Below are 53,671 nucleotides of genomic sequence, written 5' to 3' on the forward strand. Positions count from 1 at the left end.
GGTTTAGAAAGTTTAAAAATACAACAGAAAATGGCAATTGGATGAAAGCCACTGTTTCTTTTACCCTGTACTGTTTGGGGATCAATCAGCTGCTAGGAACCTGGTGAGCATTGATGGGCCGAATGTTATTCTATTCTATTTAGAACCTGTCCTCACAGTGCATGCATTTATAATGATATCTATTAAGCAAAGCTGGTGGTTCTGGCAGGGAACTCACTTTAACCTTAGATCAAATCATGTAAACATCAAGCATATTTTAGGCGCTTCCAATAGCAGAACAAATCATCAAATGAATCGCTAGCATCTTATTTGTTCTTCGATAAACAATATGTCCAATGATACGTCCCAGCTATCCTGACCCCCTCCCCATTGCTTCTGTATGGTCAGCCTCTCCACTTATCTGCAAGCTCATTGATGGGCAGAGGTACCTCGAAAGGCAAGGCCAAAGGCCAAAGAATGTAGTGTAAAATATGTATAGTGTGCTAGTGTTGTCTAGTCTAAGCTTTAATAAATAATCTATTGCGTGAGTTTCCTGACTGAACAATGGTATTTTTCAAACTTTTAAAGTCCCAGATACAATTTATACAACCCTGGACAATACTGCAGGAAAACCATCCCTATTATCCACCAAGTTCTCCTGGCCTCAGTTTATATGAGGCCAGAGCCGAGGTGGAGTGGACAATGTATTTACAATATGAATCCCGCACACAATAACACACACAAGAGGGGCTTCTCTCATGTACTGTTTGAGTGGATGAGTGACGAGTGATAATTGCCATTAGAAGTGGCTTGTGCACCTACGGTACAATGACTTCTATCTCTGCTGTTGCATACTGTGGTTTTTTTGTTTTTTACATGTACGGTATTTGTGATTTTAAAAACACTGTGAAGTTCAATGCTTGATAGTTTTAATGACCATGTTCTATCAGTGATTTAAATGTCTAGATATGAAATTACTTAAAATACAATATTGGCTCCTGCATTACAAAGGGACGTTGCAAAGAGCAATGAGGCTAATCTAAAGGCTAAAAAGGTATGAGTTATGAAGATAGATTGAGGGAAATGAATCTATTAGCCAAGAACAAGAAAGATTAGGGAAGATCTGCTCACAGTGTTTAAGAGTGTAGGCAGTGGTCTACCAAGGCACAGCATTGCAACATCTTGCAGTGTACAGAAAAACAATACTAGTATGAGAAGAAACGTTCTGGTTTTTTCTTTCTTTCTTTTACAAATGCTGCCCATGCACACTATATCAAATAAATCTGAATGAATCACTGTTGTAAATGTGCACACTGTCATCACCATATCCCATTAATTCAATTCCAGTTGTCTTTAGATTTGAATGCATCACTATGGTAAGCATGGGCACTGTCATCACCATATCCCATTAATTCAATTCCAGTTTGCACCAGCTGCCTTTTTTTATTGAAACGTATTAAAGAAAATATAAACCCATATAAACTGTGTACAGTAAGTATAGAGAAAATATGAGTAGTACAGAGAACCGGTGCTGTGATACTGTACTTTGCTCAGTTATTTTGCTCAACTACAGAAAAGCAATCAATTGCCGGTGCAGTGAAGTCATTCCGAAGGTATTGTGCTTTGCAATCACATCGCTGGGAAACTCATTTTCAGTACTAGAGCAGACACTGCAGCAGTGACAGTGTGAAGTGATTACACTAGCAGCCTATCATTTGTTTTATCTGTCTTTATATCACCTGTTCAGAAGCTGTTTAGTTGTGTTACAATGTGAGCCGCTTTACTGTACGCTCCACTTTGTAGAGGTTAATTCTGGTTACCGGACTAGGTAACAGCTGACAGGAGCAGCATGAAGAAGCAGACACTGCAGGTGCCATGTATGAGATCCACCCATCATGCTCCACATCCCTGTGCCAGCGGATCTGCCTCATGCAGTCCAGCCATATGCCAGGCACCCGCAAAAAAAAATGTGTTGTGTGTGCTTTTTTAAATCTATAGTCTGGGGGCCATTTTCCAAAAAGAGCCTTAGTTTTCAGTTTAGTTCTCCCTTACATGACCTCAGACCTGCACTAAAGCAGGTCACCTCATGGGGGGGGGGGGGGGGGGGGGGGGGATAAATTAGGCTGTATCTCAGAACCTGCAAGTATCTGTATGTTCTACACAGTGATTTTCATGTTTCTCAGGAATTCCTCTCAAAGATGATATGAATACTATAGATCATTATACAATATTTAAGACAGTGAAAGCGGCAGCTGATTTAACATCTTCTGTCATTATTAAGAATACATTACTGTATACTTAATAATGTTTGAAATGGGATTGTGTATGTATCCAGTATATGAAAGTGAGTTCATACATTTTAAAATTATTAAAAAGTAATACTTTGTTGGCTGGGGGGATAAACAGTAGCTGAAAAGGTGCTCGTTTAATATTATATTAACTCAGCTTCTGCATATGCCAGTGCTAGTAGCACTTTTTCAAGAACACGTTTGTTTTCCTAATGCTTTGGGAATGGTCACACAGAAGCCTACTCAATGATGCGATGGGAGGGTGGAGGGTGTTTTCACTCTGTTTGGGGAGCTTTTTCAATGCATCTTTTCACACACTGCGGGTTTGCTGCTTTCAGGATAAAGTTATGTTTTACTTTGATAATCCTTACTTTGTCCGCCTTGCTTGACATATCAGCACACATCAAACACTTTGACCTATTCCATGTAAGAGAACATCCTAAAATGTCACTCGCTCCATGGAGGACCTTGAAGTATCTTTAGCGTTACTGACAGCGATTGAATAAAAAGTCGTAGGAGAGTCTCCCGGGGTACTGGTGCCCACTCCACTCCAGATGACAGGAATTCATAGACTGCTGTCTGTCTCCACACATTACAGTGGTTTCTGCCTTTAAAGAAGTGGAGCTGAGCTCTGAACTGGCGCCAGGCATAATTGCTGCCAAGACGCTGAAGGTATCACACAAATCAATGGCGGTGTTCTGCCTGTCATTCTGATCTCTTCGTTTGGATTTCACACATGAGGTTGAATAGACTTGAGCATGTTCACACTTCTCATCCCCTTGACTGAATGAACGAGTGGCATCTTCAGGGTCATGGGCTGTGCCAGTATGCTGGTGGGCAGTACAGAAAACCAGAGATGCATAAACAAAGTGCGTGCGTGCATGCGTGCGTGTGTGTGTGCGTTTGTGTGATGGTTTTTTGGGTTGTGAATTTGACAGAAATTAAATTTCATTTTTTCTTTTGGTTGTTTTTTTTTCCTCTTCAGTAAACTTTACATGAAGTGTCCCTAATTACTGTGTTTTTACATGGTAGTTACCTCGTAAATGAATGTATATTTACACATAATTACAATGTTACTATGCATAGTTACAATACACTTAATGTATATTTTTGCATGATATAACCCTAACTCTTTCTGTTACAATTGTGTACTTTACATATATTCTGCAAAACGATTTACACATTAAGTAAATTGTAACTATGCATAATAACATTGTAATTATGTGTAAGTACACATCCATTTACTAAGTAACTACTATACAGTAATTAGAGTCAAATTGTCAAACAGCAACTAATCCATTTTGTTGACGTGGTCCCGATGGACAGGAACCTTCGAGCAGTTTCGCACTGTACAGTACATAATAAAAGTATATATATATATATATATATATATATATATATATATATATATATATATATATATATATATATATATATATATATATATATATATATAAATAATGCAACTTGAAAGCAAAGTGGGCTGTCAAACTGATGCCACCAAACTATTTTGCACATCTTTATTTTAGCCTGTTAGCTTAACAGCGCTGCCTAAAGCAGTTTAAATATGATGATACAGAAATCCCCCAGTTGCTGACAAATGTGAGTGTTTTCATGCTTGCTCTGCTGTGAATGTAAGTCCCTCACTGCTACTAAACCGCCTGACTCCTGCTTCAGTTCACGCAGTTCACAAGGCATGATGGTCTGGATTCTGAAGCTGGTACGAGTTATGATTATAGAGTTCTGGTGGATTGAGGAGTCTTTTGATATTTCAGTATTGAGCTGACAAAACGGTGAATTCGAATTTCTACATCTTTGTACATAAGTAAATAGCCTACTTTTACTGGTTGCTTTTCAAGCAATTTGTTGTAAAGAACATTTCAAAAGCAACTTTGCCCAAATGCAAGTCACAAAATCGATTCAACCAGTTGCTTAAACATTTGCCAGCGAAAGTTGCTTTGTGTTTCTTGATGAGAATAGGAGGAGACCCAGGTGCATTAACTCAGAGGCAGGAATTATGCCCCAAGTTTGTGTTTTCTCATGCAAGCTCATTTAAAGCTAACAGTTGCTGCAGAATATTTTTTTGTATTATGTATTTAACAGTAAAACAACACAAGGTACAAATAGATGAATATTAGATGCAGATCCAATGATTTAGACAATGCACAGCAAAGTGTAGTAAAATACAGACTGGTGACTGCATAGTGAAAGCGTCGTAAGGCACAGAAAGTTATAACCCACAACATACTCTATGAATTACAATCAATTTCCATCGTGTTGCTGTTTGTGTGTGTGTGTGTGTGTGCTGATGTTGGCTACAGTTTATAGAAGAAAGTGTAAATATGAATTGCTGTGGTTAAAAATTATTATTATTATTATTATTATTATTATTATTATTATTATTATTATTATTATTATTGCAACTGATTAAATAAACAAATACATAAATAAACTGTGCAACAGGGCTTAGTTAGACCTAGACTCATGAATCTTTCTTTTCACCAGCACGTGGCACTGTTTTCTGTTTAATTTGTTTCACACGACTTCAGCGCTTCTGGGCTGAAATGAACACGAATGCATTGAATCTGCAGATTTCATGACGTTTCCTTACGCGGTCCTTCACTTCTCTCCTTCCTGGGTTTGTATTATTTCTCTTCAGTCCTGTTCTCTAGCGCGTGGTTTCCTCCAAGTCCTCTTTAACTCTGTGCTTACAAGCTGGATCTGACGTATAGATTTCATTTTTTGTACAACTTCTGGAACTGAGAAAGGACAAGCAGACAGGGGATATAGCAAAGGACTCTGCTATGATTTGATCTTTTTTTGCAATTTTTGTTTTAAATTAATGGTTCTGTGTGAGTCGTCTGCCATTAAAACCCAGCCTAATTTAAAGAGAGGGAAGCATGATTGAATGAAACCAACGTGCTATTAAACAGGTAAGCAGAGCTTTTATTTTCGATAATAATTTAGTTTCATTTTGTCTACCCCAGTTTGGTGTTGTTGATTCACAGTGGTGAAACATTATGAACTAAAAATTCATTTAAAAAAAATGCAAATTACAGTAAGTGTGTAAGCCAGTTGCATAACAGTGGCAATCGGTTTCATGTTCCATTTCATTAGCCATTTACAGTTTTTTTTTACCACTGTTTTTCATGGGCTGAATGGTATGCCAAACGGTCGAACAAATGAACTACAGACATAATAAAAAAGTCGATATTATTAAAGACTTTGGAGCATTTCAACATGTTCAAATTATTCCGAATCAATCAAACGTATGAGAGAGAGAAAACAAGAAGAAAAACACGACACAATGCTGTTTTGTAAATAGGAAAATATTGATCTCATAGTCGTCAAAAATGCACCTGGGGAAATTAAAATATAATTTAAATAGATGGCGTGTTATATTATTATTATGTATGGTAACACGAGTAGCCTACTCACGTTATGTGGGTTTTAGTTTATACTGTATACGTTGTCTGCACATTGTGAAACACTGTTTTTATGTGATATCTGGTGAAATACGGTTGTAATAAAACCCAGTGTGTATTATTATTATCAAACTGATGTGTTAACAGAAGGCTACATTTACAACACTTCGTCTCTTTGTGAATAAAAAGCACACTTCTTTAATCTCCAAGAAGGCATGACTAAAACCTAATATATATGAATAGAGAGCCTCGATCTTTTATTTTGTAAAACAACAATAGTTTGGAATAAATCAATAAGGTTAGTATTGGCGCAATATCACACATACACACGAGGTAACGTGTAGTTTAATATAGGCTATTGCGTTATTCTATTTTTTAAGCTTAAGGTTGTGCCTTGGTTTATTTTATAGATGCCATATGTCCAAATAGATACATATGCGGTGCATGTTTAAGTTAGTGAGGTGTACTTATTTTTGTCTGGATACAAAAGAGCTCTCTCCATCTCCATGGCGACCTGGAAATCTCTGATTCAGAACCATGGAGAGTGCGCAGAGCGAGCTTGTAAGGGAGGCAGCCTAACGAGGGATAAAAGAGAAAAAGGTAGAGTTTCACAGCGAAGCTTAAAAACTGTTCGAGCTCCGGAGACAAAGCGGAGCAAGGAGGCTTCTCTTTAGAGGAACAAAGCGGGGCAAGACGCTTCTCTTTAGAGGAACAAAGCGGGGCAAGGAGGCGTCTCTTCAGAGGAACAAGGCGGGATGAACGCAAAGGTTTCAGCACTGTGCAATAGAAACAGACGCGCCTGTTGAGCGTATGATTTCCTGACCAAAAACAAACAAACGAGAACAGTAAAAAGACTACCCATTTTACTACTTCACAACATATTAAATGGCTTCGCGACTCGTGATACATTCGATACTATATAGAAAGTGATTACACGGGGTTCTCGTCGTTTTTTTTAAATGTATTTATGTATTTATTTATTGTATTTCATTCCGTTGTCTCAATGTATACACTTGGTTACAATGCAGAGGATTCAAACAGTTGAAAAAAGAAGAAAAGATAATCCGCAGCTGTGGTCAATCGCCACTGATTAATTTAAAGAGGCAACACAGGGCATGCGACGTTTATTATTATTATTATTATTATTATTATTATTATTATTAAACTCGTCATCGAAATGGCTGCCTAGCAAACGCAGGAAATCACCAAGAGTCGGAGTAAACTGCAAATAATAGTTAATTGTGGACTTATTGCAGTGACCATGCCGGAGAGTGGCGATCATTTGCAGAGAAGAATTACAGGCAGTACAGTAAATACTAGAGTACAATGCAAGGGTTGCTAATTGGAGAAACGCAATCAAATGTTTTAATACTCTCTTCATAGAGTAACCATCCCCAACTATTAAACACTCTGCCGTGCTGAATTTAGAAATACTAAAATAAACTTAAATCCAATGACAAACGTTTCGACTAAGTATTGTATAGTCTTGTACATGGTAGCCTACCCCCTAATGAAACGTGATCAATACAAAATAATTAGTTCATGTAATCAGCACTAATCTCAGCACAATTTGCTTATATTATTTATATTTATTTGGCAGACTTTTTTTTATCTATCTGCGCTCATTACATTCATTAATAGAACATTGGTTGTTTATGTAGATGAAGTCGATCAGAATTAAGACCCTTTGACCCGTTAACGTTAATAAACATCATGAGAAGTTACCATGTGGTTACATTATGGATAACGGGTTAAAAGCATTGTGACAAGGATTATTTTAAAATGTGAGCTAAGCGTTCTCAGTTGAGATGATCTCAAGAGCCAACATGCATTTTACACGCCGTGCCTAAATCCTTAATTGTAATCTAGTTACTTTTACTTGGATGTCTCTAGTGGGAATGTTTACCATATCACCAATCCAAAATACCACTGGTTCAATTATACCCAGCGCTTCGAAGTTAAATCTTCCCAGCAAATTGAACACATGCCGCCCATGTAGGGACGGGCTTTGAGCAAGGGCCCCGAGCTCTACTAATGGTGCACCTTTTTTACACTGTTTTATCGCAATGATTCAACCAACGTAACAGTAAACTCGCGCGCGTGTGTGTGTGTGTGTGTGTGTGTGTGTGTGTGTGTGTGTGTGTGTGTGTGTGTGTGTGTGTGTGCGTGCCTGCCTGAGTGCATGCGTGTGTGTGTGTGTGTGTGTATCTATAGTTCAGTCATAAGTGAAACGTCTTGGATATTTTAATTTGTGATCGTATTTCATGAACAGCATCTGTACTAGAGTTTTCTAAATAATTATCAATAGTTCTTACTACTACACAGTAAAATTAAAGTGTTTAAAAATTAAACATACATCTTTTGGAGAAAATAAACACTACCGTGTTGAGTGCATAATGCTAAAATGTTGTTTAAAAATCGGGTTCATAACTAGATTAAATGCTTAAGCATTTGGTTTACAGGGTATGCCTAGATTAAGCAACTAGCAGTCTGTAAACACGCATATTTTCTGCAGTAAACCCTTGCGCGGGTAACCATTTCAGGACCCTGGACAGATCTATCTCATTTTTTAGATTTCAGTTCTGTAAAATGGGACTCGTAGTTTACGCAACTGATCACAACTCATGCGTGTGATGTTTAGTGACAAGCTATATGACCTGTCAAAATACACTGTATTAGAATGAACACAGATGACAAATCCTTATAAAAATAGACTCTGAAATGTAAACGATTTAGAGGTTGCATGAGCTTTTAATCAACGGTGAACTTTGTTGGGGAAGCATATTAAACTAGCAGCTATTCTTTTATAAAACATAATTATTAATACATGCTTTTTTGGCTTATCCTTATGTAACTAGACGTTTGTGATTGTTTGCATAAACTAGTTGATAACCAACCTGTATTTATGTTAAAGTACAGCAAAGTAAAGTTATTTCAATTTAATACCTTTGCAGATACATCTCACCCATATTTATAAACAAGATGCAGGACAAAGTTACATGTCTCAATCTTTAAAATGTGTAGTTATTTATGTACTTTAACCTGGGAATGATAACATATCTTTTCTCTTGAGTTTCCCGGGGTGTTATGTGCAATCATACAGAATAAAAAGTAGTCTCAGAGACGTTTTTGTGTCTTAAATAGTACATTTTTAAAAAACTGCATTTCTCAAATTGACTTTCTCTGAAGCCAAGCCAAACTTACTTGGTACTGATTCACGAGGGAACAGGTGGGTCTTGGTGTTGTAATCCAACATGCATGCAGCTGATAACTGCTGTGTGGGAAATAGCTGTAGTGAGGGAAATTTTAGTGTGTCCAAATTAAACATGTATAGTAGATCTGTTATGTTAGACAGATCTCAATGTTAATTCAAGCACTCTCACCAGCATCACAAATCTGTACTTACTACAGAACACAGTATTTGCCATTACAACATGACAGTTTTACATTTGCAGTGTGTTTTAAAACTGTTATAGCTCATTTATAGTACATTGCTTATTTAAACAGTCATCTTCAGCAAAAAGTGTCTGCGCATATTATCGCAGAAAGACCAGCTCCCTGAAAGCAGTGCATTATGCCAGCAGGGGAAATACGTTGTTTTACAAAAGTAATTATCAGATTAAACCTTCTGCTTTCCTCATGGGTGCATTTCATTTGTTACTCTGTTTGTTAAGTAGCACACATTCTCTATTTGCATTCAGCAGCTGAATATTTAAACGGGGTTGATAAATATACTCAAGAAGTATACTTACTGTACAGACAAGTCAATCATTTGGCTACATATTTATTGCCTAAAATATTGTGTTCACAGTCAACACAAAATGTAAAATGAACATTAATGCAATCCGTATATATTTGATAGCGTTCTTTTAATTTCATAATGCTCATTAGAAATGCACTCCGCCTATGAAACTTTTTTTTTTAAGGAATTTGTTTCCATGTGTAAACACTATCCAGGGAATTAGGAGCAGGTGATGGAGTACATAAAAACATGCTAAAGAGTGAAGTCCTGTTTAGTTTAGTTTGAAGCTGCACTCATAAGATTAGCGAACCTTGTAAACTCACACAACACTGAACTGATAGGAATGTTCCTTTATAGCTGCAGTAAACTTTGCTTGTGATGAAAATGAAATAAGTAACCTTAGTAATCCATTGACTATAATTCCAAAGCTATTATCTTTAAATGATCGTTAGTTTGACATTTTCAGATACTAATAACACACTCAATAAAGTTAGCAAACCAGAAACTCACAAACTGTATTTCATTTTGGGGCTTGTGAGTAGCTAAAGTTCCTATAAGTTTTAACATTGTAATTGGTGTATTTTCCTTTCAGACAAAAAAAATAAGTAAATAGCTTTGAGAATCTAGCCCTATCTCTATTATTAATGACATTAAAAAAAAGGGTCAAACAAAGGACATTTCATTCATGTTGACATTTCTTATTCTCCCCTTAGCTGCCAAACAACAAACTCTAGTGGTGAATCCGTACTGACTTCCTTTTCATGTGTTTTGGAATTTGTACACTGTGAATAGGGGGGTCACGGAGAGGTTGCAAAGGTTGCTGGGAGGATGTAACAAAATCTCTTTGAAACACTTGCCTTACTTCGAAGGGTCTTGATAGACTGATATCCCCACAGCTGTCTGGGAACATTTTTCAAGGATCAGTGATCATGGCTGATCAGGGCTTGGCCCAGGATTGCAAACATTTGCCTGATTTCCTTTCTTATCAGTTGTATATTAAAATAAACATCAACAACATGTACTATAGGTATGAAAACCAGCCTTCACAGGGCAGTGGGAAAAACGATGGAGCAGTCCATTAGGTTACTGATTGGACTGGCGCTCGCTCAGTATTATTAGCAGTAGCAGTACTGGTAGGCTATAGTTCTATAGTAGATTTTATTTTGAATACAATATCCATCGCATGTTTTATTTGCATGCTTAAATGTACTTTTCAGGATCAAGCAGAATAGCAGAGTAGACCATTGTAAATACTGGAGAGTGGTTATTATTTGTGGTTAGTCCAACCTTTGGACGGCGTACTGTATTGTTGCTGTGAAGTCTTGTTCTTTCCAGCATGATCTCTACACTCCTCTCAGATTCAGGCACAGGTAGGTAGGTCACCGTGATCTAGAAATGTGTATCCCAAGTTTCATCCCAATTTGATCAGAGGTTCTGAATAAAATTGTCAAAAATACATACAAACAGAAAAAGTAGGTCACCATGACCTAAATTCGCATGCTACTGAATGTCCATGCCAGGTTAATTAGAATTGGATGATAGATCTGCTAGGCGTACCTAAAGATATAAGTGGGATGTACATCTCCTAGGGGAGGGGTGTGGGAGGAGGAGGTTATGAAGAGGTTTTGTTAAATATACTACTTCTACGCCTACAAACACAACCTATGCGGTTTTAAAGTAACTGGAAAATGTGAAAAAGAATAGTTATGTAACGTATTCTGCTGCCAGCTATCTGTTATGAGGCAAAATAGAGATGGCAAATACCCTAGTAAAAAATAAATAAAGGCAACCACAATAGAACATTACCACTTCCCTCTGCACACTGCGTATCTGCTATTGTGGGAGCCCGATGGATTGAGAAGCCTGTTACCATGGAGATTATTGCTGGTTCACTGATATTCCCTGCTAAAACCTGCTAAGACAAATTGACTTAATATAGCATGAGATGTATGAAAATTAAACCTTCCGAGTTCAAAAAAGGTGATTTATAATATGCCTGGTAAAGTAGTGCGTGAGGATGTCATGGTAAGGGTGGGAAGAAATGTGTAGGTAATGCATTCTGCTTGTTATTTAGAGATGCGGTGGTGAGGGTTTTTTTTTATCATTATTAATTCTCATCAATATGCATGACCACCCTGATGTTTGAGTATTCAATAACACTTTCTCTGCTCAGTGCTAATTTGTGTTATTGGGCACACACTGTGTGTGCTAGCTTGGCCTGTGGATTAATTCATTTATTAGGAGTGTAGAAAGAAGATAAGTCTCACGCACAGCCAGTCAGTACACCATACAATAAATGCATCCATGTGAATTAAAGTAGTGTTTCAATGCTTTAAAAATCTATTTATTACCACTTTATTACCACTTTTATCAGTCCCCTTTTATTGTGCTGAAAATATTTTGTTTCTTCAATTTTTTTTTTACGTTAATAATGTGTGAAAATATTTCAAATACGACACTGTAGATCAGATTCCTGCTTCATTGAGGTACCTGTGCTTCAGGTCACATGGTCTGTTTGCTGGTAGAGAGTTCCATTTAACTACAACACAGCAACAGCAAGCAGCAACGTTTCATTTATACTGTAGTGTTGTTTTTGAAATATGTGCGTATTCTAAATTGAAGTATAAAATACAAAGAAAGAAAAGATCTTCAATAAAAGATCCTCAACAGAAGAAAAGGGATATCAGTGATCAGTGATAACATTGCTAGTGCTAATAACAGATAAAACAATAATTGATATTAAACCTTGGTTAGCACTCCTCCAAGTAATAATCTGCAACATGACATACTTAAATAGATATTAACAATATGTATCTATTAATGAACCCTTTCATGCCTCCATGCAATTTCCTTTTGACAGGTGATGATTTATTAGTGTGCATGTGTAACCATGAAGTGTTGCCTCTTTGGGCAAATGCATTTTTGGATATCATTGCCCCAGCCCTGGGTAACCTGCATGCTGAGGTTTGTGATTTACAGAACAGATCTGATGGATAATTTAACTATTTTTGAACCAGTTCCCATTACGTTAGGTCCCAAGGGATGGCGTATTTAATTATTCAAATCATGCAGGCAAATCCTTGAAAAGCATTATTAACATTGGGCTTAAGTTACAGAAATGGAAGAAATTTTGAAGTGCCTTCTGTTTGATTAGCTTTAGAAGATCCTGCTGAGCTCTAGAATCAAAGTCACCCTTCGAGACTTTTTCATTCTTAATGGTTCAGCTGTCCCATTCTAGAATGGGTCAGATTCTCATTTTTTGTCTCTGTATAATTACTCACACTAAGTTCTTATGTCACTCTATATGAAGATCAAAGTGTTCTACTGAATTAACTAATGTGGTTTCATTGCATGTTCTGTCTACACTTAAGTATCTTAGCCAGGAGTACACAGTAATGGTCTTCCTTGTTCACTCTTTCTGTGGATTGTATTTTACAGTAGTGGGGATCAAATTCTTGTGTTAACATTCTAGAACATGGTGTATGCTGGCACTCTTAGATGAAATTATAATGTGCTAGTTTAAGTCACACACATGCACACACACACACACTACTTACTACTTGAGGGCAAAGTATAAATAATATATATATATATATATATATATATATATATATATATATATATATATATATATATAAAACAATATTCCCTGCTTTTTTCGTACATTTTCGTAACACAATGCATCTCCATTTCTTCCTTCCTGAAGCAATTGCTTGACTGTGCCTGCTTCTCACTTAAATGTAACTGTGCTACACCATGGTGAAATCCATAACAAGGTTTAGCAAAGTATAGTGAAGGCATTTAGGAAGGCAAGCGTGATAACGCATGGGAAATGTTTAGTGTAAGTTTGAAAAGGTTTATTCCAGCTCTATTTCCACATAAACATGCATCGAAAAGAGAAGTGGCTCCTTTTTCATTTTGTAATATAAGGCAATTACTATCACTTGGAGGAAGGAAAATGTTGCTGAAAACTTTAAGACCCAGTGGGACTGTGTTGTGTCTCAACATGTAGCCCTTTGTTCCCAACCTGCCCCAGTGTTATTAAAACTTGTCTCAAAATGCTCTGCGCTGGGACCGCTCAGTCTAGAAGGCAATTAGGTTTGACATTCGTGAGCTTTGCAGTTCTACATGCTGCTACAGGAGAGAAGATAAGACGTTTGTAGACATGCAGAAACTGCTGCTTTCTGTGGGTTTCACACTAGCTTCACCTTTCTCATTTGCACAGGCTGTAGATGTATTTTTAGCTGATCTAGTTAGTTTGTTAGAGGTTAGGGTAGAGCATGGAATCTTTTAAGGAGGAGTCAAACCATCCATTAATAAATAGAAATAATGATAGAATTTCCAATTGAAATCCAGTGACATAATCGTTAATTCCAATCACTGAATTCCCTGAACACACCGCTACAGAAGCAGAAGCATTCAAAATGTGTGTTAACATTCTATAAGCACATCATTTAAAAACATTATGAGGTTGATGGTATATCAGATACAAATTCAACCTTGGGTGTGGTTCAGGGGGCAGGAACTAGGGAAATCTTCCTATTTAAACCCCTAGTTATGCTTTATTCTCTGTCTTGCTTTTTTTCATTTCCTCCATCCTCCACTATGTGGCTCCACCTCTGGGGGGCAAGTGAAGCTCACTTCCGAAATCTTAAATACCCAGCCGAGCTGGCCTCGTCCTCCACCAGAAAGCCAGAGGGGACCCCCTGTACTCTTTCCTAAGTCACAAAGCACTTCTCCCCTATTCCCAGTTCCTCCATGCAGCCCCTACTCCTGTACCGTGAATCAAGACTTAAAGATGAAATGCATGTGTGCTATCGAATTATTAGTTGATAACTCCTGATCTGAAACAAATTGAATAGATACAATACTATCACATTAACTCATAAAGTAGTTGGACTTTGCTTTCAAAGCAAATGTTTTGTGTTCATATTATATTTACAGCTACGACGTGCCACGTTCCTGGCCTTTGCCTCAAATGCTGCATATTATTTCTCTGGAGCTGAAACACATTTTGATATGCACAGGATGTCAGGAATCTTATTTATGATGGCAGCTGGTTGATTTGTGCCTGGCTTCTGGGCTGAAGGGGTATTTCATAAGGCGTTACAATGTGAGTTTGAATTTTTCCAATGAAAGTAAGTTAATCAAAGAAGTGCAGGAATGAAGAAAGGGTCAGGTTAGAGCATTTCGTTTTTATCAGAAGCAAAAAAAAGCCACTAAAACCAATCCAGAAATTACAGTGGTTTGATTTCATATGCACAATAAATCAGAACAACAGAAGCAATGGGAGGGGTTCTAATAAATGTACACACCACTGTGCAGCAAAAGAAAACTCGATTTTGAGATCTCAATAAAGAAAGCTAAAGAATAACTGCCTATTACAGCACATGTATTCACGCTAAACTGAAATGTCACTTCACTGTATGTACTGTGCAGTTTCTTCACATTTCCAACAGTAATTGCTGTTTAGTGGTGGGTCAAGAAAAGTTCAGTCTCCTTCGCTGTGCCATCACTGTGTTCTGGAAGAGACAGCCAGCAAAGAAACTGATAAAAGATAATCTAGTCACCGTACCAAGCTTATGCATGCAGTCAACTAATCAGCCATTAACTGCTCTAGGACTGACCAGTAATGCTGCACAGTCAATCACTTGACACAGGCATCATATTGCCTCATCGCTAGGTGTGATGCAGAGCCAGCATCCTTCCAAGCACCTCAGTAACTCGGAATTGAGAATCATCAATGATCTGGGGTGGGGGAACACAGCAATGCTGAAAAATGTAAGTATTTATTTTTGTAATGTTTGCTGACATCCGTGGACACAGGTGGCGACAAGAAAAAAACCCACCAAAAGGATTGGCCAATAAAACCAAGGTGCTTTTTGATGTCTATACTAGAACTGAAATAGAGTTTGAATCTTAAATCTTGGTTTCTAATAAATTGGACACTGCTCATGTGACACCTGTAAGGATGACACCACCAGAACTCACGTCAATGTATTTTCCAAATCCCATTGGCTGCGCATCTAGCCAGTCAGTCTATCTTGCCAGGCAGTTTCTCATTTTCAATAGCACTGTATTTGCACTGTAACAGGTACATCCTACTGGCACGTTCCTGACAGAAACGTGTGGCGGATTGTCCCGCCCCTTTGTATATATTTGTTTATTATTAGTAGTTATTGTTATGCATTATATGCTGTGTTATTTGTCTTACTATGTATTGTGTGGCAGGACGGGCAAAGTGCCGTCCACCATGATATTGTTTTGTTTTGTTTTATTTTAAATTCCTTGTGAGGATGCGTGACTGTCAGCTGCTGATTATTTAACTAGCTGACAGTCATGCATTATTAAACTCATGCAGACTATGGCCGAGGGGTAATGAGATAATTAATATCTAGTTAACCCCTCTGGGCCTGCAGTTTGGCTGCAAGGGGGAGCATGTCAGAGATGAGTAAAGTCAGTTACCTTGGTAACTAAACAGTATTAGTATTATATATACATACTTGTTTACACCTGTTCCGTTATATTTGTTTTGGCCCTTGTGGCTTTTGTTTTTGTGTTTTGTAAAACTGTATGTTTTTGTTTGTTTAAATAAAAAGCTGAGCGCCGTAGCGTCTCAGTTTGCCCAGCCATGCCTTGTTTTGGTTTGTGTACGTAATGCATCAGGTTATTAATGTTACTGCTCACAACACAATTGGCCAAACCAGTCTTTTGACTATAAGCCAGACAGTCAAATTCAGTTCACAGTCTTTTTGTCGCTCTTGTCAACGCTTGTATAGAAGAATGGCCTTGTGGTTTCCCAGATTTTTTTGGCAGCAGCAGCAGTACCCATTTTCTTCTTCATTTCCTTGTCAGTGTTGTTCAGTTATTATTTATTTCTTAGCAGACACCCTTATCCAGGGCGACTTACAATCGTAAGCAAATACATTTCAAGTATCACAGTACAAGTAATAATACAATTAAGAGCAAGATAAATACAATGACTTTGGTTCAAGCAAGTACAAGTGTGTACAAGACTTGCTTTCTAAAGGTTGCATTCCAGAGAAACTGATGGGCAAGCTCCAAACTGGTGTAAAAATCTCACATCTTTACCTTAGATTTATACACTCTCTAATGTGTCTTATTGCTTAAATATCACAGTATCACAGATCAGGTATTTATTTGAGCACTGGTAACATTAGGGACAGTGAAACGTGTCCCTGTCTTTCTCCCTGTCCACATCTGTATTTACACACGCACTCATCCAAGCATACAGTGACTGGAACTCTGTCTTATTTTTATTTATTTTATTTTTTTTAAATAAGAAATCATCGAGCAATGAATAAGCACAACTACATGGAAGAGTCATGCAATGCAATCCAATATGTTCTGTGTTTGTCGTCTTCGTTGACAGCCAGTATGTTTATCATTATGTTATGTTGGAGGTTTTTAACCTTCAGACCCAGATGTCAAAACTCTGAGTGGAATATTCATTTATCTTCTATGGTTAGTGTGACGGGGTGAACGGGTTTTGCAAACATCACAGGGGTAGATTCACAACCTGTTTGTAAAGGTTGTAAATATAATCTGTGTTTGTGCAGATGTTGTTTCTGGATGTAGGAGGCGGGGTAATGGCTGCAAATTCATAATGCATTCCAACCAAATCCCACAGGAATAACACCTGAATATCGGAGTTCTGAACTCATTCATTTTGAATTCAACCTTGTTAATTAATTTGGATTTAATTACCCATATTCATTCCATGTTTCTTTGTAATAAATGATGTTGATCACATGTATAAAGCATGCATTCATGCACAAATTAACATTTCTCACAACCCCCTGGTGGGCGAGTAAGAGGTTATGAATGCATCAGCTGCAAAGCCATGTGTTCAGAAAAAGTGGCCGTCTCAGCCTGCCCTCTAACCCTAACCAACTAACTTAATGGCAAAATGGGAAACAGCTCTAGCAAGGATTAGCATAACAAGATTGCAGGGAGCCGAAGTCATCGCTCAGTTCCACCTCCTCGTTGAAGTCACATAGAAAGGAATATTGCTTTAGGAATCAAAGTGGATTTTTTTTTCTTTCTTGAGCTTTTTTTCTCAAATGTTAGATCAAATGCATTGCTTGACAGGAAGTCTTCTTTCTCCAGTGGTTTATAGCTAGAGATGGGGTTGGACTTGCCTCTGAATTTGATTCAATCCATGCTCATCTGAATTTCACATTCCGATTGAACCCAGCTTATAGAAGATTCTGTAAGAAAGCAGAAGTCTAGTACTAATACTTTCTCATTGAATTGGATGTACAGAACTCAGTTTTCCAGCTGAAATGCCATTTCCCCAGAGGTTAAAGAGTTAGCTGTTGTGCATTGCATTTCACAGGCTGAACCTCCCCAGGCAATGAATGAGTGAGGCAGTCACAAAGATGTTCTTTCAATGTGTGTATTGTTTTAATAAATGTTCCTGTGAATTATTTATTTATTTATTTATTTACCTATAATGCAAACTAGGACATCATTATCCAGTCTTGAACGAGCTGCTATTGCTGTCAACCATTTTATTTTTTGTATTCTCATATTTTAAAGCCTCTTTCTAAATAGCTGTCTTTGTGCTGACTATAGCAATGAGCAGTGAGCAGTGAACCTGGGTTGGCTTACAGAAAAGACAGATTGCCCAAGCCACTGCCTAAACGCTTCTGCATCCATTCATGATGAAACTAACACGCTGCATTCCTAGCTAGAAAAATGTAACGCTGTAAGCGCGGCGTCATATACGCCTGGATTATGATGCACTGAAGAAGGTCCGCAGCAGGTTTCAGCACAATCTGACAAGCTGTTATCTAAATAATAAGGGCAGTGCATTATGCAACAATGTGTGTTGCAGTAGCATGCTGTTGCGCAAGTCATCTGCAGTATTTTAAGCCAAACTCATTGCATTTTCCTCCTACAGTATCTGTGAGGTGTGAGATGCAGGTCAACACCTCAGAAGCAGGAGTCAGGCAAGCAAAAGAGAGCCTTGAAATATATTTCTAAAGAAAGCAAAAATCCCAGGTAAATAAAATGACAAGGCCCAGCTGCTTCGGATTTAAAGGACTTTGCAAAGTAAACACGAACACGATAGAAATAGAACATGTTTCTATGGTAACCTGAATATATATTGTGTTATCATGTTCTCTATAACAGGGTTTCCCAATCCTGGTCCTAGGGGATCCCTGTATCTGATGGTTTCAATTCCAACTAATGTGCTTAATTAGACCTTTTTAGTTGTTCTCAGCTCCTAAAAAGTTGCCGATTTCAAGTTACTTATAAAATTGCATAGTTAACTTGAAATCTCCAACTGTTTAAAAGCTGAAAACAATTAAACAGGTCTAATTAAACTAATGAATAGTTCGATTAAGGGTTAAATGAAGTAATTGAGAACTCAGGTGGTGAAAAGCAGCAGACACAGGGATCCCCCAGGACCAGAACCAGGATTGGGAAACCCTGCTCTGTAACAACTTCTACATTCAAAATGTGATCAATATGCAGATAATTGAAGTTCTCCTGAGAACTCATTCACTTATTGATTACTTTTTCTCAACAGAGAAAGTTTCTTTTGTACTTTTCTTTATCTTACAGTTGTTTTGCATTTGTTCGTTTTGGTATTAACAAGTTTAACCCTGTAAAAAAATACCCTTAAGATAACTAAGGTAATAAACAGGGATATAAATAAACTATGCGGAAATATGGGCATTGCAGACATTAAGAAAAACGTCTAGTTGAAACGTTTGTCAAATGTACGTTTTCTGTGTGTATTACTGAGTTGTTTTTTTTTTGTGTACAGCTGCCATAGATCATGTTCCGCTTCGGGTGGATGCATGGTCCTGGGATTTCCCGCCTGTTAAACGATGTCAATCACGACCCAGCACGTCTCTGATGCATCTCTCTCTGCCCCGACACAACTCACGCAGTCAAAGATGCTGAGAAAGCCCATTTTCCAAGGGCATTGCTCTGCTTGTGACATGTCTCAGACTGAAGTGCCACGATGCTCTTCATTTCTGGTCACATCACTTCACATTAGATTTTCTTGCCAGACATAGCATTTGTCTGTCCCTTGTTTTTCGGCAGCTTAATCAAGAAGCCCACTGAATTAATTCAGAATGAATATCTCCAAATACTTACATACTTACCTGAACTTTTAATTTCCTTGCTGGAGGTTGCAGTGGGGTTTGCTGTCAGCTTTATGAATTGTTTGCAGACTCCTGATCAACATGTGGGTTCCTGTGAGATTATTTCCTGATTTGGTTATTATACCTCTCATATATTTTAAAGACTGCTTAACCAATAACACAATAATAATGTAGATTAACTTGGCGATCATCGACTTCATGATAGAGATAGCTCTTCTTTTGTATGTGCAGCAGTGGCAACAGAGACGGTTTAGTAAAGAAGGAGATATGTGACTTTACTGGAAAACAGAGGAATCAAAGAGACAATGATTATTTTTATTTACAGGTTAGTTAAAGGCTCTTTTGCAATTTAGACCAACCACTCAACATTACACAAGATGAAATCTGAAATTAATACTCTATATAGCACTCTTTAAATGCAGTGCCAAATGCAGGATACTAATTATAAATGTTGCAGTGCAAGTTGGAGAAAATGACACTATGATTTAACAGTTACTAGAAATAGTTACTGAGTCTGCAGAGGAATTAATGTTCAGCAAATTAGCGGTGATCAACATTTGAGCTTTAATGACAAGGTAGTTTGTGTCAGGTTGCATTGAAACCGTGTAAAGTATTTGCTGGAAATGCAAGTTTGGGAAACTGAAGCATGCTGACCTTTCCTGGCGACATGCAAAATCTCAACATCTCAATTAAAATGAGCTCTGTAAAACCCTATTACAAATGTATCTGATTATTCCCTCCCCATTCTCAGACCTCTGAATGGATTGATAATCTTCCCTTTTAAACTCTAATCTAAAATAGCACTTAAATCTCTACCATAGTGCCGCCATGGACAGAAGAGAGCAACATTTTCTCTCATCTGGTGCTTTAATGAATCATTAATGCTCCTTCTTTGTTTAACCATGAATTTGATGGTGTGTGTGCGTGTGCATGTGCGTGTATAAAAACATATTCCTTGTCACCAAAATCTTCCATACATTCATCAGCTGTGCATGTATTACTCGCTGTTAGTTTGCATGTAACTAATTAAATTTATTGTCAGCTGTTACCACAGCAACCGCCCGGTCTGCTTATACACATCAGTGTGAGTGTGTGTCCAACCCTTTTCTTTTTTTAAATGTGTTCAGTTTTGTGCTGCAGAGTTTGAGTTACAGAGTAGAGAAGCTATATCCTGGGCAGTATATTTTTCATGGTAAAAAGGGGCTTATTTCACTGCGCATCACGGTCTAAAAATATATATTTCAATGTTAAACATAAAATGTATTAAAGCAGAAAGAAATAGCGTTGTCACATTCAAAATGTATCATTTTTCTCTACAGTCATTATACAACACATGCTCTTAAATACTTACATACTTACCTGAACAACAGCAAATGCTCTTAAATACTTACATACTTACCTGAACAATAGCAAATGCTCTTAAATACTTACATACTTACCTGAACAATAGCAAATGCTCTTAAATACTTAAATACTTACCTGAACAATAGCAAATACTAAGTTGCAGAATATTTCTTTTTTTATGGCCACTTTTTAATAACATTCTATTTTCACCATCAGTGAATTATCAAAAATAAAAAAAAAACATGATTGAAAATACCAGACGCATAAAATGTCCCCATCTTGAACTGAAAGCGATGTTTTTCAGAAATATTTTTTTGAGTTTTGATGCAGCTGCTGACTTTTTCTTTGAAGACATTGTAAAGAAATCGTCTATGCAGTGTGTGTTCAATCATTTACCGGAAGCAAACTAAACCGGCTGCCAGGTTCCTAAATGTGACAGGTAGTGCATCAGTAAAGCAAACGTTCCCTGTATTTTTTAAGTGCTAAAAAATATGTATATCTCTACTAGAAATTTGAATTTTCATGGGGAACTACATACAGGTTTTACATGGCAAGGCATACATTTCACTGAAATCGTGAACAAAATACAGCCTTAGCTCTCTCGTGGGTTGCTTGTGAGCCACACAGTTTCAGATGTTACTGGCCAGATGTACTTACCTCTCCACGACAGAGCTTGCTCCTCAGTTCTGTGGTAAGACATTCACCTTTAAATCTTGAGATTACCGGATCACAGCCAGCCCTTTCAATTCAATGACATGGGCTGTGATGCGAATTCAAGGAAACACTAAATAAAAACGATATAGTAATGCATGTATTTCATAAAAAGAATTGTATGTGTGAATAAATAAATACTATACATTTTTGCCAGCATATGTGTAGGTATATCCACTACCCAAACACCCAGCCCCTTGCTATGTGTATCCGCCAGTCTCACAGTCAGCAGAGGCAGAAACATGGCATCTCTGACAGTGTGTGAGCTGAGGAAAGTCAGGACTTCTCTATTATTTAAAGCGGAACAATGGTGTAACTAACCATAAGAGGAGCATATAAAATGGAATACTGTGTTACTCTTACCAGAAATAAGAGGTTTTGTATTGTGATAGTATTCTCATAGATCACAGGTGATATTGTATTACTAAGCCCTTGTTGTATCTAGTTCACTTGCTCTGTTTTTATAGCTTTTGTATTTATTTTTTGCTTTGGAAAAAGGCGACCTAAACTAAATAAACAACCTCCGTGGATCACAGGCGAACTGTTGTGTTCAAACTCTTGCCTGCATTTGAAAAAAGCACACGTGCTGTTCATTTACAACCTTTGACCTCAGACTTCCACAGCTGAGATTGCTGGATCTGTTAATCCCTCCAGGTTGTGCGTTCTCCCAACTTGAAACATGAGAAGTAGTTTAGAACATCCATGAGTGGGCAGAAAAGAGCAGTGATGTTACTACTTACTAATGATTGGAATGGTAAAGCCAAGTTAGAGAATGGGAAAGAATACTGTAGATAAGCATGGTAAAGCACAAATAGGTAGGGTATATATGTTTCTTTTTTTGGGGGGGGGGGTGTAGTATGGAAAAACAAGGGGAAATGCTAAATTACCATGCACATTTACAGTGGCAAACTTTTATAAGGATAACAAAAACATGTACAGTACTGCAGTTTGCGTGGTTGAAGATATTTTAGAGAACTGCCCCCAGGATTCAGTGTGGGCTTCTGGTATAATGTCAGTTTCCATTTGACTAATCACACAGGACTGTCCCAGGCAGCAATAAATCAACGCAGGACACAAGCTTGATGGCTTGTACTCTGTGTTGCACCTGTATAATTCTTATTTACAAATTCCATCGCCTCCCTCAAAGGAGAGCTACAAGATTTCAAGATATGTCAAACTCATTTCGAGATATCTCAAATTCAATTGAGATATTCAAATTGACTTCCTGTCCTGTTTGCGATATCTCGAATTGAATTTGAGATATCGCGAATTGACTTACTGTCTGGTTTGAAATATCTCGAATTTTTTAATGAGATTCTTGGTCATATTCAGCGATGGGGACATTCTCTAAAGAAATAATGATAATAATGTGGTCCGAGCCACACCTCTTTTTGGCACTGATGCAGATCCCTTTAATATAAGTTAATACGTTGTGTGTCTGGTGTATTGTTAAGACTGTGAAGTGAAGCTGTGCTTGTGATATTAAAAGACGCCCTACACACAATGTATTCATGCGTAACGCTTTCAAATATTGGTCGCAAATTCGTAACAGTGATTGGTGGCTTTGTCATACATGCTTTATAATGTGTACAAAGTGAGTCCAAATATTTTAGACTGGACTGTGCCCTCAGCGCCTAAGAGGATAGACTCTCCAGGCAAAGCTTGCTCTTGAGGTGGTCTCACAAATTGGTGGATGAATACTTTCATCTACAGTGTTGCGAATCCATTGAACAAGTGGATGAAAACAGACATCTCCTACGAGCACACCTTCCAATGCCCGTAGGTCTATGTTCAGTTCATGTCCCAGTTCACATGACAGAACAGCTGTGTTGGTCTCTGAGGAGTTGCAGTGGATTAGGGAATTAAGATCTTTTGAATTGGTCTAATCAGCATCAGATCTAAACACCACTGTTGTTTAAACCCTTATAAAAAGACCCTTCATATTAATACAGAAAATACAATTGTAACTGGCCCCTTTGTTGTTCCTGTCATCAAGTAAATGGGATCGTTCTGGGACACAAAACAACCACATATTTAATTCCCTTTGAAAGAAAATGATGCATCTTGCATTGATACAGTTATAATTTGCATTGATACAGTTATAATTATACAAACGAAGAGCATTATGATGGGAAAGTTAAACCAAATGACCTTTAACAATGAGGTATTAATTCCTGTGTGGATCATTAGGTTTGAAGCCTCTGAAGAAAGCAGCGATTGAATTGAGGCAGGGCTTAAGAAAACTGAATACCGATAAAGACATTAGCTCATATGTTTGTATGGTTCACTAAGATTTCTGTATTTCCCTGTAGAAATTACATTTTAAGCCTACCAGCTATGTTCAAAAGTTTGATCAAATCATTGATCAAATTGTTTTATTAACCTATGCCAACTCTTAAAACACAGAAATCTATTTAGTAGACATAATTACCACCATTATTTTACTTGGGTGATGCAAATGATTTGATTGGTTTAATTTAATTGAATGTTTTTTTTTTAATTCGGTATAATTAAAGTCAATGGGTATGTTCATTGTAAATTATAAAATTGGTGTTTAATTATTTTTAACTAAAACAAATTGATTTTTTTATTCTAAAACACTTGATTCCATGTATGATTTGTACCATAACTGCTTAGAATAATCTGATTGAAAAAAAACATTTACAGTGGAACAATTTCTCAAAATAGATTTAACACAACCTGTTGTTTAAATTGTTTAAGTACCCAAATAAAGAACAAATAAATAAAGAGTACATAGAATTAAGAAACAGCAAACAGCTCTATATCCAAGGAGAGTCAGAATCCAACAGGATACTCGTTGATCACTAGAAATACTTGATAAAGATATGCACATTGACATACTGTATGCAGTATATGATAGTGTATACACCACGGAACAATGGGCAATAGTTTCCACTGTGCTGTTATGGTAAGACAGACATTTATTTTATTGAAGTAAAAAATAAATGCTTCTGCAATTCATATTTCCATTTACTCTTAAACTGTGATGTTTAATTTAAATGAAGGGTATTTTCAGTGTAGTTTAATAAGATGGATAATGCAGACCAGCGTGCTTGCAGACAGGACGGCGAACAAGAGAACACAAACACATATATAATTACAATTTCCAGACACATTGCACAGTCCTCCCTCTCTTAAAAATAACAATCAGGTGGTTGCGCGGCCTGTAAATTGATTAAACGCAATCACTGGTGTTGCATGCAGTATATCATTTATGTATGAATCACATCATTGCTGCTGGCACAAAGGGGAAGCCTACACGCCCATATCTGTCAATCACACCAGTGGGGTTTCTCCAGAGCCTGTTTATTTATTGAACAGGGCTGGGAATTCCCTTCAGGGATGGCTCACCTGCTTGTTTAGAGGCGATGGCGTGCCGAGAGGCCAGCAGGGACCGGGGGGGATGGGAGCCGAGGGATCCCTGGAAAACACAAATGAACAGTGCTGTTAGCTTTCTACTTGAACTGTGCACTGAAGGGCTTGAGCAGCTTGTCAGCAAAGCAAATGAGCTGAAAATGCAAGCATATTAGTGTTTGCTAAGTAACACAGGACCCTGTGGTTGGGATTGACGTATACAGTGTATTGCACATTGTTTAAGAATTGCAGTTCGTTTTCATAAATAGCTTAATTTACAGCACAGCACAGGCCAGTACAAAGCTGTCAGTGTAGACCTGCATTTGGAAATTAGAATGGCAAACCTATAGCAATTAAAAAAAAAAAAAAAAAAAAGAATTGCTGGATTTTTAAACAAGTGCATCCAGATTAGATTTTGGTTAATTTCTTTGTTAATAGCCGTCGAAAACTGAAAACACATTCTCTCTGCTTCTCAGTTTGTAGTTGTTTGCAGTTGTAGCTTCCTCAAGCAGAACATGAAGGGACTGTATTGCCCATTCTTCCTTTAAACCATGCATACATGTATACAGTGCGCTGTTTATAGGTTTATTAGTGACAAACACTGTTTCATTGAATTGATCCATCCATCCATCCATCCATCCCCCCCAATATGCCAATACAAAAGTCAATATTATCATTGTGGGAACCTCATACACACAGACATATGCAATGTCCAGGATTCTTTACACATGAGAATAGTATCTATAAAGTATGTTACAATGCAGAATGTGGTGGTCTTTATTAGCCTTCAAAAACAGGCCTTTGTATACTAACTGGGGGTCTATTGTTTAATAATAAGTCTCAATTATTCCTCCCTGTGGTTTTCTCCACCTCGCACCCTGGACAGAGTAATGAGCTCTGCATTGGTTGGGTAATACAAAGATCCATCTCCCAGCTCCAGTGCACTTTCAGCACATCAGGCAGCGATTTTGTTTCTGAATATGGAGAACAGGGTTCCTATGTTAAGGACACTGACGGACCTACCTTCCCAGCAGCCTGGACAGGATGGACGATGGTACAAACTATTCATACTTGAGCTAAAATTCGACTCTGTATCTAAATTGTGTGTACATTCTAATAAAGTCTGATTTGCTTGGCTAGGTCAACCATGAAATGTTAAAGTGAGCTGCAGTTGATAGGCATGATCACAGTCAGCTGTTATTAATTGCCTGGCAGATGTTGTTATCAGAGATTGAATGGGGCTGTTTGAACCACAGGCTCTGTGAGTAAATATATTAATGCAGTCAAGGTGCAGTAATCGCTGGGGATGTCAGAAAACCCATCTGCCTGGGTTTCAGTGGCTCACCCTTCAGAGGCTCTGTGCTGGCTGACAACAGACTATGCCTGCAGGTACTTTAATCACTGATCGTTGTATTAAAGGAGTGGCAACCGAGGCTTTCAAATTCATTTTCTTAGCTTCTCATTAGTCTCATCAAACGTATGACTGGTCCCATGCTGACTGTGATGCGACTCTTTTAGTTATTCCTTTACTTTGGGATTTTAAGATTTTTCATGTACAGCACTTTAATGATATGCTCCATTGCATAGCATTTTACTTTGGGATTTTAAGATTTTTCATGTACAGCACTTTAATGATATGCTCCATTGCATAGCATTTTGATCCATTCCTAGAATGGGTAAAACCTCTGTGCAGGCTGTGTACTGTTGCTTCCTGACACCTACGGTAATCATTTCCTGTGCTGTAGATCACATGGCCAGATTGCAGTTAGATTTTTGGAGCGGAACCCACATGCATCACTGAGAATGACTAGGTATCTATATACCTGTTCAAAAACAAGCAAAGAACCAAAACGCCTTCCACAAAACAAAAAGGGGGCCTGCAATAATGTTGATGGGGACTTTTCAGCTGGACTGATACTGCACATCATCCTTACAAACCAACACAGGACATTTGTTCTAAAATGCATATTGCAAATAGAGCATATTGAAAGGGTCTGGCCATAGTATATTTGGCCTTGAGCCGTTAGCATGAAGACTTGATTGAATGATCACCATACATACTTGTAGTCAAGGTGCATGATCACCATACACACATGTAGTCCTGTGCAGTTGGCCTTTTATACATACTGTAGTTTTAAGACTCCTATTGGAACTTACTACAAAGATACATGAATGATCACGTTTTAATCAGCAAATACTGACAGCCCTCAAGTGATCACTACAGCTCTGCAATGGATGCAATCAATATTCGACCAGTTGGTGCTACTGAACTACTGTACGCAAGCAGTAGAGCATGAGGTACAATATTTCGATGGCATATAAACTGATTGTTTATAATCCTTTCTGAATTATACATCAGGGCCTTTCTGGAACTATACCCAAGTCCAAGCAGCCTGAACTCTGGTGAAGGCATGAACTGGGTATGAGAGTCGGCTGTGGGAATCAGCACACCGCTGGAAATGTTACCTGTTATTTTAGCTACATACATCTGGATACATTCCCCTGGATAAGGGTGTCTGCTAAGAAATAAATAATAACAATAATAATAATAATAATAATAATGGGGACCAGCACAACCAGGAGAGATGGATATTCCATGAATTTGACTGTACGCACTAAAGAACTAAGACTCCCATTTCAGTATTTAATTCTGTAATTCACTTACAACACACAGTTTATGCCTTAAAATTATGCATTTTATATCATCCCAAAAGGTGTATGCGTTTTGTTTGGGGTGGGTGGGCATTGTGGATGATTAAATTCAATACTGCAATCAGACTCAATATCTAATTTATCACCCGCTCCAATTATATAGGATACTTACATGAACAGCCATTAAAGTATGAAACTGAAACGCATTTGTTCTAAATTACATTACCACACTGATTAAATATCTCATCAACTGGTAATATCTGTTTGCTACAACAGCGTAATTGAAATCTTTACCTCTCCACACCCTCTTAAAAGCGGCAACAGCAATAACAAGCACAGAAACCTAGTGCAAGTAAAATGACAATGGTGTCCAATATAATCCTCATGGCAGGGTACTCCTGAATGGATGCTCTGAGATCAACGCAGATTATTTACACACTGCCCTTGAACAATCACTGCCAGTTTCATGACACCACATACTTCCACACAATCTGTTCTTATTTACCAGGCTTACGAATGTCCTTTTCAAGACACAGGGGTGGGAGTGAGATGGTTTTAGCAATGGCCACTAGGGATGTGCAACATATAGGGAATTACATGTTATAGGAGTTTTTTCAGAAGCATGTCGAATAATTGAAAAAGGGTATTTTTTCTTGGAATACTTGCAGTACTAAGCATAGTTAAAAATTAAACAGAAACAATCATAGAGAAGATAAAGAAAACAAATGGTTAGGATATAAAAAAATGTAAGAAATTGAACATTGAAATTATAGAGCTATTAGACATTCAGATATACAGTAGACATATCATTTCTATTATCTATAAGGACGTGATATGCTCGTCGACATAATTAAAAACAAGGCAGGGGCATCATTATACAGGGTTGCTGTAAAAAAGGTCCTTTGTATTGGCTGCTACATATGTTTAGTACAGGGAGGTTTGTGGTCTGTGTGAATGTTTAGAAGCATGAGGCACCACAGTGATAAGAGCTGTCATGTTGGATATGAAGTGGAAAGAGATCAAGTGTAGCTGGGGGCCACTTCACTACAGCTGACAGCAGCGTTCCACAGACACATAAATGAACATAAATACAGAACCACAAACCATTTGTCCTGATAAGGGAAAAAGAAGAAACATGTACGTTTTGTAAGTGAAAGAGACAGCAGCTGCTGCAGGGATCAATGTTTACAGGTTGTGCCGCAGTTTGTTCTCTTAGACTTCTCATTCAATTCATTATCACTTAACTTGCTATCTACATGCATGTGTATTTCTAATTTATATATATATACAGGAGCTCCATTCATAAACCTATAACACATTTATGTTTCAAAATCTGTTTTCATAAGATCATACTTGGGTGTATTCAGAACTACATTTAATCCATCAGAACACAAAATCAATTTAAAAAAACAGATTTAAAGAAACTACTTTAAATAACTCATGAGTTTTTGTGAGTGCATTTGAAGTGCAAGCCTCCTCACCCTATGTTATCCAACTGTGATGAATTGGCATCTCAGCCCATTGAATTGAATGGAAAGGGGAGGGCTGGACACTAACTGTAAACCATACGGTTCAAAGACGAACACCTTACAATCCAACTGAAGAGCAAGCTCTGTAGTGGAGAGATAAGAACATGTCTTATGCTGACGTCAGTATTATTGACTTATCAGCCGCTAAGAGCAGTTTTAGTCAATAATAAACATTATTAATAATTGTGTTATTTTACGATTCCTGGAAATACTATAGAAAAACACCAAATAAATACATTTAAAAATGAAACCAGCTGTTCAAATAGCTGAACGAGAGACTAGGTGGCTATAAACCTTCATTAAGAACAATGCCTTTAAAACAATGCACACATCAGGTCTACAAAGAGGTTTCTGCAATACAATACAATAATCCTTACATAGGACTTCATAGCAAATACAGCACATCTCATGGTGCTTGACAAGGTATTGAAATTACCAGTGGTAAACTGCATATGAAGCGTAAGTAAATAGCTGTAAATGACTGGTGTAAATGATTATTTATCAAACCTTATTTGCAAGCATTCTGCTAGACTGTGAAGCAGAAGGTCATGGGGGAGGGTCACAGTTGTGCTTGAACAGTTTGCATTCAACAGAGGAGGCGAATTTAGCATAAAACCAGCAACAGGGGAAGCAATCATAACAGAATAGAATGGTTAAGGCTCAGGAAAATGGTAGCAATTGTTGCTTCTTGTGTCCAGCCCCTACCGATACTGTTCTTTCTGTGGAGGCCACCAGGTAGCAACTCCTGATGATGACAACCTACTGCAGGAGTCAGGCGTCATTTCCAATGGCTGGTCTCACTACAAAGCTGGCCGCAGTGACGGTTATTGAGGACTGGCATATACAGTATATATATATATATATAGTAATTTGCCCAAATTATTTTTATATAGCACTTCACTTAATTCCCCTGAAGCAGGTTATATCTTTGTGAAACTGGCTTTATTAATGATAGAGCTTGCTTTGTGAAATTACAACACAGATAATTATTATAATTACGAGTGAAGCCATCAGCGAAAACATGTTATCTCCAGATCGCTGGTCTTGTAAGTAAGTGGTTTAAATGTGAGGTCTGTAAAACTGAAGGGTTATGTGTCAAAGTGTGACAGCAATAACCTATTAATTTATATTCCCTTTACAATAACAGAATGTGTGAAACTGCATGTTTATTTTACTTTGAAAAAAATTGCACTGATAGCTTGAACTGCTAGCAGTGTACAGTAGTATATGTATCATTGCACTTGCCATTAATAGCATTTTCTATTTTGTAACAATGTGGAGTACCACTTTACATTAGGTGTCTGTAATTACGCTGTAATAACACTGTAATTACATGTGTGGTTACATAGGCATTACATTGTTAATAATCCAAAAGAGGCTAGCAATTGCTATTATTTTCCATTTTGTAATGGCATTGTAACACATCCATATATGTTATTACTACTCTATTAGAGGTTACTGTTAGCAGTCACTGGGTTATTTTTCAAGTACTAGGAAGGATCTACTGCTTCCAACACCCAGGGAATGAGTGAATGGGATGAAAGGTTGAAGCGAGTGGGTGAATGGAGACTTGAGCATGAGCTAGTCCTCGAGTACATGCCCCTGGCAATGCTGGAAAAGGAAAGCATCTCCAGCAATCAGGAGCGACGCTTTGGAACACAGCTGCAGGGTTCACTGCCATTTCTCCATTCATAACGAGATAACAAGATCATGTCAATCTTCAATTAATATTAAACACAGCTGTGTTTCTTTATTTTTTATTTCTTCTTGTCTCGCTGCAGTACATAAGAACATAAGAACATAAGAACATAAGAACATAAGAACATAAGAAAGTTTACAAACGAGAGGCCATTCAGCCCATATTGCTCGTTTGGTTGTTAGTAGCTTATTGATCCCAGAATACTGTAGCTTTCAATAAATTGTAATACTAATGAAATTGGGCTGAATTCTCAAAGCACATTTTTGCCCCAATTACAATTCTCAAAAAGTAACAAATTAAGGCTCTTACAAGGTCCTACATTCAATTGCTAAACTGTTTATGTGTTTATTCAAAATCTAATGTTTTTCTTTCTAAAATACTGTTTGATTTTCATGTCCTAGAACAGGTAACAATAGTCTAGAACAGTTTCATGGACACCAAACAGTGATGGCTCTATAAAATAGAGCTTTGAGTAGCAGCCCATTATCAAGGTTTTATTAAGAATGTTACTTTTCTTTTCCTTATCACAGAAAAATAATGAATTAATTCAGCACTGATTTAACATTTAATACATATTTATATTATTTGTGCCAACCAAGTTAATATTTGTATTTTATTTTTAGAAAGCATTAAGAATCTTTAAACATTCAAATTGAACCGAACTCATTTGAAATATATTTGTTTATCTTTTGACTTATCTTTTTATTGACAGACTCTCAATAAACGAGGTGGTTGGGTTCAGTTAAATTGTCTAGTGTGGGTTTGGTGGCTGACTCATCACAGAATCCACGGTATTCAGCTGAACTGTGTACAGTGTTTAATTCATTCATTCAAAGAGGAAAAGGCTGGGATTTTTTTTCTGTTGACACACTGCATCCCGGAAGGCAATTCATATTGAAATCAATGTTGCCAAGGCATTTCTTGAAGAACTCCACAGCATGTTAACTATACAGGGCTTTATCAGAGCCAGTCACGCAGAATATTACAAACAGACCAATGGAGATCCTGATAACACACAATACAAAACATGCGAAGGTTAGAAAAAAAAAACATTTGTTTAGGTTTTCGGCAAGTTAGTGTTTCCTCGTTATTTTCTTGTGCATTTGATACCAAATGCTGACCAAATACATTTGTCACTGACAGAGTGTTTTGTACATAGGGGTACTGTAAATAACACTCTCAACAAGGAAAGAAAAAATAAGGCAAGCAAAAATGCAGAATACAGTATGCTAGTGTCTTCAGCAGTGTACACAACATATATATATATATATATATATATATATATATATATATATAGTGCACCACAATGCTCTATTTTAAAGCTGCAATTAAAAAAAAACAAAAACAACAAAAAAAATTAAACAAATGTGACCATGCCACTGGAGGAGTTACAGAACCAAGTTAAACAGTGTATTTTACTGCACTTGATATACTGACTAGGTCCAGTATAAGACAATTACACATCAGCAAAACTGTGTGCTACATCAGACAGGAGAAAGAGGGCAGTGGCTGCTGCTGCTGCATAAAACATAATATTTAATGCAAAAACAAACATATTAATCAGTGCAGAAGTGCTGAAAGAAATCCAGTGACTATGAATGCAAGTATAGACTGCTCTGACCTCTCATGGGGTCATCATCTTGAACTGTACAGCTCCCTTTACGATATTCTGTACGACCCTGGGCTCTACTTAAATGATCCTGACAGCAACAGATCAAAATACTAGCACCCATCCAATATTGCTGCCTTTGACTGTTTTTTTTGGTATTATTCTTTTGTCTACTAAGGTCAAACAATGGAGCAGGATGTGGAGAGCCCAATCACCATCCGACAGCCCAAGCTGCCCAGACAAGCCAGGGAGGACTTTTGCAACCAGGGTGCCGACAAGGAGAGAGCCAAGAGGAAGATCCAGAGGTATGTGCGCAAGGACGGGAAGTGCAACGTCCACAATGGGAATGTGAGGGAGACCTACCGGTACTTCACAGACATCTTCACCACCTTGGTGGACCTAAAGTGGAGATTCAACTTGTTCATTTTCGTCTTGGTCTACACGGTGACGTGGCTTTTCTTTGGCATGATCTGGTGGCTCATAGCCTACGTCCGAGGAGATCTGGAACACATCGGGGACAACCAGTGGACCCCTTGCGTCAATAACTTGAACGGCTTTGTCTCTGCCTTTCTATTCTCAATAGAAACGGAGACCACTATCGGCTACGGCTACAGGGTCATCACGGACAAATGCCCTGAGGGAATCGTTCTCCTGCTGGTTCAGTCAGTCCTGGGGTCCATAGTCAACGCCTTTATGGTGGGTTGCATGTTTGTTAAGATCTCCCAGCCCAAGAAGAGGGCTGAGACGCTAGTGTTCTCCACCCACGCCGTCATCTCCATACGGGATGGCAAGCTGTGTCTAATGTTCAGGGTGGGGGACCTGAGGAACTCTCATATCGTGGAGGCTTCCATAAAAGCCAAGCTGATCAAGTCCAAGCAGACCAAGGAAGGAGAGTTCATCCCCTTGAACCAGACGGACCTCAACGTGGGCTACGACACGGGCGACGACCGCCTCTTCCTGGTCTCACCGCTCATCATCTGCCATGAGATCAACGAACACAGTCCTTTCTGGGACATTTCCAAATCCCATCTGGCCAAGGAAGAGCTGGAGATTGTGGTCATACTGGAGGGAATGGTAGAGGCAACAGGTGAGGAGGGATCTAAGGATTCTTGCTTTAGTTTGCTTAGAATTGATGTGTTCTTGTCTGTGGGGATTTTGTCACCTACTGGCATTATCCTTCTCTGACCCACTGGAGAAAGAATGAGAACGCATGAGGAAAGGGACATTTTTTGAAAAGACAGGAGAGGTAGCTGTGAAAGAGAGACATGTTGATCTTCTACACAACCATTTGTAAGCTAGTTTGTATTATGTTTGTACTCCAGGGAAACACTGACATTGTTAATGTTACAAATCAAACAAGACACAGTTACATAAAGGATCCCTTTAATTAAAAACCTGGAGTTATTTATTTATAGCTTTGTGGTTGCAGACGTTGCTTTAAAATTGATGGATCACCTGGCCCTGGTGGATTACATTCAAACACAGGGAAACAGCGTGTGGTTATTTGATTTTTTTTTTAGGCGACAAGTGAAACAGCACTAAACATTTGCAAAGTTTACGATTGCACTCCAGTCGAAGACACCTGCAAACTGCCTGGTATTGTTGGGCAGAGTGCAGAGGATCACAGAGGTGAAACTGCCTGGCATTGTTGGGCAGAGTGCAGAGGATCATAGAGGTGAAACTGCCTGGTATTGTTGGGCAGCGTGCAGAGGATAACAGAGGTGAAACTGCCTGGTATTGTTGGGCAGCGTGCATAGGATCACAGAGGTGAAACTGCCTGGCATTGCTGGGCAGCATGCAGAGGATCACAGAGGTGAAACTGCCTGGTATTGTTGGGCAGGGTGCATAGGATCACGTTTCATCACCATTAACAGATCTAAAAAGGCAGGTGCAGCTCAGACTGTACGGTACAGTGGAGTATGTTTAAGAGCAAACATAAAGAATTCAATTCATCATTAAAATATAAGAGGATAAGCTAGTGTGTGTGAGAGGGTAGATCAGGGAGGTTTTATCTGGCTCTCCAAAGGCTGTGGCTACCACTTGGGTTGATAGGATTTTACGTTTTCTGTTTTCATTTGTTCGATTAAAGGCTGTCCACATAAAGTGACTGCTTTGTATGGCTCATGTACAACCCTCTGTATAAAATCACTTAACCGCGCTGTAACTGGAGTTTGGTCTTATCACATCCTTGTACAATAAATGCGATTCCTGGTCATGATAAACGATAGATAGAAAATATACTACAAAATGTAAGTGAATGGCATAGAGAGCAGCTGTATTGAAGCACTAGCCACAGTAGTTTTGCTACAGTTGCACAGCCTACAATAATATTTACCTTGTGTATTATCAGTCAGCATAGCATAAGCTTTAAATCAATTTAAAGGCTTATAAAATGGCGTGGACTCAGTAGTAAAAATAAGTGTTTAATTCTTAAAATGAATATTTTAAATATACAGTTATAAAGTGTTCCCCTTTTAAGAGGAATGAGAAGACTGTACTATATGTGTTCCTCCTTATAAAGAGAATGAAAGAGCTTTATGGCATTATGATTCAGACAGGAGCCACGGCCATGCTGCCATGTAACCGGCTACTGTATTTTTATGTGCAGATTTTTTTTTTTTTTTTTAATAACATGCAAATTATTTACTGAAGCTAAATGCAGCCTTTTTATTAGTTCACAGATATTATTTTACTAAAAAAAATAATTTAACAGCTACCATCTACAGCATGCAGCTTTTGGCATTCCTTTTACTGCATTTTGTATGACTCACTTAGCCTGCAGTATGTGCCCACAAAGAATGACCACTTTTTTGAGCCATATGAGCTGAGAGATACCATGTTTATTGGAAAAGATAATCAAACTGGTGACAGATCCAAGAGGAAACGAGACAAGCAATCCTAGTTTGTTTAACAGGGTGTACAGTGAACAAAGGGAGTCAGGCTGGGTCTGGAGTGATGAAACTAATTATATTTGTGTGCCCAGATTTGTTTGAATGGCATGCTTTTTATTGTGCAGCTCACACATAAACCACTCCAATAATTAAATTCTGAAATGTTCACAGCTTTTAGCTTCTTGTCTAAAACACTGTCACTGGAGTGAGTAGTCATTAGAAGACTATTGTATGTAAGTGTCCCTGTGCAGCTACACTGGGTGCATCACTGTCATAAAATGAGCTGAACCCCTGGAACCAATAAATTAATTCATCTTTATGTTTGCAAATTGAAGCCACAGTCCTCCTGGGGGAGCCATTCACAAGATTAAAGGTGGTTAATTTACAGGCCCATTTGTAAAAACGTCTGTCTAAACAGCGTACATTAGATTCTATTAATACTCTATGTTGCCTCCAATATGAGCTATTAGCTTTTCATTTTAATTAAATTCAGAGTGGGTTGTTGACAGGATTAAAGAGATATACATGTAGTATTTTTGAAGTAATCCATTTTCAGCATGACTATGAAGCCACTTGACCACTTTGTGCTCCTGCAGTGTGCAAAATCAATGAATCCTTGCTGGTGAAGACAATACGAGACACGCCACACGAAACCAACATATGAACCAGTCCCCATCTTCAGTTGAAAGGACAATAAGATTTTAGACTACCTCCAGACTGCTTGAGGGCACTGCATTGGTGTATTCCCACAGGGGGCTGCACATACTGTCCCAGTACCTTGATGTCATCTCTATCCTGCAATCAGTCGCATTGCCTGCAACAAGAGTACCACTGTACAATTGTATCCATTTAATCCACTCCGGCTCTCCTGTCTTTTGCAATGTTGTGTTCAGAATTTGAACTGTTCATGACATTCCTTCCTCTGTTTGTGTGCCTACGCTTGTGTTCATGGTGGCTGTTGCCTTGCTACTGTACCAGCGGGTCCCTTGATCAGAAAATCAGCCTGTTTAAAGGATTTAAGGGGATTAAAAAGCACAGCCCTGATGGCTTCTATTTATCAAGCGCTCTGTAAGTAGAAGCTGATTCCCAGGCACATGCAGAATTTGCAGAAATGTTGCAGTGATATGCAGTGGAGTGATGGTCAAGCCTAGGCTGCAGCTCAGTAGATATCCCTTCCCAACACCTCCACATAGCACAGGCCTCAAACAGAGGGAAGGGGATTTTTCCTTTGGAAAAATGAAACATCCTTACTGTGCAAACAGTGTACTGCCCGGTACTGTGCGCTGTCCTGCAGTGTGTACATATGCGGTATTTCAGAACTTGATTTTAAGATCAAAGGGATTACATTAGAGTTATGTCAAAGCTGTCCTGATAGCGGTTTCAAAGATACACCAGATAACAAAGACACAAAAAAATGATGTAAAAACATTAGAAGGAAACAATCAACGGAGGAGTCTTTAATTAAAACGATACAACTAGATGTGTTTTTATAGTAAAAACTAGAGATAAATGAAACCAACCTTACTGGCTTTTAACATGCTTAAATAAACACACAAATACAGCTGTCAAGGTTTCAAATAGAGTTTTATCAGCTTTATTTTACATGTTTTTTATATTTAGAAAATGCACACCTATTATACTTCCTTCTAAAGCTTTTCCACTTATTAGCAGCTTGTGATGTTCCCATAGCAACAGTAATGACTACTTCTGAACCGAAGAAAAAAACCATGAAGGCTCAAAACAGAACAGGTTTCTGACATCCCTCTACGGTTATGCAACTGCAAAAACCTGTTATCTAACAGACAGTGTGCAGGCCTGCATGCATCACATGGGTGTGAAAACAAATACAGTAGCTGTACATTGTGTAGCACATGTGCCCATAAATATTACCTGTTGTGCACTTTTGTTGATTAAACATTTAGACACCTGGATTATTTTAAGAACTAGATGTCCCAAGATATATACAATTTATTATAGAAAAAAAACGAATTGCCACTTTCCTGAACATTTGTGTTTTCCAAAGGCCATTTGGTTAATCATACAGAACTGGTCCTTGTGCAGAGATAAATACTATATCCATGCACTAGGGGGAGCCTTTATTAACTAAAAAGATGAAATAGTGTCATCATGTCTGAAAAGGTTACAGTATGATTTAGGATTCATGTCTAACACTGATTTAGTTTTTCTTTTAACTGTATAGGTTTCATATAAACATGCATAATGCCACCCCTACTCCTGCGTCAGAGCAGCCCCTAAAGAGTCAGACGGACGGTTTTGAAATCAGGCTGTGTTACTGGTTTGGTTCAGCTCTTGACAGCTCAGTGGATGGTGTGTGTTGTGTATGCTGCTGTTTTAAGCACCAGTATTCTGATCAAGCTGTAGAACCCTGACTGGAGGGCATTGACGACTGGGGGCTGCCTGCCAAGAGAGGTTCAGATTATAGGAAATAAGTGGAAAGAGCCGGGCTCCTCTGCATTCGTGGTTCTAGAGCTCTTAACCTCATCTCACTGACAGGGGACAGAATCTGCAACAGCAGGGCATCACACAACACTGCCCCTTACACCTTGCAGGCAATCAGTATTACCCTTTTGAAAAATGCAAAGAGATTCAAACTGTTCACGGACCACTAGGTTAGGCTTCTTCATTCATTGTGTTGAATTATACAGCAGTAAATAGAGGGGTTTGACATGTGTTAGGAAACCTACCATAACACTGTAAACAGGCTGTAAATCCACAATGCCAGGAATCTGATAACTCAGTATTGCAACAATAGAGCTCACTCAGAATGATTGCAAACAACATACAACAGCAAGGAAAAAAGCATATAACATGCTTCCGTCATTAAAAACTCCCCCCCCCCCCCCCAGAAATATATAGATCAAGGCTATATGCTGAATCAGAGAGCCCCCTGCTGTTGAGAATCCTTAAAAGGCAGTTTTAACAGCTAGACATCTTTCTGCACTGAATACACACCAGGAGCTGTCCTGCATGGACTGTGCAGGGGTGTTTCCAACACGACTTGTTGCTGACTAACATTTACAACAGCAATTCCACAGCAGTTGCAAATCTAAAGACTTAGATCAACTGGGCATTAGGTTTGATTTAAATATTGTGTTCCGTGGGTTTGTCCTGCATGAGTTTCAATGTTTTAATGCATATTCTGTGTCAGTCAGAGGCTGCAGGAGACTGATTAAGCTTTCTGTTTGCACTGCTGTCAAAGACACGCTGCCCAGGTTAATGGTATACCTCTGGTACTAATGGAAGCTGTTGTATTTGGGTATCTTGTCTTCAGAAAGTGCACACCCAAGTTTGATAGAACTTTGAGAAAATATATATTCTTTGCTTAGTTAATCAAGGTAATCCTAATCATTTGACAATACGTTATTCAGCAGACTGATACCTGATTGGCTAATAAATGCTTATTTGTTACATTTATGCTAGTTTTGTTACATTTACAGATTTATTTTTTCCCCCATTTAAATACAATCTCACAGATTTATTTTTCCCCACTTAAATACAATCGCACAGATTTAATTTTCCTGTTTTGTATACCCTGTTGCAAATTGCAACAGGGTATAAATCTGGCCCCACACATTTAGAAAACTGGAGGCAAGGCAAGGCGAGTGTTTTGGAGTCCTTATTCCTTGCCACTGGACCTCTCTGGCTCCCTGGCGACTCAGCAGCCCTGAGCTTCTTGCTCTGTCCCTTAGACCCAGCCAGATGAGGAGAGGGAGGAGGAGCAGTGTTATTAGCACATTGAAATTCAGACAGCGAAAAGCTGCCGTGTTCCTGTGCCACTGTGCCACAAGAGAATGGGAAGACAGAAAGAGATATGCAGAAACCTGGCTGATAGATTGCTGATAGATGAGAGTTTCAGTCTGCTATCCATGGTGCTGAACCTGTGTCTATTTGTGAGGTGTGGAGAGAGCTGTATATCCCTGGGTTGTATAGCTGCATTACTTATAAACATCAGAGGGATTTAGATTTTTTTCAAGGGGTTTGTAAATAATACAGATGTTGTGACAAAAACCACTTTACCTTTAAGGTGGTTCCAGTTACTATGGGTTCTTATAGGCTTTGTACCACCCTAGTGGCCATAAACTGATATTGCTCCCTTCTCCATTCAATTTCAATATTTCCCTTGAAGAGAAAGTCAAATTTGATTTACCTGTGCACCCATAGCTTTTAATCAGATGTTTCAATTTCTTTTGACAACTAATTCACTTCATGGAAATGCCATTTTAAAGGTTTGTTTTATTCTTTAAAAAAAAACTATAAGCACTGGCTCACCTGCTGCAATGCAGTTTATCCTTTAAAAAGAGCTGCATCATCCTCAGGAGTGTATGCAGCACACAAGAACATTTCAATGGTCAAGAGTTAGAGTTGTTTCAATTCAATTCAATACTTTCCGTGTGTGAGATTTGGATTTGGTCTGTGAAACTGAAAATATACAGTACCATAAATATGCTAAGAATATATTAATGGTATACTTAGTTTTGATGGGTATTCCCCTCTGCAGGACCTGAGCACCTGTATTGCTAGTTTGCTGTGGAAGAAACCTAAGTGCCTTTCTACTGATCATACTAGTTAATAATACATAGAAATCCTTCCATCGCTCCGTTTGGTTCTCCATGTCAAGAGATGTAAAATTAAATTAAGCCAGGCGTGTGCAGTGCAGGACCTGCCAGCAAGAAGGGCAGTCTGTTGCTGAAAATGATGTATTTGGTAATTATTGTTTCCATGCATTCATTTGCAAAACTGCATAATTGTCACATTGCTTCTTCTGATTAGCGCTATTGTGTTGAGTTAATTTGAGCCGCGTATGGGAAGGAGTGAGCCGGGCTGGGAGTGTGCTGCAGCTGGCACAGACAGAAGGTCAGGGTATTGAGTGGAGGGGAGTGGGGTGGATGTGTCGGAGAGTGCTGGGTATGGAGTGGAGGGGAGTCGGGTGGCTGTGTTGGAGAGTGTGGTGAGGTCAGAGGGAAACAAGCATAATCAAAATGACAGGAGATCTTGTGATCCGTAAAGGTATGCCTTCAGTTCCCACTACAAGAAGATTAAAAAAGGGGTCCCTGTGGTCTTCAGATCAATATGTGGTCACATGTAATGGATTGTGAAAGAATGCAGTTGAAGGGTGGAGAAGACCTGTCACCCCCCCCCCACCCCCCCCGCCACACACACACACACACACACACACACACACACACACACACACATGCAAGCACGCACGCACGCATGTACACACACAAAATGTGCCTTTCAGAACCAGAGTGGCATATGCTCTAGTGTTGTAAAAAAAACTGCTTACGGTTACATGTACAGTATTCTCTAAGGATAGCAGCACCATAATTAAAAAGAAGCATAGTATGTTTAAGGCTTTCTGATTGTATGTGACTCAGTGGCTATGATTGAAATCCAGGATCAAAGGGAATGTATACGACTATTTTAACGGGTAATAAAACAACAGCTGCAGCTAGGAGTGGATCAATTATTGCTCGGAGCAATTCCTTGCTAGTTTTATACTCTTAATTGTTTTTTTATTTGTTGCAGAAAATGCCTTTGCCCTTGAAGATTTATGAAGAAAGTGACCACGCTGCAAACGCTTCACCCCCTGTAATTTGTCTGGTCAATGTACTGTAGTAATGTCCATCCCTTACCACTTGTTGCTGACCACACACCTGTTTAACAGCTAACTGGTCAAGGCATTATATATGGCTCACATGGTCACACGGTTTGGTTCCTTTGTATAACACTGCCCCATTTTTTACTCACATCTTACAGGATTCATTCCATTTACTTGCAGCATCTGTACAACCTACACATGGCAGTGTTTACCTAAGACTATTATATTTTTCCTATTGTCGTATTTCAAATGTTCCTTTTGTATATTACTAGTCTTTTTTTCCCCTTTAATCAATATTAAATACAAGGTATCAGCTTGTGACTCACACATCACCTTTTACCTTTTGACCCAATCCAGTTGTGCAGAACTACTGGGCTGTCTTCCTACTGTAGACAAATACATCCTGAGAACATGAAAGGGGTTTTATTACTTCAAAAGGAATCTCCACAGATGTGCATACATTGCCTCTGAGATTAGTAAACTATTTGAACACATTTGAGTTATTTAGCAGAAGTAGAAGTGCCTGATATCTCCTGGCACTTCCCTGTTTGACACATGAGAATTATTACGAAGGGTAAGTATCAGGGGCCTGCTGAGGGCTGATAACGGAAACAATTGAGAATATAAACGCAGGGTTGAGGATCTCTGATCTCACAGTGTGCTGCCGTGGCAGTTTGTATAGACTTTTGCAAGGATTTCAGCATGTGGATTAATGCACTGGAGTCCTGGTGGAACCCACACAGCAAGGCAACGAGTGCCTAGTTTTCAGAGCTCGGCCAGATCGTATTTTAAGCAGGGTCAGCTGTTCATTAACATTTTACAGCTGCTTCCTTATCTGTCTGGTTTTTTTTTACTTCATTTACTAATAGGAGACGGTGTGGTCCTGTGGTTAAAGAAAAGGGCTTGTAACCAGACGGTCCTCTGTTCAAATCCCGACTCGCTCACTGTGTGACCCTGAGCAAGTCACTTAACCTCCTTGTGCTCCGTCTTTTGGGTGAGATGTTGTTGTAAGTGACTCTACAGCTGATGCATAGTTCACACACCCTAGTCTCTGTAAGTCGCCTTGGATAAAGGTTACAAATAAACAAATATTTATAAATAATAATATATGAAGTTGCAGATCCTGATATTGATGGCACTACAATATTCTATATATATATATATAATATATAGTAGACCCTGATAGATAAGATGACTTGTAGCAGATACAGTATCTCTTGTATCTGACCTCTCATGGGGTGGATATCAGCTTGAGACCTGCAGAACCCTGTAAGATATTCTGTATTCCGCATGCGACTGTTTGTCACTGTGTTTGCATGTTAACGTAAAGTGGTTTTGCTTGTTTGTGGTGCAAGGTAGCTCTGCCACTGCAGTTCAAGTTGATCTCAGCAGAATATAAGCTGACCCAAAGACGTGATGTCTTTCAGTGTTTAGGTCCTCTTAAAATTGAAAGCAACAGTAACAAAACATCAAATATCATCACTCGCTTCGGGCATTGTTCAGCAATTTCACCTTAAATCCCCCGTGATGTCAACATCCTAAGCGAGGAAGTCTCTAGGTAAACTGAGACGATGAACAGGATGTTTTTTTTATAGCAATGAGGTTTTTTTTTTCAATGAGTTAGTTGAGCAGTTCTTTCTGGTATTGCCCATAGTCCTTGAGTTTAGATGTATTGAGGCATACAGAGAACTGGAATTATACACAGAGTTCTATATACAGCGATCCATTTATAAAGCATTTACAATAAAAAATGTAGTGCTAATAACAGTTTGGACAATTAGTAACAAGTTTCAGCAGTTTATTATAATTACAACATGTTGATAATGCATTAAGTAACTATAACGACTCTTATATACGTCTGACAGTCCTTTATTACACTGTATTTCTGCATACTGTTTTAATAATTAATATCCATCGAATTCTGTTTATAACATATTTTATAGCACGTTTGATATATGCTTTATTGGCTGTTTATAACACATTTTGAAATGGTTTTGTATAGGGGATGATGGGAGACTCAAGCACTTGCATCAGAATGTTTGAGAAGCATAGTTTAGAGATATGAAAAGGCTACTGTGAGTGGCTACTACAGTATTATAAGGATAACCATGCACTGCACATTTCAGTCCCAGTTTATACACTGGAGTCTCTCAATGTATTCATCTAACACCTCTTTTGAGCTGGTGTTGCTTGGATTGGGTTATTATTCACAGGTTGTTTTTTTCTTGCATTTTGTGATTTATTTGAACATTGCACTGCAATGCATAACACTTATTCCTGACAAGTGCTTGGTCTCATTTTACACCCTCAAGGTTATAACTGCCCCTCTTATAGCACAGTATTTATATGCAAGAGGACTCCGATTAAACAAAGACACTACCATGAACCCAAGATGCAGAATGGAGATCAGAAGTACACTCAATGAATCCACTCAGGAGTGAAATGCAGTCCTGTAATTATAATGCAGCTTGACAGCACTATAATTGTAGCCCACTTTTAGACTTGAATATGAATTCACAGGACATTAATGAAACATTTTTAAAAGCATGGCTCTAGATCTGTTTTCATTAAGAAAGGTCAAAGGTTTTTTTTTTTTTTAACTGTGACACTGTTCTTGTAACAAGAACCTTTTTATCTTTCGATCTAGCCTTTTTTATTAGGACATTACAGCTTTACACTGATAATTTAGCAACGCGTTGAGATAATAGGGACTTGAACCTCAACTATCTCAGTTTCCTTTCATACATTATATGCCTGTGGTTTTTTAACTGGTTCATTAAATCTAGACTGAAATATTGAACACACTGACAGGGGCATTAATCACATTTACAGTCTGGATTTTTTATTTATTTATTTAAATTTGGTTTGGTTTAGCTGAAGATTATCTGGGCATGCAGTGAGGGGCATTCAATTTAGGCTGCTGTCTAAATATAAAATACAGCGTCCTGGGAAAAAAAGTGTTGGACCACCACGGTGCTTGGGAGTGGGACATTTTCTGCCTGTTTTACCCCACTCACACCCTAGTTTATCTACAGTAATATTCTTCAATATTGGTATCCCTGAATAGACAATCATCCAATCCATTGGTATCCCTGAATAGTCACTCATCGCATACTCGCAGGATTTTATTGATGATGCCATCTCACAATGTGACGTTTTATTGTTTGTAGGAATGACAAACGACTTGTGGGTAGTAGAACAGTTATTAGCAGTTAACCCTTCTCAGGGTCCTTATGCTGGATCCCTGAATTTTCTGTATAATCGTCTCCTCTTCAAAGAAAAAAGCCAAAAGATTTTCATAAGCAAGACGTCCCACAACTGTAGGTACTCCCTAAATGCTATCCATTTAACACCAGAACAGAACGACTGGGTGGCGAATGGGTTCTTTGTTCTACTAACTAGAAGGGGTATCTCCAATTTTAACTGACGAAACATGTACAACATTATGTGATGCCAGTCTTGTCAGTAAGGACTACAGAAACCTTTGGGCTTTATTCAATAGTCTTTCTTTGTTGTCATCGCTTGACCCGGGATCAAAATTAATGAGCCCTGTACATTTCTGTCCACTACCAATGCTGTTTTTATTAAATATATAAATGTATTTGTTTTTTTTCTTCCAAATTAGGGATGACATGCCAAGCCAGGAGCTCCTATGTGGCTAGTGAGATCCAGTGGGGCTATCGCTTCTCGCCCGTTCTCACGCTGGAAGACGGGTTCTACGAGGTGGACTACAACAGCTTCCACGAAACCTACGAGACGAACACACCGCCCTGCAGCGCTCGGGAGCTGGCAGAGATGACAACCCGAGCGGGGATGCCTGTCTCCTGGTCATTCACCAGCAAACTGAACGAGCAAGCCGAGCTGGAGACGGAGGAGGAAGAGGAGAAGAGAAGTCACAGCAACCGGGACCAAACAGCGCAGAACGGAGACGTCGCAAACGTGGAAAACGAATCGAAAGTGTAATAAAACTGCAAGGCATGAAACGACACAGAAACGGAGAATCTCAGTTCCCTGAAAATGCCTTTTTTTTTTTTGTCTTGTTTTGTTTTTTTAAGGAAAGTCGCTCTCTTCAAATGTATCAGGTGTGGAAAGAGCGTTAAGTCTCTCCCGCGATAAGTGGTAAAGATACAAATCTCAGAATGACTTAATAATAGTAACAATAATAATAATAATAATAATAATAATAATAATAATAATAATAATAATAATAATAACTCCTGGGCACGCGCACGCATTTGTAGCAGGTTTGTTTTTAAAAAAACGTTTTTTTTTTTATTAAAAGATTTAAACTATATATATATATATATATATATATATATATATATATATATATATATATATATATATATATATATTGGGACATTTACCTTTGTAATTTTTGTATATATTTCAATACGTGTTCTTTGCAAATGACAGAGGGGGGTGATGCATCTGTGAGAGTGACTGGAGGCAGGTTGTTTGATCATGTTTGAGAAAAAAAACTGCATATGCCTTATGTAATAATATTTTAGCTTTCTTTACATTAGAGATCTAAAAAAAACACGCATGTACAAAACTACTTTAGCAAAATAGTGATATATATATATATATATATATATATATATATATATATATATATATATATATATAGGGTAGACAGCTGCAGTCTATGAAGTACTGGATGATGCAAAAACAATACATTGGACTCTTGTGGGATGTTTTTCCCCTGGTTTATTGTAAGGAACTTAAGCAGTGTGTCTGGTTTTGGCTGTGCATGTAGTCTTTGTGTTTACAGATTCATGCCGAGACATTTTCTATTTTCAGGTGTGTTTTTTTTTTCTTTTTCTAAAGGCTTTATTGGGAAAGAGGCAATGATACTAAGGGTGTGCTAAAACAAAAACAAAAAATAAAATATTGTTTGCTTTTGATTCTAATGGAGCTTGGTGCCACCTGGAGAATGTAATTGTAATTATCTTTCATTAGAAAATGGATCGATGATTTGAACTGATTGGTTAACACGAGGTCCCTAATCTCTGGTAAAGGACCTCAAATTTTACCTTTCAAACTATGTTTAATCTCGGTTTCCAAATCAATCCACATAAAAAAATATATATGATGAATCAATAAATCGGGTGTAGGCCTTAGGATGAGTATTTCGAATGAGACTGTTTTGCACATCTGAAGGACTCCTCCACAGAGAGCATAGCATCAAGAACCTGATTTCATTGTGTTTTTTATTTGTTTTTTGTTTAATGTATTGAAAACAGAAGGTACAGACTGAAGAATATAACACTGGAGGTGAGAGGATTAAGCACGTTTTCTTTGGTTCTGCAGCATCTTAGAGGCTTTTCCAGTGAAAACTTTCTAATGCAAATGCATGAGGGGATTGGGAACAGGGCCGGAAGATCATTGGAAAATGATGGGAGGGGGGCAAGCTGGAGATTTGGGATGTTAGGGGGTTGGTGGTTGGATTAGTCTAACTCTGAAATACATTTTGATATTCATTAAAGTTTATCTCAACTATTTTAAAATAGGAGTTTATTCTCATGTTTCAATGGAAAATGAGTTCATTCATTATTGAATCAGCCTGCCCAGTGACTGCGAAAGAGCTTTAGAAAAACAACCCCTAACAATCTGTGTATTTCAACATGACAGATGGCCGGTGGAAATCACAGTGAGCTGTGCTGCTCCTTTAGTTTATGACCCAGCGGTACTACGACTCAATAGTTTATCCCTTAGCCATTGATCTCGCAGTGATGGACAGTTCACAAAGTACAGCACACACACTGAATTAGTTGTAGGCAGACAGGCGTTTCTATGTAGCTCATCCCTATTTTGTGGATGACACATTGATTTTATTAGCGTGCATGCATACCAGTGCTTCTTGAAAAAGTTTACTAACATATACATGCTCAAAACCCATAACTAAAGCATTATTATTTACAAAAAACAACCGCCACTTTTATATACAGCATGGGCCATGAGAGATATACCCTTTAATTGCTTTATAAGAAAACACCCACATTTTGGATGAATAAGAGAATAAGAGAATAAGAAGCAGATTGTTTCATTTTCTGAGCAGTTATTGAAGTTTTGTAGTTACAGCCAGCCCAGGTGGGTATTTAAAGGAGTGCTAGCCAATGCTTTGAATCCAGTATCTTACTTCTTAGCTTAAACAACCTTACCACAGCCCCCCTTTCATTGTAATGAGTGATGACCAATATTTTGAAATATATTTTCTTACATCTTATTAGCCCCAGCAACTGGTCCCCTTTTTTTTACTTGTATTGAAGCTATTTTAGTGATTTGCTTTTTTTTTTTTTTTTTAAATGTAACTTTAACCCTTTCGTGCCTGGTGATCTTATATGGGGACAGATACAAAAAACTCTCTTTAGTCTTCATAAGGGGACATGTAGAAGATGCAAATGCATGATGACCTCATGGGAGGATGCCATTTTTTACCCATATAAAGCATTGGAAAAAAATGGAAAACATTTTCAATGAAAAAAATCCTGCTGAAGTTGGTTGCACATCAGAAATATAGTCCAGGATAGGTATGTGAAAGCAGTGGACTGCGTTTAATGTGTGTAATCACAATGTATTTACTAGGAAGCCACATGTATAATTATAATGTTATTAATGGTACTGTGAGTCCAAGTAAATCTTTTCAAGGGACCTGTGATTAGCCACATGCATTCACAAGGTATACCACCCCCCTCACACAGTGTTAGCAGAGTGAAATGGAGCACAGCTTAATATCTGGGATTCCCAATCCAATCAAATAAAAAGCCCTCTGATGCTGTAAAAAAAAAAAAAAAAGATATATTAACAAGCCCATTGCCTTGGCAGACCGTGTTTTAAGGTTCTTTTTACACTACTTGTTGTCTGTGATTTTTTTTTTCTTTCTGGCCCTTTATCCTTAATGGTCCTGCTTTCAGAAGAGAGGATGGTTTTGCCAGGAAACGTTTTTCATTGGCCCATTAAGGATAAAGGGTTCTATTTATCAGAATTGATGGTTTGTCAGCTTTTAGGGTTCAGACATCCAGTTTTGTGTGACAGCAGTACTAAACAAAGTCGTCCTTTCATTTCAGTAGTAATAAGGATCCATTTCCGAGTAGCTGTCAATCAAATTTTCAATGGTGCCATCTTTGTTTGAAGCTTGTGCTTCAAGGTGTAATAGTCAAGGCTTTAAAAAGCGTTCTTATCTCTTATTAGAGTAACAAAATTTTCACAAGTCTCTCTGTGTTTTTCAGACTTTATTTTCACTCCTGTGGAGCCCATTTACCCTGCCACAGTGCTATAAGTTCCCTTGTAGTGTTGTAGGCAATAGGATCCACTCCTAACCTCACACACCAGGCTGAGTTCTATTATCTGTATTGTAAACCATCTATGAAAAATCCACCAATCACTGTCCTGGATTTATCCTGTGCATAGATGTCATCCCACGCATAGAACTCACGACACAGTTCAGAAGTTAATAAAACACAAACAACGCTTTTTTTTTCGCTTAATAGTGATGCATGAGTACAGTCTGCACTTCTGTGATTTATAGAAAATGAATACATTGTGTGGAGGGCGTCTTTTATTATCATAAGCACAGCTTCACTTCACAGTCTGAATACACCAGACACACAATGTATTAACTTATAGAAAAGGGATCTGCATCAGTGCCAAGAGGAGGTGTGGCTCTGACCATGCACACACATACACCAGATACTTTATAGTAGTTCCTGAGTATAATCTTCGTTTTTGTGATTTATAATAAGTTAATAAGTTGTTTGCAGAATCATTCTGCACAGTTTTAGCAGCCAGCTTTGCTTTTTGTAGTCCTTTCGCCCAAACTGCATGAGATGCCGTCTCTTCTAACAATTAACAGACACCCTGCCACCACCTATTAACTTACAGGAAGTGAACTTATAGCCAGTGTTGTGGCAGGGACAATGGTCTGCACCTAAATCAAAGTGGGAAACAACAGCAAAACCAAATGGGGAAGCTGTGAAGCCGTGGTGTCGCCGCTTACATTGCAGAGAGATGGGGCCTCTTAGTTTAGCTTAAAAGCAGTACAGTAAGAATTAGTCATTGTAATTTTATTATTGAATAAAGGCATGCAATTGAACATATACTGTATTTCCCATAGATTTTTATAGAGCCTGCAGGATATATTAGTCATGCATTTCAAATATAGGATTCTGTAATACATATGGTGAACACACATATTTTGAATGTATGAAATGTAGTAATATGTTAATGTGTGGAAATCCAAATTTATCACTGAAGCTAGGTTTCACAACAACCAGCATTCAAAACAGGGGAACGCCAAGAAAGTCTCCCAAGTGCTCTGGGAGCATTAGTGCCATTTGTGAGTCTCTAAAAGCCATATGTCTGGAACACAATCATATCAGAGTAATACTTAAAGGAGTGCTAACCTATGTTCACAAAAAGAAAAAGACAATACTATCGAAGCAAAAGTTGCTGCTGCTTCCTGTTACCAAATCACTTCCTGTGCTGTAGGTGAGTTCTACTCAGGTCATGTGATCTTCAGCACAGGAAGTGATCAGATACCAGGAAGGATCAGTTTGATTTTTATTTTTTAAAAATCTGTATATATAAAAACAAACACAAGCAAATAACCAAAAATATTCAGTTGTAATATTGCTTGTGGTTTTAAAGCAGTCCTTTATTGCAATGAAATGTTTACAAGAGGTACTCCCAGGTTCATAACCAGGGCTTCAGTTGCCTGAATTCCTTCATATCTTGAACTGTAACAACAATTATTAATTACATGAGTCCAGACAGAGTCCTTGGAACACATTTTTATGAAAGTAAAATGAAATTGACTGGACAGCTTTTTCATATTCTGAACAGCACAAAAGTTGTTTCTTGCTAGTTTTATACTGCTTCAGTTGACTGCTTCCTCTCGGGAAATGTGTTTTTGCTTTTGCATTTGCTTCAAAACACTATCGGGGCCCTTAATGTTACAAATAGAAACAAGCAGCCCAGTTCAAAACCCAACTATTCAAAAAGAGCATACATATTCAGCCATCCCATGGTCATTTCATAACCTTTTTTTTTTTTGTGTGAATAACTTGTCAAAATAGTTTTTCTTTCTCGTTTATTTCATTCATAACTATTAATAAACACTCAATAGCGCTGAATTTAGAAATACTAAAAGAAGCTAAATGCACTCAATTACATGTATTTAGTTACTTGTATATTTAACGACTGGACGTGGCTATTATTATTTTTATTGTTTTATCTGCTCTGCGGTCCAGTAGAAAGTGGTTCAGCTCACCATCACTCCACCACCAGGCAGCGCTTCTCCTCCCTTTAAGGCAGGAGTGGGCAATTCCGATCAAATTACTTAATTGGACCAATTATTAACTAATTAAGTAATTTAGAGCACAGTTGGAACAAAAGCCAGGAGGGACACAGGCCCTCCAGGACTGGAATTGCCCACCCCTGCTTTAAGGGCTGGCTTTGTGCCCCTCTAGAAATGAGAGTGAATGGAGCACACCCCCATGGAGAGAGGAGAATGCGTGGCCAATGCTTTCCTTTCCATTCCCTTCAGAGCTCCTTCACCTTTCTTATTTAGCTTCTTGAATTTTAATTTGTGTACGGATTCTAATAAACTTCTAAACCTGTTTCTTTTGTCTCAATGTCTTTTGGATTTTTTGCACAGGTTTTTTTTTTTCTTGTTGTTGTTGTTGTTGCTCTATTAGACACAGCTTTCACTAAGACACACCCAATACGACATTTGTCGGGTATTAGTCCTGTCTCCTAGATTTCAGTGAGTGCATGTTGACATCTGTCAGGTTCAGACTATGAATATGGGCAACCTTCATTCAAAACATATGGGGAAACAAAGACAAAGGGTCTAACGATATTACTGTGGAGAAGCTGATAGAACATTGCTAGCAGTTTCACATGAGGAACTGTTTTTAGCTCGCCCCGTGATTTGCCTGCATGCTCCTGGAACACTGAGTCACATATCAGTCCCAGTAAACATGTACCTCTCTTTGCAGAAACACTTAGGGACGTACTTCCAAAGCATTTCATCCATTCTTTAATTAACACCGATTGAAAGGAGAAAAATCCAATTTATGGTACAAGATGAAAAGCAAAACCCCTGTAGAGTGCTTAAGAGAGTCTTCGCTCCAACCCTGTTCTAAATTATTTAATTGAATCAATTAAACCTCCATCCAGACCCTAAAGTTATGTTACCTGTTAAACCTGGGATGGAATGGCCCTCCAGGACCGTGATTGGACACACCTGCAAAATAGAGCAGTTTGGGTGCAATGCTGGTGACATTTGTGTCTTTGAGGTACTGTAAAATGAGAGCATGACCTTTGCCCTTTGAAGCGCATGCTTTTAGACAAACGATGACAGACTTCTTTCTGAATCTTTAGTCAAACTATTATTTGGTTTTTTTACCAGATAAATATTATTCTCAAGTAAAGAAAAAAAAACCCTTAATGTGCTTTTGGTTATCTATTTTTAGTTAAGTTGCATGACTGGCATCAGCGATAAGTACATTGAAAAAAATATATATTATAAATGTCCTGATTTAATATAGATTAGGCTTCACTTCATGAGGGAAACTGTCACTGCCTTGACAAGCAATTCAATATAAAAGGGAGGGCGGTATATATATATTATATATATATATATATATATATATATATATATATATATATATATATATATATAAAAATGTGTGCTTATTAACATAGGCAGAATACACATGCTGTTCAGATCATCCCGTTGCCCACATCAGTGGTACTCAACTCTTGCCCTCTATGCCAGTCCTGGTCTTTATTCCAACCAGGTCCTAAATTAGTTAACTGACTCTTAGCAGCTTCAATTAACTACATTAGAACCTGCTTGGAGTAAAAACCTGGACTGGATTGGATCTCGGGGGACAGAGTTCAGTACCACTGACCCACATGCTTCACTTACCTCCAGGTGTGGACTGCCCCCTACAACAATATAGTGTTCAAAGTTGCAGCGATTCCTCTCACTGGCATCATGCATTCACAATGAAACAGCAAATATGATTTGTATTAGGTCAGGGGTTATTAAAAATGTCCTTAGAGCAGGGCTTCCCAATCCTGGTCCTGGGGACCCTGTGTCTTCTGGTTTTCATTACAACTGAGCTCTCAATTACTGAACTAGACTCTTCATTGAACTAATCATTTGCTTAATTAGACCTTATTAATTGTTCTCAGCTCCTAAAAAGTTAGAGTTCAAGTTACTTATAAAATGTTACAGCTAACTTGAAATCTGCAACTGCTTAAGAGCTGAAAACAAGTAAAATGGTCTAATTATGCAAATTATTAGTTGTTATATTATGCTCATTCAAATAGATCAGAAATCCATTAGTCTGTGAATTAAGAGCTTCTGGCAAATCAAACGAAACAGCAGGACCATGCGAATTTATGAACTAATTCCATATTGTGAAATTAAGATTTGTTTTATTTTATTGGCATCAGCTGCACCTTAAATGAATTAAATTAGATTTCCATTAGAGGACAACACCGTGAAAAGAGGATGCAACTAATAATGAGAAATGCACTGCCAGTCTTTAACAAGGCCTCGAAAAAATGTTGCAGCTGCGTTTCATAAAAGCATCCCTCTTCATTGTTTCAATTCAGAACGACTCTAGCACACAGCAGTATTGTTTAGCATTAACTGGCATTTATATAAATGGCATTTATATAGCGTTCTATAGCTTAAAATGATTTTTTTTTGTTCTGCATAATATTGAGAATGATCAATTAAATATAAATAGATATTCCTGAAACTGTTCTAGACAGACTGGGGAATGTTTATTTTCTTTCAAGCTTGATTTAATTAATGAAAGTGGCGTGAGTTTAAACTGTGACCACTGTCCTGAGTAAACATGTTCACAGTGTGAAGGCTCAGATCTGTTTTGCTTAAGGTAACTGTTACCATGACCCAAATAGCAGCTACCCTGAATTAGAATGTTGAAGACAGCATGTACAGTAGCAGGAACAGGACGCTGGTGGTTAAAGATTGCACGACATGGGCCCCCTCATGACGTCTTTTACTCTGTTCAGTGGTTGCTTGCGTTGAAAACGTGAAGATAACAATTTAAAAACAGGAAAACACATTTTAAATATGAATACAGTGTCAATGTTTAAATAAACAATATGCTTAAGACAATGTGTTGGAAGAGTTTTTTTTTTTTTTTTTTTTTAAATCGATTTCATAACATGCACTAAAACAAATATTTTATTTTTCTTAACCCTTTGGGAAGAGGGGAGGCTCATTATTGTCTGCCACTTTGTGTAGCTTAGTATAACAAACAGATATTGCCTGGTCAGTTACAGATAATACTGACCCCTGCAGGAGAGACAAGGTGATGACTTTAAGAAATTATTGTAATAAACCTATTGCATAATAAAGTATTTTGTCATGTGGACTGTGGTTATAAATCATGCCTTACCTAACTCTTAAGTCTTTTATAACTTTGCTTTCTCCTTAAAGAGCAAGTAGCTCTCAGTTCATTTTACACTGTGGTATGATGTTGGCATGTTTTTTGTATATAATATAGTTCAGGAGCTGCTCTTCAGTCCTAGTTGCCTGCCACAGATAGAGAAGTACAATAGGCTGAATTAGCCAGTGTCTTTATAGAAGTAAAAGCCATCATCACCTAGCG

The 53,671-nt window shown here is 38.1% G+C and overlaps 1 protein-coding gene across 1 annotated transcript; it reads left to right on the plus strand.

Moving 5' to 3' along the window:
* Nucleotides 1–4,878: 4,878 nt before the first annotated feature.
* LOC117405459 (G protein-activated inward rectifier potassium channel 2-like) lies at nucleotides 4,879–45,247 on the plus strand. Its single transcript, XM_034008526.3, has 3 exons — nucleotides 4,879–5,200; nucleotides 32,677–33,585; nucleotides 44,638–45,247. The coding sequence occupies exons 2-3, from the start codon at nucleotides 32,685–32,687 to the stop codon at nucleotides 44,973–44,975; spliced, it is 1,239 nt and encodes a 412-aa protein (XP_033864417.1). The 5' UTR covers nucleotides 4,879–5,200; nucleotides 32,677–32,684; the 3' UTR covers nucleotides 44,976–45,247.
* The last annotated feature ends 8,424 nt before the right edge of the window (nucleotides 45,248–53,671 follow it).

This window comes from Acipenser ruthenus, chromosome 9, assembly GCF_902713425.1.
Source record: "Acipenser ruthenus chromosome 9, fAciRut3.2 maternal haplotype, whole genome shotgun sequence".
In the NCBI taxonomy this organism is placed as follows: Eukaryota; Metazoa; Chordata; class Actinopteri; order Acipenseriformes; family Acipenseridae; genus Acipenser; species Acipenser ruthenus.

Coding starts and splice junctions, on each gene's coding strand:
- LOC117405459 (XM_034008526.3), top strand. CDS start 32,685: ATGGAGCAGGATGTGGAGAGCCCAATCACCATCCGACAGCCCAAGCTG. Junction 33,586..44,637: donor GGGAATGGTAGAGGCAACAG/GTGAGGAGGGAT, acceptor CTTCCAAATTAG/GGATGACATGCCAAGCCAGG.